This window comes from Cannabis sativa, chromosome 4, assembly GCF_029168945.1.
Source record: "Cannabis sativa cultivar Pink pepper isolate KNU-18-1 chromosome 4, ASM2916894v1, whole genome shotgun sequence".
Classification (NCBI taxonomy): domain Eukaryota; kingdom Viridiplantae; phylum Streptophyta; class Magnoliopsida; order Rosales; family Cannabaceae; genus Cannabis; species Cannabis sativa.
Window position 1 is genome coordinate 79,659,774 of NC_083604.1, and position 69,502 is coordinate 79,729,275.

At 31.3% G+C, this 69,502-nt stretch overlaps 10 protein-coding genes across 14 annotated transcripts; 6 read left to right on the top strand and 4 right to left on the bottom strand.

Moving 5' to 3' along the window:
• Nucleotides 1–7,151: 7,151 nt before the first annotated feature.
• On the top strand, nt 7,152–12,623 carry LOC115714086 (serine/threonine-protein kinase MHK). Its single transcript, XM_030642620.2, has 18 exons — nt 7,152–7,364; nt 8,116–8,459; nt 8,572–8,650; nt 8,764–8,832; nt 8,922–9,011; nt 9,424–9,562; nt 9,690–9,792; nt 9,990–10,042; nt 10,386–10,452; nt 10,644–10,755; nt 10,841–10,906; nt 11,017–11,085; nt 11,162–11,219; nt 11,316–11,420; nt 11,538–11,569; nt 11,676–11,721; nt 11,933–12,008; nt 12,112–12,623. Exons 2-18 carry the CDS (start codon nt 8,452–8,454, stop codon nt 12,248–12,250), a joined length of 1,311 nt encoding a protein of 436 aa, XP_030498480.1. The 5' UTR covers nt 7,152–7,364; nt 8,116–8,451; the 3' UTR covers nt 12,251–12,623.
• Nucleotides 12,624–13,958: 1,335 nt separating this feature from the next.
• LOC115714100 (anthocyanidin-3-O-glucoside rhamnosyltransferase) lies at nt 13,959–15,679 on the bottom strand. Its single transcript, XM_030642639.2, has one exon. It carries the CDS (start codon nt 15,497–15,499, stop codon nt 14,087–14,089), a length of 1,413 nt encoding a protein of 470 aa, XP_030498499.2. The 5' UTR covers nt 15,500–15,679; the 3' UTR covers nt 13,959–14,086.
• Nucleotides 15,680–19,086: 3,407 nt separating this feature from the next.
• LOC115712610 (uncharacterized) lies at nt 19,087–21,590 on the top strand. Its single transcript, XM_061114919.1, has 8 exons — nt 19,087–19,308; nt 19,488–19,721; nt 19,801–19,982; nt 20,083–20,272; nt 20,354–20,562; nt 20,749–20,874; nt 20,995–21,137; nt 21,269–21,590. The coding sequence occupies exons 2-8, from the start codon at nt 19,501–19,503 to the stop codon at nt 21,422–21,424; spliced, it is 1,227 nt and encodes a 408-aa protein (XP_060970902.1). The 5' UTR covers nt 19,087–19,308; nt 19,488–19,500; the 3' UTR covers nt 21,425–21,590.
• Nucleotides 21,591–21,675: 85 nt separating this feature from the next.
• Nucleotides 21,676–24,674, bottom strand: LOC115712609 (GTP cyclohydrolase 1). The gene is made up of 2 exons (XM_030640915.2): nt 23,785–24,674; nt 21,676–23,255 (listed from the first exon to the last, which is right to left on the bottom strand). Exons 1-2 carry the CDS (start codon nt 23,996–23,998, stop codon nt 22,075–22,077), a joined length of 1,395 nt encoding a protein of 464 aa, XP_030496775.2. The 5' UTR covers nt 23,999–24,674; the 3' UTR covers nt 21,676–22,074.
• Nucleotides 24,675–31,234: 6,560 nt separating this feature from the next.
• Nucleotides 31,235–33,302, top strand: LOC115713841 (uncharacterized). 4 transcript variants are annotated; one of them, XM_061114921.1, is made up of 6 exons: nt 31,235–31,401; nt 31,964–32,187; nt 32,298–32,409; nt 32,523–32,723; nt 32,816–32,863; nt 32,954–33,302. In XM_061114921.1, exons 2-6 carry the CDS (start codon nt 31,991–31,993, stop codon nt 33,086–33,088), a joined length of 693 nt encoding a protein of 230 aa, XP_060970904.1. In that variant the 5' UTR covers nt 31,235–31,401; nt 31,964–31,990; the 3' UTR covers nt 33,089–33,302. The 4 variants fall into 4 exon arrangements, with proteins under 4 accessions (XP_060970904.1, XP_060970906.1, XP_060970905.1 ...); XM_061114923.1 differs by having other exon boundaries at nt 31,318–31,401; nt 32,523–32,654; XM_061114922.1 differs by lacking the exon at nt 31,235–31,401 and adding an exon at nt 31,704–31,723.
• Nucleotides 33,303–33,856: 554 nt separating this feature from the next.
• Nucleotides 33,857–35,127, top strand: LOC115714606 (uncharacterized). 2 transcript variants are annotated; one of them, XM_061114925.1, is made up of 4 exons: nt 33,857–34,343; nt 34,427–34,545; nt 34,930–35,009; nt 35,041–35,127. In XM_061114925.1, the coding sequence occupies exons 1-3, from the start codon at nt 34,057–34,059 to the stop codon at nt 34,959–34,961; spliced, it is 438 nt and encodes a 145-aa protein (XP_060970908.1). In that variant the 5' UTR covers nt 33,857–34,056; the 3' UTR covers nt 34,962–35,009; nt 35,041–35,127. The 2 variants fall into 2 exon arrangements, with proteins under 2 accessions (XP_060970908.1, XP_030499210.2); XM_030643350.2 differs by having other exon boundaries at nt 33,858–34,343; nt 34,930–35,127.
• A 51-nt stretch (nt 35,128–35,178) lies between these two features.
• Nucleotides 35,179–37,928, bottom strand: LOC115714605 (cyclin-C1-2). The gene is made up of 9 exons (XM_030643349.2): nt 37,735–37,928; nt 37,525–37,631; nt 37,143–37,182; nt 36,836–36,880; nt 36,463–36,581; nt 36,244–36,358; nt 35,832–35,882; nt 35,570–35,717; nt 35,179–35,461 (listed from the first exon to the last, which is right to left on the bottom strand). The coding sequence occupies exons 1-9, from the start codon at nt 37,764–37,766 to the stop codon at nt 35,354–35,356; spliced, it is 765 nt and encodes a 254-aa protein (XP_030499209.1). The 5' UTR covers nt 37,767–37,928; the 3' UTR covers nt 35,179–35,353.
• Nucleotides 37,929–42,427: 4,499 nt separating this feature from the next.
• LOC115713842 (dimethylnonatriene synthase-like) lies at nt 42,428–45,874 on the bottom strand. The gene is made up of 2 exons (XM_061114926.1): nt 44,492–45,874; nt 42,428–43,205 (listed from the first exon to the last, which is right to left on the bottom strand). Exons 1-2 carry the CDS (start codon nt 45,455–45,457, stop codon nt 42,576–42,578), a joined length of 1,596 nt encoding a protein of 531 aa, XP_060970909.1. The 5' UTR covers nt 45,458–45,874; the 3' UTR covers nt 42,428–42,575.
• Nucleotides 45,875–57,679: 11,805 nt separating this feature from the next.
• LOC133037489 (cytochrome P450 CYP82J17-like) lies at nt 57,680–59,950 on the top strand. Its single transcript, XM_061114927.1, has 2 exons — nt 57,680–58,912; nt 59,187–59,950. Exons 1-2 carry the CDS (start codon nt 57,911–57,913, stop codon nt 59,805–59,807), a joined length of 1,623 nt encoding a protein of 540 aa, XP_060970910.1. The 5' UTR covers nt 57,680–57,910; the 3' UTR covers nt 59,808–59,950.
• Nucleotides 59,951–61,056: 1,106 nt separating this feature from the next.
• LOC115702407 (uncharacterized) lies at nt 61,057–63,570 on the top strand. The gene is made up of 6 exons (XM_061114928.1): nt 61,057–61,484; nt 61,909–62,108; nt 62,242–62,382; nt 62,935–63,015; nt 63,104–63,231; nt 63,344–63,570. Exons 1-6 carry the CDS (start codon nt 61,259–61,261, stop codon nt 63,381–63,383), a joined length of 816 nt encoding a protein of 271 aa, XP_060970911.1. The 5' UTR covers nt 61,057–61,258; the 3' UTR covers nt 63,384–63,570.
• The last annotated feature ends 5,932 nt before the right edge of the window (nt 63,571–69,502 follow it).

Here is a 69,502-nt window from a genome sequence, read left to right on the forward strand (position 1 = left end):
TATGGACTAGATTAAGCAACATAGTAATGCACAAAAGTTATACGTTATTCATTGTAACCAATTGCATAAAATTAATAACATACTTTTTAAATTATTGACAAATATTACCTTACTTGCAAGTATAAAGACTCTGATTCGTGGTTTTAGAAGAATGTGGTGAAAGGCAAAACTATTTTAAGGAAAAGTGCTTGTAAAATGATCGTGGATAGAAAGTGTTGACTTCGCTTTTAGTCAACGACAATGAGTCTTTTTAATAACCGATAAACGATATGTCGTAATGAGAATATATATAAGAAAGCAATAATAAGACACAGGAATTTTATAGAGGTTCAGCCCCGAGCAGTTCGGTAATAGCCTAATCCTCGTTATTTGTATTGACTTAAGAACAAGGAAGAAGTTTCTTTTTCTTATAGCTCTTACAACAGTATCTCTGAATATATAATTCTTAGATAATAATATTGCCTTAGCTTAACTGCGTATCGACTTATAATTTTTCCGATCCTTTGCCCAGTGAACATTCCTCATTATTTATAGGGCTGGGAAACTTGAGGAGGAAGAGTTTCCTCTCTCGTTACAATGCGTATAAACAGAAAGATCGTGTGATCAATGCTGAATGCAAGGATCGTGGGATTGAGGCTGAATACACTGATAGTGGGATCGTGTGTATGCCACATCCACGTAAGTTGATCCTTGAGTTGTAAGGGTTGAGCTGATGACTCATGATGCGAAAGCTGAATTCGCTAAGTGTTGATCGCCCTGCACGGTTTGTTGAATATTTCATTCTGGATGTGCCAGCGAGGCGTCCTGCTTGGCCTATCGTTCCGAGCAGATGCTCCAAGTGGACTCCACGTGTCACTATTCTCGTGATGCCACGTCAGAGTACCAAATTTGGGATAACAGAAAGAATATGAGAATTTAGGAGGATCCTTGGATCTCCCATGGTACGAAATTTTATCCTAAGTCGAATGGTGCTATAGTTTCAGGTGGTAAGGATAGGTAGATTCGGACCAAGGAGAGTATTGGGCATTTCTCGTGTAAATTGGCTTATCTCATTCAAGCTTTAGAAATGGCTCCTCATTATGAAGTTGCACCATCTTTCTAGAATAAACTGTGAAATAGTATCATATTGGAATGCCATAAGATACTGTGGTGGTGTATCCTCTCTAAAGCCCTCCCAGTTCGTGTTATTCTTTCTAAGAGACTCCATTTAGAGGATGTGACCTACCCCTTGTGTGGGGTGGTGAGAAAACGTTGGAGCACTTATTTCTCACTTGTGATTGGACTTTTCATTTGTAGCGTTCTTCCCAGTGGGGTATGTTTCCTATTTTTGGGTTTGGCATTCGCTTGTTGGACTGGATCAAATTCATCTAAGGACTAGGAAAACAAGGCATTAATACAGATGAATTATTATTTCTATATGCTTCGATTGGTTGATACAATTTGGCAGACTCGGAATAACAAGGTACACAATAGAAGTCTGGCTAATGTTAATCAGTGTATTAACTAGATTCATTACTCTTATGGAGATTACAGTGCTTGTTTTTTCCCTACTCCTTCTTCGTATCTGGTAGTTGGATGGATATCTTCAAATCCGTAAATCTGTCTATATTGAGTAAGAAGTGTATATAAGAAGCAGATCTTTTTATTTAAGCCATTCAAAATATCTTTCTTGATATAGAAATATCAAATATAAAATAAAATACATATGGAAATAAAATTGCGTCCAATAGGATTTGAACCTCTACTAAAGGGGATTGGGAAGGACCGTAGAGTTGTTGACCAAAAGTCATTCACTCATTTATTTTGATGATAAACAAATATTTGATTATTATTTGTTACTAATCTTTTCTTGATCATTTTGCAAGCAAGTTCACAGAGTATCTATATTTGCTCGGTAAAGTCAAACATAATCAAAGAAATAGAGTCAACAAGTATATAAACTATTTCATACTTCATAAGAGCAAAAGATTCATCAAGGGATCAACAAGTCAAGACCCTATTCAAAAGAGGTCTTCAAAAAGCTCAAAGTCAAAAGTCAACCCGAAAGTCAAAGTCAAAGTCAAAGTCAAAGTCAAAGTCAAAGTCAACTCTCGGGAAAAGTCAGCTTTGGATCAAAACATGCAAATCAAGCTAGGAAGCTCATCTACATCAAGACTACAAACAATCAAATGGTATAAATTTGCTTTAGTCTTGTTAAAGTGATTTGCATAGTACACTAGGATTTATAAGTTCAAAAGTTTGGCTCACTAACTTGTGCGACGAGTTATTTCACAAAAAATGATATCTAAATTTTCTAAATTGATTTTTAAGATCACATATCATTTAACTAAGAGAACGCAACTGGAATTTTTGAAATCGGATAAACGAGTAAAAAGTTATGCACGTTTTAGTTCGAAAAAATGAACCTTTTGCATCTGGAATTCTGATTCCCATCCGGAATTCCGGATCACGGCTGAAGTGGCCTCGAAAAATGTGCTAACGGCTATAAACGGCTAGTTTTCATTCCTACACTATATAAACTCGTTTTTCACTTAAAAATGGAGGTTGGTTGAGCTTCTATTCATCATATAACATCATTCTAAGTGTTCTAAACTAAAGAGTTATCATCTTTTCATAAACACACCAACTACACACACTTGAGCCAAACTTGTTCTTATCTTCTCTAGTGTGCTTGCAATTCTCTCTAGGATTTTACTTTGTTTTCTATCTTATTAGAGAGAGTTTGCTTTGTATTTCAAAATTACATATTCATTGTATTGAGAGGTGAGGTTGGCACCGGTAGAAAAACAACTCGGTTGTAGGTGAGGTTGACACCGATTTTGTAAACAACCCGAGAAAAGTGAGATTGGCACTTCAACAATCCGGCGAGGTTGATAGTCCTTGGAAGAAAACTATTGTGAGAGGTTTGGGAAAAACCTTGGTGAAAAATTCCCCGGTTGTAAGGGTTAGTCAAGCCCGTTAACTTGGCTCGATATTGGAACTCAAAGCTAGGTCCATAGCTTTGAAGACCAAGGACGTAGGTGGCATAGTTCTACCGAACCTTGTAAAAATCGAGAGTTTGCATCTTCTAATCCTTAAACTCTTTATTTTACAAGTTTGATTATTTGTCATAATATATTGCTTGCCATATTACTTGCTTTTATTTGATTAAGTGGCTAATTGCTTAATTTTGTGTTAAAAGTTTTGATTTACCGAAATTAGTATAAATTTCCAATTCACACCCCCTCTTGGAAACATATCTTGGGCTAACAAGAGTTGGCAAGCTCTCTTCCTTATGGCCTCTTCTGCTTTCTCCTTTGTTGAGGATGTCCGACTTCAGTCGGTTTTCCAAAGTGGAAAGGCACCTCTAGAGTGGGTTAGGCTTAACTGTGATGTTAAAGTGGGGATGAAAAGCATGTGCATTGCAGTTGTGGCTAGAAACCACCTTGGAGTGGTGTGCGGGGTGCATACAACTAGATTAGAGTTCTCTGATACTTTTTGTGGAGAAGCGGCAGCCTACTGCTTCGCTTTGGAAGTTGCTAAAGATGAAAGCTGTAATTTTATTATAATAGAGAGTAATTCTAGGGTGGTTATCAATTCGCTCAACAATCTAGAATTTCGTTGGGAGATTGAAAACTGTGCTAATTTTTATAATAGACTCTCTCGATTTTTCGCTTGTTGTAATTTTTTTTTGTTAGCAGAACTTATAACTTTATGGCCCATTATGTGGATAAGTGGGCTTTTACCCACAATTAGTATGGTCTAATTTCATCTATGCATGTTTATTTCAAAAGAAAAAGGTAAATATTAAAGGGATTTTTACACTTGGTATATTTTTTTGCCATTTTTTTACATTTTTATCTTTATTCGCTTATTTAAACATTTTTCAAAAAATTATTTTTCAATATTATATTTTAAAAAGTTTAATAATTACACAAATACCTATGCATGCTTATGTCATAGGTTTTCTCCAATATTACACTCCATCTCTTCCACCTTCTTCTCTTTCATCTCCAATATTACACCCCATCTCTTCCACCTTCTTCTCTTTCATTCATTTTTTTTTAATTTTTCTTTTATTTTCTGTTAGTTTTTTTTTTTTTCCATAACCTACTATCATCCCCTGTGAAGCCCTAACCCACGGATTTCAACCTCCCATCTATGCTACGATCCTAAAATGGGTTTGAAAGACATTGCAAAGAAGGGAATGGGTGATGCTGCAGAGCCATCTGGTTCTAAAAACAGATTTTTCCAGCTAAGATTGAATCTTGTAAGGCAAAGAGAACCAAGTCTTCGAGATTTGTCAAGGATGTAAGTTGGGTTGTTTTTTGATTTTTTTTTTAGTTTTTTTTCTTGTTGTTTTGTTTTTCGTTTGCTGTTTTGTGTTTCAATTTTTTTTCTCCATAACGTTTTAGGTTCTCTCCGATTTTGACTTCGACGATGAAGTTTCTGATTTGGAAGTGAAGCCTAAAGTTAAACCCAAGAGTTGTTTACCTTGAATTTTTTTATTTTTTTAAGTTGAAATTTTTAATCAACCGTTATTTTTTATTTTGTTTTTGTTCTCATTTTTGTTTTTTTAGTTTTTTTTTTTGTTTTGTTACTGCTATTAAATAATTTTTAGCATCATTTAACCAAACTATACTATTTTTCTTTTTGTCAGTTCGGGTTTTCTTATTAGTTGTTTTTAAGTTTTAAATGTAATTTTTTAGGGATTATTGTTGTTTTTGTTCTCATTTTTTGTACGAAGGTTTTAAGTTTTCATAACATTTTTTCCTTATTTTTAATTCGTTATTTGATTGTTATTTTAGTGTTCTATTGGCATTTTCTAAACAGTTATTTTAATGTTTAGTTTTAGTAGTTTTAGTGTTGTTTAATTTTATTTCACAATGAACAATTTTTTTAGTAATTTCATGTTTTGCAGATTGTTGTTAATATGTTTTTTCCCAATTGTTCATCTTTTAGGCTGTTTATGCCTGGGTGTATTTAAAATGTTGTTTTGTGGTTGCTTTCTGGTTTTTTTTTTTCTGAAAGCTTAGATGATGTTTGTTTTTTCATATTTTATTACCTTCAATTCTTTCTCTGATTCAATCATGGGTGAGTTTCAATGATTTCCAGATCTCCTTCTATTTGATTCTTCATCTCTGAACGCGATTTGCTTTTTTGACTGAATGTTGTTTTTGAGTTTTTTTTGTACAACAATGGAGGTTGGATGATTTTTTTTCTTTCTGTTTTTGTATTTGGATTTTCGGGATTTAAGTTGTTTTCCCTTGAGATCTACATTTTTTTTAGATCTGTTTTTCCTGGTTTTGGAAGGAAAATGGTTGAGAATGGGTTGTTGGGATTCGTCCGCTGGGTCACGAAGAAGATGGAGGCTTCCATTTTCCTTGGCTGGTATTTTTGTAATTTAATAACTTTTAGTTTCTATTTTTGTTTATTTCCCTTTTTGGGGTCATAAATGTAAACTTCTTCCATTTTTAATTTATTATAGAAAAAATCCCAATATTAAATTCCATACTTTCATTTTAATTTACAATTATAGACACGATTCAATAATATTATATATGGTAAGATTAATATAAATTTCTTTTTATTTTTACCTTTAAAATATATATATTTTTTATTTTTACAGATATGCACATAGAAACTTCTATTGCAACTAACGGAGCAACCTAAATTACACCCAAAATCTGTATAGCAACTCATATAGAAACCAATGGAGAAACAACCTGAGAAACCCAAACCGTAAATTTTTAAAAGAAAAAGTTAAAAAAATAGTATATGGGGTAATTTTCCTATAAATAAATAAGGCTATACATAATTTTTTGTAAATCGCCGAACTCAAATAGTTCGTCCAAAATGAATTTAAAAAATTTGATAAAAACTAGAAATAGAAAAATCCAACTACGTAATCTATACATTGAGCGAATTGAAAATAAAGCTCTCATCCAATGAACCCGAACTAATTTATTAGACATGTCACTTTTTTTTTGTTCTTTATTTGGGCAAGTTGCACTTAAATTTTTATAACTCGCTATTTGTATTTAGTTGAATAAAGTGTAGTATAAACTGATCAAACCAACCAATATAAACTCTTTCAAATAATAATTAAAAGAAAGAGGGAGAGAGAAATTTTTAATAGAGCATTGTTATTAGGCACTACTAGTGTCTAACACCTTCAATAAGTAGCACTCTATAATTGGTTGACGACGCTCTCTAAAAGTTATTTTCTTAAGTTATATGAGATACAATACTTAATTACACGGTATGATACCGAAGAAAGTACTAGACATTATTGCATGGCCGACTCTAAAAATTAGTGAGCTATAAAAAAAAATATTTTTGAGCGCCTAATGAGCCTATACCCAAAGCCGAAACTACACCAATAGTACCATTTAGCATTTTTCTTTGGCTAATGAGTAATTTTTCTCCCTGAATTTTGACATGTACTAAATCGTGCCCTCTGAACTTTTTTGGCTGTTAAAATTCCCCCCGAACTATTGAGATTATTAAATTTAAGGACTTTTGTCTAATTTCATTCAATTTTACTGTTTCAGTGATTGTTTATGTACTAAAACATGCTCCCCATACTTTGATATCTACCAAATTATGCCCTTCAAACTTTGATATGTACTAAATCAGGCCCCTTAAACTTTCATCTATTTTAGAATTTTTTTACTAAAATTAGACAAAAGTCCTTAAATTTAACATTCTTAATAGTTCAGGGGAAATTTTTAGCGGCAAAAAAAGTTCAGAGGCATGATTTAGTACATGTTAAAGTTCGGGAGAAAAATTATTAATTTCGCTAATATGTGAGAATTGGAAAGTTGACAAAGTTAATAATAATTATAAAAAAATAAATAAATAAATACACTCATTCCAGAATTGGAGAAAACGTAGCACCACATAATTAATTTTGAAATTTTACGAATTCAAACAGGGTATTTGAGTCAATGACAATTAAAGCGTGTTAAGTTGTCTGGGGCATATAAGTAATTTCACTAAATTAAATATTAAATAAGGTAAGGGGACCACTTTCCCTTTCTCTTCCCCACCACACCCAAGTATTTTTATTTTTTTTATTTTAAATTAAAATAAATCAAAGAAGATAAAATCATTACTAACAATATTTTAAAATTTAATTAATATTTTAATTTAATAATAATAAATATTATTTCTTTGGTTTCTTCTTCAGCGGAATCCTCCTCTCTCACCCTTTCTCATGGCTTCAATACCAATCCAAATCTTTCTCACTTTCTCTCTCTAAAACTTTCTCTACAATTTCTTCTCTCTTCAAACTTTTCTCTCTCAGAAAATTTCCTTTACTTCTTTACATTGCTCAATATTTTCATCTTCTGGATGTGGATTTATTCAATTTAAAATCATTGGTGAGTTTAGCTTCAATTCAAATCTTTTCAAGATTTTGTGTATATAATCTTGATTGTTCTAAGATTCTAGGTTACATTATTGCTTTCCTTTAGCTGTATTCTCTGTAATGCATTTCAAATTAACATATCTGTCTGTTTGGTTTCCCTGAAAAGAAAAGAAAAGAAAAAGAAGGAAAAAGATCTTCTTTTGGATTCTTTCTTTTTCCACTTCTCATATTGGTGCTTTACCAGCCATTTATGAAGTTGAAATGGGCGTGGTTTGAGTGAAGATATTTGTTGAGTATTAAGCAATAAGAATTGGAAACTGATTTTTTTTTTTTCTGTCTCTCTTTCGGATTATCGGTTAAAAGTCTTCTTTTTCTCTTAGCTTTAACTACCTGGTGTTGAATTCTCTCTTCTGGTTTAGTTCTTTTCTTAAAAGTTTATGACTTTTTATTAATAAACCAGGTGAACTCTTCTACTATTTCGATTATCTCTGTAACATTTTTTTTTTATATATAATTCTTTCAATTATGCCTAATATTGGTAGTAAATTCTTGGTTCTATGTGTTTATAACCCTATGATATTATGAAAGTAAGTATTGAGAAAAACTTGACTTAGTAGTTTATTTGAGAAGATTGATAAGAGAAAATGGAATAGAGTACTATTGTATTTGTCTCAGCCTTTTGTGGGTTTATTTTTGGTTAAATTGAGGTGAAACCCTTAATTTTCCATAGCTGATTTTTTCTTTTCTTGAATTACCTACTGCAGCTCAAGCCTCCCTATTTCTATGAGGGTTTTTTTCATGGAAGTATATGTGAAGAAAATGAAGCCAAAATTCATGCCCATGAAGTTTAATGCTTGATCACTGGAATTTCAAGTGGAGGGCTACAAAATGCTGATAAATCTCTCCCTGATATTCAATTGCTCCTACAACGAAGAAAAGTCCAATTTTTACGACATCAAATGCTCTGTGCTAGACTCTAGCTCTAAACCTTGTCTACAAGCTAATGGTCAATACTGTGTTGACAGCTTAGATACCTCTAACTGGAGATTGTTTAAATTCAACTGAAAGATTGTTGCTTATAATAAATTGAAATTTCAATAATGGAAAGGTAAGTCCCTGTCCCATGCCTAGTGCTAGTTTGTTGATTTTTTTTCTTTCTTTTTTTGGTCTTATTGTTTTGTTTCTTTGAATCCATTATATGTATTTATTTATATTTTCAGATATACAATTTTGGAAGAGCTTGGTGATGGCACTTGTGGCACTGTATATAAGGCCATTGATTCTAGGACACATGAGATTGTAAGCTGCATCATAATTTCCTTGTATTTATGAATTTAGATTCACTTATTTTTCCAAGTTATCATCATGTTCTTTCTTGATCATGAATATTATTTTTGATCCGGTTATTCCAGGTTGCTGTTAAGAAGATGAAGAGAAAGTTCTATTTTTGGGAAGAGTACTGGAGATTACGAGAAATAAAGGTATGTTCTGTGGAGAATTTCTGTTTCTTTGTTGCACGCTATATGTAATCCTCAAAGCATTGAAGTTTCATAAACTCATACTTCTACAGGTCCTCCGTAGACTGAGTCATCCCAATATCATAAAATTGAACGAGGTTGTCCGGGAAAACGATGAAGTGTTCCTAATTTTTGAGTACATGGTGAGGAAGCATTTTCTTTGAATTTATACCTTTGATTCATCTACTATTTATATGTTTACACATCCGTTTCGTGTCATTTTTTTTCACTTTTAATGGTGATTTTTCCTCTTATGTTTCCATATAATAAAGGACAAACAACTTTTTTCCCGTCTTGAAGGGAAATATGCAAATAAGAGTCCTGTTCTAGTTTAGTTCTACAAATTATAAAAAATTTGAAATTTATTATCTTTAAATCATGGTTTAGTATTAATAGAACTATTATTACTTTCTTGTACCAGACACATCCTCCACTTTTCACACAACAATATATAAGTAATCTCTTTCGTATAAATTGATAACTCTTTGAATATGAGCTATGGATAACAATTAATTGGACTTAATTATTTATTGCATTAACTGCTTGATTTTCCAGAATTTGAATCTCTACCAAATGATGAGAGATCGGCAAAGGCCTTTTTCTGAAGATGAGATCCGTAGCTTTATTGCTCAAGTGCTTCACGGACTTGATCACATACATAGAAATCGATATTTTCATAGAGATCTGAAACCTGGTAAAGCCTACCGTGTAATTGTCAATTAATCCATTCATCCATTAGATACCACCCTTTTTCTTGTGCTTTTGTGTGTGTGACACACTTTAAGAAGATACTAACTATTCTTTCTTGTGTTTGTGAAAAGAGAACTTGCTGGTGACAAATGATCTTATTAAAATTGCTGATTTTGGGCTGGCTAGAGAAGTGTCATCTATGCCCCCTTATACTGAATATGTTTCCACACGATGGTGAGTCATTTTTAACTGGCGCTACCTTCTTGTTTGTATGTGGGTGCTCAATCATATATGATTTCAAATGCGTATTTTTTAAAGAAAAGACATTTCTTTCACATTCAAGATCTTAATGTATGCATGCACCTTGGTTTCTACTGGGTCACTGTGCAGTGAGCTGATGATTTTTGACAAATTATATTCGGTTGTACTAGGTACCGTGCACCAGAAGTCTTGCTGCAGTCCAAGACATACACTCCTGCAGTTGGTAAGTGTTTTACTAACTTCAGTTTTCTTCTTTTATAACGGCAATTGTTTTGCCTTTTGTGAAAAAAACCCAAACCAAATTTTTTCCCAATAAAGGTATATTCTTTTAAGCTGTATGGGTTAGTTGAATTGCTCTGAGTTTTTTCTTTTTTCCTTTTAATGACATATTAAGTTAAAGGAAAGTTGTACGTACTTTTGGGCCTAAAACAAACATAAGGAAAATAACACAGCTTAAGAGCTATATACTTTTAATGTTTTACAATTGTTGGAGATTAAGCAGGGTTTAAATTATGTATGAGCCTAGTATTTCTTGCCTTGTGATTAACAAATGAAAATATATCCAGATATGTGGGCAGTTGGTGCAATCCTAGCTGAGCTATTCACCTTTTCTCCCATTTTCCCTGGTGAAAGGTGATATTATGATCCCAAGTTTGTAAAGAACTATTCATGTTCACTTGTAATGTTCCCAATTTTCACAATTTCTACCATGTTTGCTGATTGTACTCAATTGCTGTCTAGCATTTTATGATAGCTCTTCACACACAGTCTAATTTCAAATTATTAGTTAGTGTCATCTCATAGAACAAATTTCTACATGGCAGTGAAATAGATCAGTTGTTCAAGATATGTTGTGTTCTTGGTACACCAGACATTGCTTCTTTTCCTGAAGGGACAAATATATCTCGCTTATTTGGAATTGTTAACTATGAGAAGGTACACTATCGTAGTATTATTTGTGTTTGGTTTTCTTTATATGCTCCTAACCTTAATTTAATTGTTTTATGTTTTGCTTGGTTAGATTGCACCTGCAAACCTTTCTCATATGATTCCAAATGCAAGCCCGGAAGCCATTGATTTAATATTGGTGGGTTCTCATTATGCAATGCCTTTTGTTACTACGTATATCAACGTTTTTATATGTACCCTTTGTAACTTTGTTATATTTCTTGTTTTCCTTTGGATGATGGTCTGCAGCAACTATGCTCATGGGACCCATCAAGGAGGCCATCTGCAAATGAGTCATTACAGCATCCGTTTTTCAAAGTATATGTTTTTCCAACTCTTGCTACTCCTTATTAATTAATAAAATCAACATAATTTACATTTGTTTGCTTGATAGGTGACTTGGGTTCCTCGTTTACTACGTGATCCACTTGAGTTAAAGCTGAGTAACATGGGTAAGTTCTTTTGACACTTGATTCTAAGCCGACATATACGTAATTCGTCTTATTCATCTGGATGTATTGTATCTTTCTCCTCCCTTTGATCCACAGGGGCACAGCCAAATCTCGAGCTGAAATTATCGGACTTTGGTTCTGAACCCGAGGACTGCTTTCTTGGCTTGACGTTGGCTGTGAAACCCAGTGTTCCAAGCTTAGGTAAATAGAATTTTTCTTTGGTGTTTTGTTGGTTTAATGATATGGTAAATACTTATTTTATCAAACAAGGTGATTTGAACATAATTCTTTATTTTCTTCTTTTCTTTTTTCTCTCAGATTTGGTTCATGATGTATCACATGGTGACAAGGTTAGCTGGAGGCTTTATGCATTGTTGTTGTGACATTGACATTCATGTATGCATAGTTTTATAATATATTGTTATACACTCGTAACTCGTTAACTCTGATATGCAGAATGCACTATTTTGTTCTGATTTGGAAGATCGTAGGGAACAGTCAGGTAATCATTGGGTTTCTTTCTCTGTACCTTTCTTAAGAATACCTCTGCATTCATAAGCTCCAACTAACCTCTGCAATTGGAATGAAAATTATTTGTCTTACATTCATAGATATACTAATCTTAGAGGTGATAAAATAGTTCATTAAATTTTCACTAAAAGAAAGATTTCTATAATCGCGATTGATTTGTTTCTCTTAACTTTGTGTTCCAGTTTTTTGGTCACTGATTTCACCGGAGAGAAATGGGATTCGAGCCCCAGTAGAAACATCCTTTTCTCTATCTTTCAGGTAGGTAGTTTATCTAATGATTCAGCATTAGTTTTTCTTTCTACTAATCCATGTGATCGAAACAGAAGTGCTTTACAATCTTTCTCCTTCTCCATTTTAACAGTTCAATTCAACACCCCGCAATCATGGGCGCGCAGTCCGGTGGGTTCTCCATTCCAGCTTTGCAGCCTAACATCTTGGACGGTCCCTTTCTGGGCATGTCCACTGGCTTCCCTCGAAGGTCTTTGCCTTTGAGTGATTGATTGACTTAATCTTCTAATGTCTGTCAGATAACCGGGGCTGTTTTTGTTTTTGGTTCTTTTTTTTTTTCTCTTCTGTACAGCCTTAGGCTTTAGCTCAATTATCTCATGTATAAGGGGAATTTTAAGTTCTAATTGTGTTGGGGGAAAAAGCATATACCACAAATCTTTCTAAGTAATTGAAATTCACTTGATCCTTGAATTTCAAGGTACTATTATGCCTTTACAAGCTCTGTTTTTTCTCTGGTGCTCTCACTCCCCACCTTGGGGATGGTGAAGTGTAATATAGGTTTATTTTATGATTTTGTATGTACATTTGAAGTGGAATAAGGTCACCAATCTCATATGGCAAAGTGCAAGTTATATTTTTCTGGTCCATTATATCTTATATATGATAAGTAAAATATAAGAATGTATACTTATTCAGAAAAAAAATAAGGATTAACAAGGTTATAAAAAAATATTTAGAAAAATTTACATAATATACGAAAAATTACAAATATGTCAACACATGATTTTTCTTATTTTTATGCTTTAAATATTTTTATTTATAAAATTAGATTTTTAGTAAAAATAATAAATTATTTTTAATGTTATTTTATAGTTGTAACAAGTTATAATTTTAGTTATTTTTTTTTTTGTTGTTTTATAGTTGTTGTGAGGTTGATTTATTGTTTTTTTTTTAATTTTTGCTAAGAAAAATTGATTTTTGTAATTTTAAAATTTTATAAATATATTTTTGTAAATAAAAAGGTTAGGTTAAATAAAACATAGAAGTTAGTATTTTCAAAATAAAAAGTAACTTTGTATACTTGTATTTTTTTTTTTTTTGAAAAAGATATTTCTTTCTAGCCTTTTATTCTTGAAAAATGCTAAGAGCACCTAAGTTCTAACACACGCTTGTGAGGTGTAATGTTGCTATTGGTGCAATTCAATATTGGGTTCTATCTATTTTATTTTAATAAATATTATAGAAAATTGCTAACCAATTATAGGACAATACTTTATCATAGTGTTAAGCATCATGTGTGTCTCGTAGCAATGCTCTTTATTTTTTTATAGAATTTTAGTAGCACTCACATCAAATGCTTTAAAATAGAAATTTTTTTAAATATTTAAAGAACCAAGCTAAAAATACACTGCATAATCTTTTTTCATTTTAACTATCCATTTCATACTATATATATAGAATATTATTCATTACTCTAAACATAATTTATTAATTGTTTAGGGCTTGAATAATTTTTTTTTTATTAGTATATGTATATATATTAATATTATATATTTAAAATAAATAAAATATATTAAAATTTAAAAATAAGTGAGATTTTAATAATGTAATTTAAAGAAGTTAGTATTTTTAACTTTTATTAAGAAAGTATGTATATTTTTTAAAAAGTAATTTTTTTTAGTTAGGCTTTTAAAATAAGTGGGTCTTAGGTGCAGGCCTAACCTACCTATACTTAGAGCCGGCCATGGGACCTATTACAAAGTCTCACCACTATTGATGATAAAGTCTATTAGGCACTATATGTTGTCAACACTATAATAAACAGATTTTTATATTATTTATTAAATTAAATTACGTAAAATTCAATATTAATTTGTAATACTATACTTAATACCATAATAAGATGATAAAATAATGTAATGGGATCTAATAATTTATTTCTAATTATAGGATATGATAGTGTAATTTAGACACCACTACTTTAAACCATAATTGTTTTGAATAAATAATAATTTAAATTACATTACATTAGAAATTTGAAAATGCATGACTAGAATTGGGTAGTAAATATGTAGTAGGATCATATAATTCATTCATTTAATTAATTACTATTTAGCCATTATTGCTTTCAACTCAATCACCAAATCCAATATGAAGTTATCTTGAATTTTCTTGTCCAACAAAAAACTACGCCATTTTCCATGATTCAATCTCACAGTCTTACCAGGCTCCTCATCAAAATCCACCATTATCTTCTTCAAAGCTTCATAAATATCCTCTTTCCCAAAATACCCATCCTCATCTCTCCTATTAACTTCCACACCAGCTTTCAAATCCAACCCAATCAGCTTCGAGTTCATAAACTGGTCCCCTTTAAATGGCAGCAAAGTCAACTGACAATCGTTGACCAAAGCTTCAACAATGGAACTAAAACCAGAGTGACAGAGGTAACACCCAACGTTTTGGTGGGCAAGAATCTGCTGCTGCTGTACCCACCCAGAGTGCACTACACCTCTCTCCTTCACTCTTTCCTTAAACCCTTTAGGCAGAGCTCGTTCTAGCTCGGTTCCGGCGTCGAGATTCGCCGGGAAATTTAGAACCAAGATGAATGGTAATCCTGTTTGTTCCAATCCGAGTGTTAGCTCTCTGATTTGATTGTCGTCGAGAAATGTTTCGCTCCCAAATGAGCAAAAAACTACAGATTTTGGCGGGAAACGACTGAGCCAAGTTTCCCATTTTTCGTCGAGCTCGCCGGACGGTGGTGGCTCCGGGACTAGGGGACCAGTCATCATGATTGGTTTTTTGTATTGGGTTTTCATGAAATTTACATACGGACCTTCGATTTCTTTGCAGGTTTTGTATATGATAGCTGAGCAACCAGTTAAGCCGGAAACTACTCTGTCGAAAACTCTCCGGTCGCCGTCGAAGGTTCGAAACATGAACAAGTAATCTCTGGCTTCGAAGGTTTTGAGACGAATTTCAGAGCTTTGAGGAAAACCCAATGGAGGATTCTTCAGATCTTCGACGGTGATTTCTTCTCCTTCTACGCCGGAAAGTCTGGCCGGAACTGTAATGTAAGCACCGGAAATGGCACAGAAAACAGAGAAAAACAGAGTCTTGATACCCAATTCTGAAGCAAGAGAAGGAAGCCAGTACTGAGCAAAATCAAAGACAATGAAATGGGGTTTGAGATCAGTTAGAAGAGATTTGATCTGGGGTTGCATTAGATCAATAGCTTTGATGAGGTTTCCGGCTTCAGATGGGGGAAGATCGGAAGTTCCGGCAGTTGATTGAGTGAGGCCATGAATGGATGGGATTTGAAGAGGAATGATTTGGGTTTTGGGGGAGGGAATGAGTAAGGATTCGATTCGTGAAACAAAGCCAGGAATGGTGAAGAATGAGATTCGAACTCCATGAGAGGAGGAGAGCTTGTTAGAGAGTTGAACAAATGGACTTATATGACCAAATGCGAAGAATGGAAACATTACTAAGTGAAGTTCATCACTAAAATCTTTGGCCATCTTTGGAAATATAATGTCAAAATTGCCAAATTTAAGTAGAGAGTCTAGAAATATGTCTATCTATATATAAATTTACCAACACACTTAATATGATATGTATGGTAATGCACTTTTATTTTCATGATAGGGGAAGAGGGTTTGGTAGGTAGAGTTTCCAAATGAAGACCAAGGTGTTGCCATGTTGGAGGGGTCCAACCTCCATTCTTTATTTCTCATTCCCCCCCCCAAAAAAAAAATGTGGAGGTTTCTAACCCCCATTCCACCAAGTAACTAAAATAGGAGTATTGTTATTAGGCTAGCACCACTTAAAGCTAATGTCTTATAACTAATAAGCGATATTTCATAATAGTTTTCGTATGAGACTCGATATTTAATTGTACTAATAATAATTTAACATATTGAAAGGTGATAAACATTACTGATATCTTTTAGCAATTTTTTTTTAAATAAAATTATTTAGAATTCAATATTTAATTATATCAACAATAATACTTTTTAGCAATTTCTCTTTATAACACCTTTATCAACAACAATGTTTTTTTATTTCTCTTTTAGCAATTTCTCCTAAAATAACAATGTAAAATGCTGCTTCATTAAATAAGCTAATTATAGATCAAAAAATTTAGCTCATGAAGAGAAGCCTTATTTATTTAAGGCTTTTAAGCTATAAATATTATATTAATTTTTTAAAAAATATATGTGTGTGTGATATTATTATATTTATTTTTAAAATAAATAAAATATACTACAAAATATAATTTTTAAGTCATAGAAAAAATATAAAGAAGTTTATGTATGGTATAATGTAAATTTATGAAGTAAAATTAAAAAAATATAATTTTTTTTTTCTTATGAAAAATTCAATTTTATTAACCATTAATTTCTCTTACCAAACAAGATAACAAGTCAGTTAAAACACACTCTAAATTAAAACGACGAGATATAATATAGAAATTTTAATAAAATTATGCTCACTTGACCAAACAAAAAAATCATATAAAAAAAAATATAATTTTAATGTGGTAATTTTTAGTAAATAAGAAAGTACTAGTACTCTAGTAGCAGGGCCGTGGGAGCCATTAATTATGGGATAATTACCCTACAAATTAAAATTTCTAATTTTTTTTACTTTTATACTTTAGGACTCTAGTATGAAGCACTTTACACTGAATAAGATGTAAAGTAGTGTATGTGAGTGACCAAGACTTTGAATAAGATTGTTGGTTGAGGATATGAATGTGGCACTTATTTTGAGAAATTTGATTTTCTATACTTATTAAATTTAAAAATTTGTTTTTTAAACCAATACATTTTACACTATAAAAATAGATGCCAATTTTTTGAAAACCCCAAAAATACCCCCTTCATAACTCAAACCCTTTCTCTCTCCCTGAAACCGAATGAAAACAAAAATAAAATAAAATAAATAAAGCCCAGGTCCGATGGTCGGACCATGGGGTCCGACCAATCGGACCCATCGGACCCCATGGTCCGACCATCGGGCCACAATCTCTCTTCCTCTCTCTGAAAAATATTCAAAAAAAAAAAAGGGCCCTGGTCCGATGGGTCCGATTGGTCGGACCCCATGGTCCAACCATCGGACCAGGGCCCTTTTTTTTTCAATTGTTTTCAGAGAAGAAGAGAGAGAAGGGGGCTGGGGCGTGGGTGAGGGTCGTCGGGGTTGGGGTTTTCGTGGGTGAGGGTGGTGGCTGCCGTGGGTGAGGGTGGTGGCTGCCGTGGGTGGTGGGTTGGTGAGTTGAGAGAGTCGGCTGAGAGTGAGGGAGGAGAGAGAAAGGATTTGAGTTATGAGGGGGGTATTTTTAGGGTTTTCAAAAAATTGGCATATTTTTTATAGTGTAAAATGTATTGGTTAAAAAAAAAAAATTAAGATTAATAAGTATAGAAAATCAAATTTCCCCTTATTTTTTCCTATTCAACCTACAAACAAGAAGCTGTGTTATGCGCTCATGTCAAAGTGAAAAGGGTGGTTCAGGATATTTTTCTCACTCATTGTCAATCATTGGCTACTGCAATTAACACCAGAAGTATGGGTGACAATTTAAATCACGACAAATAAATTTTACATTAACACGATAAGAGATTTTGTAAGTTTAACACAATATGAAAACTATGTGAGTTTTGTTCGTATAAAACTAAAATAAATTTTAAAACTCCACATAGTACGATCATACTAAAAAATAACAATTTAGCTTACAGTACGTTAATAAGACACGATCGAACATAAAATTAAATTTTACGAATTTGGCATGAAATAAAATTTATGCGAGTCGTATTTGCGTTTTATAAATTTTTCGTGTTACGGGTTGTGTTTATGTCGACAATTTTTTTTTTAATAAATTTAAGATTTCAACATGCACGCCAGAAGTGTTCCTATTTGGACCCTTTCTTCTCTCTTATGTGTTAATTTTGTTGTTTCTTAAATTCTCTCTCATCTCTTAACGAGAATGTTCATAATTTTGTTTTTAGGTGGCATTAGTTCATAGTAATAGTAATAATGAATAAGTTTATTACATTCTTCATTTTTTTTTTTTGCAATTTTTATATTCCATTAGAATATAATGATTATTACATTGAATATTGTAATAATAATTACGTACTAAAATTTATATTACACTTGAACTCAAGAAAAAATAATATTTTAATAAAAATATAATAAAAAAAGTCAAAGGTCTATGTTATTTTTTTAAAATATTTTATAATTATAAAATAAAAGTAATAGATTATTTTCATCAATACCAATTTTATTTTGTCACGGACCAAGCTCTTCGGAGCTCAGTGATTATGGCCTCTCCGTTTGGTAATTGCATTGAGGAGTGCAAAGGTCTTCTTTCTAGTTTGAACAATGTTAATTTTCGTTTTATTAAACGATCTGCCAACCGTGTTGCTCATGCTCTTGCTCGAGAATCATAGTTATATGCTGATCGTAGTTATTTGAGTAGTTATATCCCGAGTAACATTTTTGATGTAATCGTGCACAGTGGCGGACCCAGAATTTAAAGTGAGGGGGGGCGTAAATAAATTTTAAAAAAAAAATATAAAGTGTAGTTAGTGAGGTTTGAACCTTCACCCTCTAACCTATTTACCAACTACCTTAACCATTACACCAAGGTTACTATTATGTCTATAAATATCATCTTTTAATACAAATATATGTTGTAACTAATTAAAATACATATACATTTTTATCTCGATTTTTTTTTTTCAGGGGGGCGACTGCCCCCCCTCGCTATAAGGTGGGTCCGCCCCTGATCGTGCATGAAATGGTTTAATAAAATTCATCTTTTATTCAAAAAAAAAAAATATTGTAATCAATAACAAGCCGTTTAATTTTCAAATTATTTGACAAGAAAACTTATTAGATAAAAAAAAGAGTGCTAATTATAATCAACTATTATAAAAACTTAGTCAACTTCTACGCTCAAAATCACACAGGATAGAATATATTTTCAATTTTTTTTCTATTCGTTTAGTATTTGTTATAGTTGTAATACCATCTTTGTAAATTTTTTAAAATTTTTGAAGAAATTATAATATTGAAAACATAACTTCTATATTCCAATCTACCAAGTTAGAAAAACTTCAAACTTAAATAAAAAAAAGACATGTATATTTTAAATATTGACTAAGATATTGTGCTCTAAAAATAATTCAAAAGGATAGATTTGGCAGTAATTATAGGTGGGAGGTAAACAAGCTTGTACAATTGATTTCGAAAATTACATGTTGTCCAGGTATCATCATCGGTTGTTCTCTCTTTCTCAGCAGTAGAGGAGTGATCACCCCTAAAGGCAAGTTAAAGAAAACCCTAAACCCTGTTACTGTACTACCACAATTTGATTTTTTGTTTTGTTTTGTTTTGTTCAAGCTGTCACCTTTTTCATTTATTTATGTACTTTTTTGGAGTTCCAGTTTGATATAGTGAGGGGTTTGTGAAATTTTAACATGGGTTTTGTTTTGAATGAGTTAGGGGTATTTTGATCATGAAGGTTGGGACAAGTGAATCGGATGAAGAGCATGAAGAAGGAGATAACGTGTTTTATGAGTTTGATGACAAATTCTGTTATGATGAAGATTTATCTTTTTTGGATTTTCATGCCAATCGTATGATGAGAGAAAATATTGGTAATGAAATATCAAAGAGCTATGAAGAATTGGGGAATCGTACTAAGGGATTGAAAAAATCAAAGAAAAAAATCTTGAGGTATTAATGATCTTTTTAATAATTGTTTCTAATTTAAGCACTTAATTTTTTTGATGATATTTTTAATTAAACTTAACAGTTATATGCCTGGATCATGGATTGAAAAGGTTGATAGCATGAAATTAAGTGACTATGATGTGCCTCAAACTACATCTCTCATATTAGTTGGTCCTAAAAGGTCTGGAAAAAGTTGTCTTATCAATAGAATTTCAAGGGTTTTTGAGGTTGACAAGTTTGCACCAGAAAGAGCCCAAGTATCATGTATGTATGAATGTTATAATCATTAGCTTCATTTAATGATACATTTTCTGTTTTTATTATGACCCCATTACTTTACTTTTTGAAATTTTGGGATTACCAGATAATGATTCTGTTGAAGAACCAAATGTTGGAGATGGAACTCTCTTCCTTCATAAGTATATGATTCCAAGAGGTTCATCATCATTTTGTTTATATGACACTCGTAGTTTATCTAATGATTCACATGAAAACTTTAAAATGTTAGAGCATTGGATGACTAAGGGTGTTTGTCATGGGGAGCTTGTTATAAGGTCAATTTTTAGTCCATATAGTTCTTATTTTCTTTTTCATCTTCGAGTTTTGGATTTTCGATTTTGAAAGTTTCTTAACAGGGACTCAGATAGTCTAAGTTTGAGGACTAGAATGAAGTTTAAAGCTTACAAGAAAGGCTGCATGTCCAATGAGAGGAACAAGGTCAATTTTGTTGTATTTGTTGTTAATGGATATTCGGTTTTGAAATCAATACATGCCAAAGATGAAGATAAACAATACGTCGAGCAGATCGCATCTGCATTCAATTGTCCATTTGTGTCATTCCGAGGTATTAAGATTGAGTTTTACTCTTATTATGGTTGTTATTACACCACAAAGGACTTTCATGTATTCCCTTTCATTAGAGATTTATCTGGTTTGGCTTGTGGGCAATTATTTAATACTAATCTGATTGGATTCTATTCCTCCAATGCCTGAATCAAATTGATGTTTCAATTTCCATTCTTTCTTACAGATGACAAACCACTTGTTGTTGTTACTCATGGTGAGCTGCTTGAAACCTTTGACCGTGTTTATGTCCGGTTGTATTTGGGAAAGCTACTGAGTATTTCACCCACAAAACAGATATTTGATATCCCAGGTGAGGTGTTCCTCTATTTATTGATCATCATGCCCTGCTGTTCATTATGGTTTTTGTTAACTATATTGAAATTCTATTATAGATTTGTAAGTTGTAGCCGATCACCATGTGTCAACACAGGTACACCTGATCCAGAAACTGATGTGGTGATACTTGACATGTTACACGCTGCGCTTGAGCGTGCTGACAAAAACCTTCCTCCAAAGCCGTTTATGAACAAGTTATTTCTTTTGCTGCACAAAATGCCGTTGCAGTGTCATATGGTATGAATGAAACTATTTTGTGAGAAGCTAACTCTCAATTTTGTGGAATCCAAGTAGAATTTGATGGAATTATGATGGAATTATACGAAACTCACCCCGGCTTGTTGACTATTATGCCAAATTATGTGCAGGTTCTTCCTCTATTTCAATCATCAAATTTCTGGTTGCTAATGGTACTTGGAATTGCTATCCTTTTGGCAATGGTGCTTCGTGGGTATATTTATCAGCAAGTTTCGCCGAAACAGGATGTGCAATGGCATAAGATTCGACACTTGTGGCTAGGCTAAGTCTTCCTTTTGAAAGAATAGATAGATACATACACATATATATGTAAATAAATATAGTTATTTCCACTTCATTACATAACCTGGATGTATGCATCCATTTTAGTCGTTCAAACTTCAAACTTTGAGAATGGTTTTTTATTTTATTACATATATCTCTTAGCTTCCATGGACTACATTTCATACAACTTGGATTACAGATCAAGACTCAAGAGGTTCTCAAGCTAAAGAAAAACAAATCCAATAAAGAATAATTGAAACATGTAACACAGCTGCTGATATATTAATCCATCAAGAACAAGAGTCAACTGTCATAATTCGATAGGAAAAAGCTATGCTTTAACTACCATGTCAGTCAACCGTTACAATTTTTGTTTAGGAAGAAGAAAAATCTATTTATCCAAAAAAAAATATATTATTACACTATAAATTGGTGTGAAATTGTATTTGTTTGACAAAGTATTCTTCGAAGCAAGGCAAAAATTTAGCAATAGCAGCAAAAATATAGATTTCAGGAATGAAGGAGAACTAAAATATCAGATCTTCAGCATTCCGATGGGAGAACCGACTGGTCTCCATCTAATCTTTAGAAAGGTCTGTGTGAAGACCAAGAATCGTATAGAAAGTAGATTGCTAAGAGCAAAGGAGAGTCATTATCCTTGATGAACGGTAGCTTTAGGTATGCCCTGCAAGAACAGAGCCCTTGCAGCAGAGTCGGTGGAGTATTGACCCAGCACAGCGATTGTAGCTGTACTACTTCCAAACTTCTCAATCCCTCTTGATATCATACAAGTGTGGTTAGCCTCCACAACGACAATCACATCGCCTCCTAAAAACGAGGACACTGTCTCTGCTATCTGTCGAGTGAGCCTTTCTTGTACTTGCAGCTTGAAACCGTAAAAATGAACTACTGACTGTAAAAGGGATTTCCCGACGGGATTGAGACCTTCAGAACACATGTATCCGATATGCACAACACCATGAAAGGGAAGCAAGTGATGCTCGCATTGAGACCAAAATGGCAAGTTCAGTTCAGACTGCATTTGTTTCTCCTCCTTGCAGCCGACTTTTCCATTAGGATTTGGACAATCTGTCTTACCGAAAACCAAGCTATTTAGCTTCATCTCCAACTTAGTGTTCTGAAAGTTCATTAACCATTTCACAAAACGAGCAGGAGTTCCTAAAAGTTCCTTCCTTGAAGGATCTTCACCTAATGACCTAAGAATCGAGGCTACAGCAGTGACCATTGCCTGATTGACTGGCTCTAACTTGGAAGTAGCAGACTGAGACGGGCACCAAGATTCAACACTAGAGCGCCTCATGGATGTTTCATCAACACTTATTCCTCTGAATTTCAGAAGGCTGAAAAAATCACCCCAAGCTTCTGCACTTTCGTCTTCAAAAACTCCTGACCCTGAGCGGACTGGCAACTCCACCCACCCTTTGTGATTTGAGTCGAGAAAGACAGATTCTAGATTCGGGAAATGAATGTGTAAACACTGGAGCATAACAGCCACACCTGCTGGCTTGATGCTACGATGCAGAGCCAAACAGACTTCATTTGCTAGACGCTTTGGATCTTGAAGACGTTTTGCAAAAACATCAGCAACCCTAGAAAGCTTGCTTAACCCAACAACTCGTCTACCAGATGGGACATAACCCACATGACACTTGACCTGGAAAGGAAGCAAGCATGATTCACAATACGAAAACAGATCAAGATCTCGAACAACCACAAGCCCACCAACACCTCCAGCTTGCCCAACAGCATTGTCCACACCAACTTCAGGAAATAAAGCACCTTGCACTATATCTTTAGTCTTAAGTCTGTAACCTGAACAAGGAAAAATTATATGATTATTTCGTACTTAATTATTAGTTTGGTTAGACACAAGAATCTACCAAAACCATTCATAGATTCACTTACACACAAGCTCACTCACCCAACCACTCAATCATAGCTTCCTAGTAGTGGACTTTAATGATTTATCATCAGCTTTTAATGAATCCACTTACTGATTTGAGGCACAACTAACCAAAATTATTACCTACCTACACAATCCCATTTGGATACTGATCTGGGCATGCCTAATTCAATTCATTGACAGCAAAAAGACAAAAGAACTTTGTAATAAGAATCTCAACATAGTTGTCAAACAATAATAAAGTATTACCAAGTTATCAAATTTATTGATAATGAACAAGTACACAAAGCTGAAACATCAGCTTATAATACTGAGCAAGTTTTAATTGAAGTAAACTAAAATGAAAAAGAAACATATAAAGGAATTTGTCAGCAAAAATCACTATCAGAATCAGCATATATATTAGAGAAGAAGATCTAGTATTAACAAGCAAAATACCTTTAGTTCCCTCTCGAAGAGCCTTGGCGACCCGAAGTGGAGTCTTTCTGAGACCTTCTCTGTTAACATCTTCGTTAAGACCTTGAAGCAGAACTTTGACGGCATCTTCGATAGCCATAGTCTCTGGTTCTCCTTCAAAACCCATCTCATGGCAACTTAATGGAACTCCTTTCTCAAGCTCCTCATGGAAATGTCCCTCATCCAAAGCACCCATTTGAAAGAACAACGAATTAAACCCAGGAATGAATTGAATCCCACTCGAAGAGCAAGAGCTTGGTTAGAACCCAGAAGAGAACAGATCGAATAACAAAATCAAATCTCTGAGAAGAAAAAAATAAACACCAGGGTAGTAATGAAGACAGAGCATAAGAGAAGTAAGAACCGGAAGTATCAAAGATTGACCCAAAAGAAAAAAAGAAAACTTTATCAAACTAAATTGAAACCCAGCCAAAATAATTAGGAAAATGATATTAAAAATCAATAATTTGAATGGTCAGAAAATGGAGGCAAAAAGGGTAAGAAAAGAGAGGCTAAAGACGATGCGAGAAATTGAACCAAGGGTTCCAAGGCAAGAGCTGATAGATACATTTATATATATAGGATTATGGGATCTGTCATCGGAAACCAGGACCCACCACCACAAAAGCCAGTACCAGAGTCGGCGGCTTCTCTTTTCTGCTATTTTCCTTATCTCCAATCCAACTCGCTCTGTTCTCTGCTATATATATATATAAATATATATAAATAAAAATATTAATGCATTGAAGAGATCAAGGCAGTGATGTAGGGTGGGGATGGAGACCTGGGCTGGGATTGAATTGAGATACCAACCAGCCAATCGGGGTATGGCCCTGTTCCACTACTCTTGCACCGTTAAACGTGTTGGGTTGGATTCAGCTTTTTTTTTTTATTAAAATATAGAATTTTTTGAAAGTAAATATTGAATTTTTATTAATTTCTTAAATCAGCCTCACGATAAGATTACTCAGAAGTAGTCTCTTTTTATACACTATTTTTTATTTTATTATTTAAATTTATAATTTCCGGTAATTTTTATATAAGTTGCTATATAAATTTTGGTTAAATTTTAAATTGTTCTGTCAATTGCTATGTAAATTACTAAATTTTTGTAAAAATAATAATAATAAAAAAATTCATTAAAGATGTAAAAATGAAAAAATTTCTATAAATTTTTAAAGTATAAATAAAACTCGGCATAGTTGAATTGAGCACTATTATTATACACCTTAAAGTACCTAAAAGGTTAAAACCATATCGAGATACGTTGTAAGCATTTAGTAATTTTTATATTATTTATTAAATTAAAATGTATAAAATTTAATATTAAATTACATTAATAATAATATATCATTACTTATAATTCTTAATAAGATATCCTCTAACATTTATCGAGTTAGATTGTCCTTGAGACGAGAGGAAATTAGACTCTAAATTCTTTTTATATTGTCCTCTTTTATTTTTACTCTATTTTTTAAAGTCTATCATTTTTATTTTTATTTTTAAACATTTTACCAATTTTACCTCTATCACTTTAATATACTTTTTATGTGACTCTTTTACGTCAAAGTATTTTGAGTACTAGATATATTTTTATTAAATATAAATAAAAAAATAAATTTAATTAATTGAAAAATAAAAAAAATATTTTTCAATTTACACGAGAGGACGGTGAATAGTATAGTCCCACCAACCCAATTAAACCCACCAAATATCCTGGATCTACTTAACTCAAATATTTTTCTTAAATTTTATGCTTGGGTTGGTAGTGTATACCTTTTCATTTTTTTTGAGATTTTATAAAAGTGAATAGTAATGACTCTCATATTAATATATTGTATCCTAAAATATTATGGGGGTCGATGCACCATATATATACATATATATATTTTTTTAATTTTCAACATTCAAATAGTTAGTTTTTGATTGTATTATAATTTATTTATAATTGTATAATAGTTGTAATATTGTTATTTTTTTTTTTATTATTTTATAGTTTATTTATAGTTATCGTGAGATTAATTTTTATGTTATTTTCTTATTTATTGTTGAGTAAAGTATATTTTTATAATTTTAAAACTTTATGAGCGTATTTTTGTGTAAATAAAAAATTTTAGTCCGTACAATTATAAATAAAATATAAAAAAAAATGTAATTTTAAAATTTTTTCTTTTTAATGTTTGGTCCATAGTTGTTCACTCTATATTAGGTATTAAGTAATTTTAGTGAGCTCAATGGTACTCAATTGCTTTAGGAATGTTGGAATTTTTGAATATTGTGCATCATGGTTGCTCAATACATACTCAATAACCCATATGTATTCTAAAATAAATAAAATAATAAATCACCTTAGTTGATTTTTATTTTCAAACTTTTTTACATTTTTTAATTCATTGTGGTCCTATATCGAACTTTATCGAACAAAATCATTAAAGATAATAATGACATTATTGAAGTACATGACTAAAATTATAATATAAATATATACCTACCACCTGACTGTGAACAAACCCCATTATAATTGTTAAAATTAGGGAAAGTTACAAAGATAATGTTTTTTTACCAAATATTTTCAAAAATACTGGGACACGACAAACTTTACATTTTTACTGTCCAAGCCCATTTTTATTTCTTTTATACTGTCCAGGCCCAATATATTTACTTTTATACTGTAAACAGTAACAAAACACAAACAGCACCTCTCCTTCGTGGTTGGGGACGAACAAATCAACACCAGAATTATAAAAACACCAGGAAAAAACCATAAAATCTGGCAAAGAGAAAAAATTACTAAATCAACAACAAATTACTGTTTTGTAGTGTTATTTTACTGTTGTTTTAATATGAAAAAAATACCACGTAAATGAAATATTATGAAAAATGACAGGACATGGAATCTATACTAGTTTTCATAAAGAGCAATGGACAATGGGAAAAAGAATATAATTATTTCAAGAGAATGTGACAATGCTCGAAAACAACACAACAACACTTGAAAATAACACACCAACAACAGACTCATACACATTGGAACACCAATTAGAAGTAGGAGGAGAGTCAAAAACAAGAGAATTTGAAAACGACAAATTCAACATAGTTGACTATGCGAAGCTGGTTGCTAAAAAAATGGTAGAAAAACTTGAAAACAATAGTAAAAAACTAGATCCAAAAATCGACATCAACAACGCAAAGTTAATAACAGACAAACACCAACCAGAAGTTGAAAAAGGTCAGGCATACAAAGACAAGGAAACACTGAAGAAAGTTTACAGCTTCTACGCAATCAAAAACAACTTCCAATACAGTTTTTGAAAACATATTTAATTGGGATTCAGTAAGAAATTTTTTAATATCTTCAATAACAGAGTAATAACCAGAGTTTATAACTCTGAAATGGTAGTATTCCGATCGGGTGTACTTAGATTTTCAATCCTATAAAAAACATAAAAAAACACTACTAAAACAACACAAAAAAAAAAGTAAAGAACATAAAAACAAGGATTAAAAAACTCTGGAATGGTAGTATTCCGATCGGGTGTACTTGGATTCCCAATCCTATAAAAAACATAAGAAAACACTACTAAAACAAAACTAAAACAACACAAAAAAAAAAAAAAATAAAGAATATAAAAAACAATAACAAAATATGTCATAAGAGCCTTCAAAAGATACAATACCACCACTCACAAAACTAGAGCTAACTATAACCCAAAAAAAAAAAAACATAATTAGTAAAAACAACAAAAACCCAATAAAATTTATGTCGTTTTAGAAAAATTAAATAAAGAAAAAAAGAGATTTTTTTTACTTAGAAAGTTTGAGTTGTTTGGTATTCTTCTTCTTCCTCTGTATTGTTCTTCTTGAAGATATTCTTACTAAGATATGATCTCTTCACCAAGAGAGCCTCCACACTCCTTCATCACCGTTTCAAGTTTTTTCTCTCAGCACACCCGCAAAAAATTTCTCTCTATATATATTTTTATTTTCTCTCTCAAAACTCAAGTGAAAAAATGAATGAAAGGAATGAGTTTTGTAAGTTTTTGAAATATTGAAGAATGGAGAGAAGGGTTTTATGTAAAGTTCTTGGTTGATGGTCTTTATCTTGACACCAATCTCAAAAATTTTTCAATAAACATCAACCCACAAAAAGAGATAGAGAGAGAAACAAAATACATTTATAAGCTTGGGAATGGGAATCACGTGGGTGATGAGTGAGTTGTCTTCAATTTCAAATTTTAGTAATAATAAAACTGTCAAATCATTCCTTTTTAAAGCACTATTTTTTTAAAAATTGAAGAGGTTAAACCTCATAAAGATACCTATAAGCCACATAATATATAAAAACCTATAATTAATGTCCATATTTTTGAATCAAGGCAGTATATTGCCAAATTCAAAAAAAAAAAAAAAAAAAAACAGTAAAAATGTTATATTGAGCGTGTCACAGTATAATTGTAAGATTATTGGAAAAGTTAGTAAATGATGTAAATTTCCCTAAAATTATTATTTTTTGGTGTGATATTATTATTGGTATAATTAAATATCAAATTTAATCGTGTTATAACTCTCTTATAATGATATGCAAACTTTATAAAAATTATAATTTAGAAGAATACATAAATTAATCGTAGATTTTTTGTTTAATTGATGAAAAAAATTAAACAATTAAAAATATATTTATTCTCTTATAAAAAAACAAATTCCTATAAATTGGTAGAATAATATAACAATTTAATTAGAATGACACAAATGTAATTTAGTTATAATGTTAAGATAAGTAAGCATTACTTAAAAATAATACGTACTTGTCATTAACAAGGTGTGATTAGCACTCATCTTTTCTGTTGTTATTTTCACATGTTTAAAGTATTATTTTTTAAAAACTTTATTATTATAATATACATAAGATAATAATATTTATATATATTTATGTAGTGCAGAAAGAATCAGGAGTGTTTGGCAATGAAAGTAATAATATAGGAATGAAAGAGGAGGTGATCACATACATTCTTGAATGAGATGGAGAAAGTGTTTAATGAAAAATTGAAGCACACTTTCAACATTGTCAAACAGGAGTAGTACAACTACAAAGCTACGTACAACTACTCTATAATGATTTCATTACATAATATTCTTTTTGTTGTTTTGTTTTTTGCCTTTATTTGTTTTATGGTTAAATAACTTAAATGGTTATGTCTATGGTTATTAAATTAATCAGTTTATTTTTTTTATATTATGTGATTTTTTTTTCATTCTAATTGGTTGCAACGTACAGAGTCAAATTTCCCTTATATATATGGATGAAGTTTTATTTTTATTTTTTTAAACCGGTATACTCTCTTCAATATTTTTGAACTTATGTTTAGAATATTTTACTTTGTATAGAATGCGATCTTTAAATGGGATATTACTAAGGTAGTATTTTTTTTTTGTAAAAAAATTATATTTTTACGTTTAAATATTTTTTTTTACATATTTACGGTTTTCCATAAAAATAACACGAAAATAATAAGAAAACTACATAAATATAACATGAAAATAACATTTAAATAACATCAAAATAACAACAAAAAATAACATACAGATAACAAAAAATCGACAACAAATTAACATGAGTACAACATAAAAAGACCGTATGCATATTTTTGTCAATAAAATCTAAAAATTTGTAAAAATATTTAAAATTCCGTAAAATCGTATTTTTATAATTTTTTATTATTTGTATGTATTTATAAAATAATCCCTATTTCAATTAGACTCAAATAAGTATTATATATTATTTTGCAAAATACATTATTTCAATTATATTTCTAAAATTAATAAAACAGAACCATTACCTACCATTTGTAAATTACACTACTCAAAATGTTATTTACTTTTTTTTTAGTGATCCAATGCAATGTTTTAAATTGATTTATTAGATATTGCAAGGTTTTTTTTTTTTTTTTTTTTTTTTTTTTTTTTTTTAAAGAGACCCCTTTCAGCACAATTTATATAAATATATATATAAATATAAACTCAAATATGATCAATAGTATAAGTGCTCTTTTCAATTATATGAGTTCTAAATTTAAATTTTTAATTACATATAACTATATGAAGCAGACCCGTTTTAAGTTAATTGAAGACCTTAAGCCAAAAAATTTAATTGAACTTTTTTATATAAAATTTTTTATGTTTTTTTTTATATGTATTGGTAAATTTTTTAAATATATTTAGTATTTTAAAAATATAATTAAGTCTTTTTTCTTATTAAAATATTAAATGTAGTATCTCAAAAAATAAATTATCAAACAATAAATTAAGTATTTTTTTTTTTAAAAAAAAAAGTTATATTTTTAAATAATAATAAATTACAAAATGGTATTTTTAAAAAATTACTTTGGGATCTTTTTGTTAAAGAGTTTTTTCGGATAGGTTGAGATATTACACATTAATTAAATATAACTGTAAAATAATTTTAATTGATAAATATTTTCTTTTATAATTAAAGTATCAAATATAACCTCAGATAATTTATCAAAATTAAAGTCTCTAATACACATAATAGGAATATAATCTATAAAATTGGGTATAAATTAAAAAATAATAAAAGAGATAAAAATTAAAATAGAAAATGCAAAATAGGTATAAAACGTAATTTTTTTTTTGGGCCTGATGGGAAGTCTTAGGCGTGGATCCCTACTGACCCACTGTTGAACCGACCCTGCTATAATGGGCCCAGGAATGACGCTGGCCCCTAAAAAAAATATATTTGATATATTGATTAAAGGGGTAAGTTGAAAAATGCCTCTTTTATTCATCAATTAATCAAATTTACCTCTAATTTTATATTTATTTGATACATACCTCTTTTTATATGTATTGTACCAAAAATACCCTTACATAAGAGAATCACATGGAGAGTATCTTGAAGTGACAGGGGTAAAATTGGTACAATGTTTAAAAAAGAGGTAAAAATGATAGATTTTAAAAAAAAAGGTAAAAATAAAAGAAGACAATATAAAAAAGGTATAGAATGTAATTTCCTCTTGATTAAATTTAGGGAAACTTAAAAAAAATAAAAAAAATATTGAAATTTGGGTTAACTTTTACAAAAATACTGTCACACAGAATTTTTTTCAAAAATACTGTGTTTTTGTAAAACACCAGTAAAACACAAAGCAGAACAACTCAAAACAATAGTAGAACACCAGTAAAACACAAGTAGAACACCAGTGAAAACTTAACACAGCATTGCAGTATGAAACTTATAAAAAAATACAGTAAAAAAGTAAAAAATACCGCTTGACAGTATTTTTGTAAAAAAATGATAAAAGTTAGTATACCATCTAAATTTCTCTTAAATTTATGTGTAATGCAAAGTTAATTTTGTTAATCGATAAAACTAAAAGAGTGAATAATTATAATAAGTGATACACAATACTGCCGTGATTTAAATAAAAAATAAAAAATTGATAAATCTGCAAAATGATTTCCCAACTAGCATATATATATATGTCCACTATATATATATATAGCTCAGTAAGTCATCGACTATAGGAGTGTCTCTTCCAACTTAAAGATTTTGAGAAAAAGGCTGTTCTTAGGAGGCGTTTGGTTGGGAGGAATGAAAATATAGGAATAGGAATGGGAATGGGAATGGGAATAGGAATGGAATGGAATAAAATTTAAAATGGATAAAAAAAATTGATAAAAAAATAATTAAATTTTTTTTCTTGTTACATTGGAATGGTCATTCCTTCCTTTTTAAAATGGAATAGCCATTCCACCAAAATGGTGGAAAGAGCATTCCATTGGAATGTCATTCCAATACTTTAAAATGCAACCAAACAAAGGAATGGAATGAAAATTATTTCCTTTCCATTCCATTCCATTTCATTACCTCCAACCAAACGCTACCTTAGTTCTTACTGCATAGGTACCCTTTCTTCTCTTCCCATCTCTTCAATTTTCCACACATCTTCTATTGATTAATTAACTCAATATTCATAATCACATATATCTAATAATTAATCTCTTCATTAATTAGGCCATGAACTATATACATCATACGTAATCTTGAATTAATCTTCTTTTTAATTATTTTCTCAAGAAATGTATATATATTCTTGAATTTTCAATCTGATTTTTTGTATATGATCTTGGGTGATTTTCTCAGCAAGAAGTACTGTGTTACTCAAGAATCATGGTGAATAATTTTAGGTTGTTCCCTGATCAGCAACAGAAGAAGTTACGTCTTCAAGAGCTTACAAGAATGATAACTGAATCAATGGTTGCTATAGATGATTCCATTGAGAAAATAAATCTGAAATTGAATCCTAATAACCCTGTTGATGTTAGAGCTCAATCTTGGAATGCAGAGGAAAAAATGAAGATATACACGTAAGTAAATCTATCTCTAATATTAATTAATTTGTTTTCATTTTTCAAATATTATTAGTATAAATTTCTTTTTTCTTTAATAATTTCTTTCATTTGTTGTATACGTATAGAATGGTTTACACCATTCTCAGCTCCAATGAGGTAAAGGGCTCTCTTTCTTTCGCAATAGATGAGTATTATGATAAATTTGGGAGGACACTGAGGCAAAGGATTTCAAAATATGTAAGCTTAATTATAATTTGATTTTTTTTTTTTACAAAAAATATTAAAATAAATTCATGTTTAGATTTAGTTAAATTATTATTATTATTATTTATATAATTAATTTGGTGCAGGTGATTCCTTCATTGGAAAATCATAAGTTTGGGGAAGAATTATTGTTTATGAGTGAAGTTGCTAAGCAATGGACACAAATGGATGAATACAGAAGAAATCTCCATATTATATTTTTACATCCTGAGAAAATGGTAAGGGAGAGTTTGGGGATCTTCAAACCTTTATTGGTTGATATTTGCAAAGCCAATTTCTGTGACATGGTATGTTATAATTCCAATTATTATTATTGATTTTGTTTTATATTATTTAAGTAACAGTTCTCCTATTAATTTATTTTTTTTGTTAATTTCAGGTTTGGGACAAATTCCACAATGAAATCGACCTTTCAGTAACTAAGATGGTATACTTTAATTATTCTTGATTAAGTTTTGTATACATAATATATGTAATAAGACAATAATAAAGGGTATATATGTATTATGTATTGCAGATGGAATCAGGAGTGTTTGACAATGAAAGTAATAATATTCCACTGAAGGAGGAAATGGTCAAATTCTTGAATGAGATGAAGAAAGTGTCTAATAAAAAATTGAAGAAGACTTTGAACATTGTCAAATTGGAGTAGTAGAAGTACTAAGCTACAACTTCTATAATAACATCATTCATTAATGTTGCTGATTTCATTATATAGTATTCTTTTGTTGTTTAGTTTTGGGATTTTGATTAGTTGTTTTTGGATTTATTTGTTTGGTTGATTTTGGATTTTGTTAATTGTTACTATATACAAACTCATGGAATATCATTTGCTTTTTTGAATGAGGATATTAATTGGTTATTTCTATGGGTGCAACATAAAAAATGATATTTTTATTTTTGAAATGTAATTGATTCAAATCAAATAATTGCCAAAGAAATAAAATGTCTTTTTTTGATTTTTCACTAACATCGATATTGACAATCTTTCAAGAAAAAAAAATGGTAAGTTAAAAAAAAATCACTAATACACTAATAGCATAATAGCATGTTTACTAATAAGTAATGGAAATTAATAGTAAGATAATCATTCTTTTACATTTGTTTACTTACATTATTAAAATTAGGAAAATGAGAACTTCCCCACCAATTTTATAAAGAATGCTAAGGGTAATGAATTTTAATTATTTTTATTTTATTTTTTAATATTAAATATATATAATGACAATTTTATCCTTTAAAATATGTCTTACAAAATAACTACCATATAATATAGTTTAACTCAAAAGGGTAATTTAGTCAATTTAAGCATTCCGATTACGTTTCCTAATAAAGTAAACAAGATAAATCACTATCATTCAATTTCCAAAAATGTTTAGTAAACAACATATTACAAATATTGATTCCGATTATTTTTCATTTTCTCCGTTACATTTCTCCTCTAATTTATTCCGATTCTGAATACTGTATAGTAAACGTGTCATAAATTATTAATGTTTTAAGAGAGGTTAAAACATGTCGTATGATGAGGTAGATGTCGTACGAATAAACTCCACAAATAAACCCGAGCCCAGAGCAGAGCCCTAGCTTAGCTCCAGCTTCAGCTATCCGCGTCCATCCATGGATCCCAAGTACGGAATCAAATCATGTATTAATCTCCATCACCATCACCATCACCATCACCACCACCATCACCATCACCATCATCATTTCCACCACCATCATCATCACAATCAATTATTCTTCTTGCCTCATCACCACCACCACCACTGCCACCGCCATGTATTCCCTAATTGTGCTTCTTTACCCAAAACCCTAGAACCTTTGGGTTCCCATGTTCATATCCCCAATAATGATATAGTGGAGGCTTCAGAAAATGGAGGAGTAGTCGTAGATTCTTCTCCTCGGTAAGATTCTTGCATTCTTGAATTGTAGGAATATGATGAACAAACTTGAAATTGAGTTATTACTGATTTTGAATTATGAACAGGGTGTTGCAGGAGGAAGAGGATTATGGGTTAGAAGAAGAGGAAGAAGATGAGCTTATTTTTGTGATGACTGATGAGTGGAGGGACTTCTTTGCAAAATCTGAAGCTAAGAGGAAATTAGGTAACCTACCTCCTTCTTTTTCTTATTCTAAATACCATTTCTTTTCTTAATTAGTTTTTAAGGTAAATAATATTTTCTATTTTTACATTGGATTTCTATTTTATTAAATAACAATACAAATTTTATATTTTTAAAATAGTTCAAAAAAAATCTTTAATTTAATATTTCGTTTATTTTTTTTAATAAATAAGCACATTCATAACACGAACAATTTTTTCAAAAGAAGAAAATGTAATCAATATTCTAATAACATCTCTAGTCTACATATTATTATTAAAATTTAATTTGATGTTTTGCAAAATAGTATTTACCTAACTTTTATTATGTATTAAAATACTATTTTTTATGTACTAAAATTTTGTTATGTTGCTGTTGTCTTGACAGAGAAAAAACAAGCTAAGAAGGGGAAAAAGTGAAGAATTATATCCAAAGTTGAAAGCTTTTTGGAAGAAAGCTGTTCAATGGATATTTTGTCCTTTTTTTTTTTGAATAAATGATATTTTGTCCTTTTAAATTGTCAAGACCTGTGCCAAATATATTCCTCTGAATTTGCAAAATTGATTCTCATGATGGGATTTCTAAGAGTGTTCAATGTTCACATACTAACATCAAAATTACTATAATGGGCAACCATTGACTGAATAAAATTATTATTAGGGAAAGTTTTGTGATATTGACTCCACTTCCCCAATATGTTAATAATTAACTAGTAATTGTCACAAGGTGGAGGTACATTTGATTTGAAGGTAAATGATTGGTGGTTGCAATTATAAGCACTTCATGGCTAGAGGCAGTAATGGCCAACCATCTATGGTTTAGAACCAAGCTTGGCTAGGGATACACTAACCCTTCTCTCATCAGCAATAGTTTTGTAGTTTTCATAGAAATCTAATATCTCCATAGATATATTTTTCACCTGCAAAATCATAATTACATAATTACTTTCAAGCTTAACAAGAATGAATAAGCAATTAGCAGAATGATGGGCTGTTGTAAAGTTTTTTAGTTATAAACTTGGTCTAACCACATTCATATCCACATGAAGCTCTTCAAACCATGAAGTTGTATCCTTATCTCTGAGTACACTAGCAATATATATGCAAGCCAAAGCAATAAGATGTGGGGGATGAACAAGTATAAGGTCCATCTTGTATGTGTCATTCACAAGTCCCCTGTTCTCATTTTAAAAGTGAAGATCTTAAATAAGTTTCTGCTGATAATAGAAGATGAAAATTCAAATCACACATTGTACTAAAAGATAATGAATCGGTAGATTAGATAATTACCAAGTTAACTGAGTCATATGTATATCATTTAATCCTGCATCTTGAAGGAGCCTGCCAACGAAAAGGTTGAATCACTCATTAGATTTCATGGCTTGTTCAAAAATCTTTGAAGGAAATGAAAGACATTTTAGCTAGATTAATCCAAGCATGAAAATTGAAAATCTAACATGACCGCATAATTAAAGTCAAAAATCTTGTGCAAGATTTCATGAACAAACAAAAATCTCAGTGAAAAATATCTTGAATCTCAGTGACTTAATTGTAAGAAAATGCACAACATTTCAACACTGAGATTTTTGATTCATTACTGTTACCAAAATCTTTGATTCCATATCACACTATTTGATCAAACTAAAGATAAAAGAAAATGCTAATGCAAGTCATCCGAGTTAAATAAGAACACCATACTTACTGAGATAATGAACGGTAAGGATGAAATACAACTAGATAGTAGTTAATGGCTTCTAAAATCTTCATTTCCATTTCAAGTATATCCTTGATTTCATATCTGTACTTTTCATCTGAGGCTATAAAATCAAAGAGGTGGTTTTCAGGACTTCAGAGTTTAAACTGAATATTAGCAATAATGATTAGAAAATTTTAAATCACATGTTCAGTAAAAAGAGTTTACATTGTTTTTTGATGTAAAATACAAGAAGTCGAGCCTGCACTGTGCTTTCTTCTGCTTTTGCCGCGAGGTACAAACACGTCGGAGCTACAAGACGTGGATCATATTCAATCATACTCTTTCTGAAATCAAAAACAGAAGTTTCTTGAATAAATTGTGGTACATTTCCAAGGGTTAGATTTTCTAAGCTTCTTATGGCTATGGTCATATTATGTATTTTAGGCTCATCCTTGTAGCAGTGAAGTAGATAAAACTTAGTAATCCAAGCATGGAAATTGCAAAGTCTATGTAGAAAACTCCTTCCTACCATATTATTATGCAATCAAAGAAAAATCAACAAGATTCAGATCACAAAGCAATTTTTCACCCAAGGTACCTGGTATACACACGTCTCATATATGTAACAGCAGTAGCTACAACCCTGGGGAATAAGAAGAAAAAAAGACAGTGGATACCAAAGTCAGATAGATTGATGAAAGCAAAAAATGAAATTTTAACAAGAAACATTATGCTAAGATGATGATAACACTTCAATGACCTAAAGCCTGTATAAAAGTCCTAATGTCCAAAGCTCAAACTTGCAGATCGAAAATTGTGTTTTCACAATGAAAATTATTAGCATGGTTATCATTTTGTCAACATTATGATACAAAAGAACTACAAATCACAGATTCAATTCAAACCTCTGTCTCACTTTCACTTGAGCAGCCAATCTCCATATATCTGGGGCAAAAGAAAGAAAAAGATGTAGCAAATCAAAATATATGTTTATTCTCATAAAATTAAGGGTATTAAGTTGAAGAATTTCCTTCATACGAGCGTGGTAGTTGTAAAGCTTTAATTTTTAGGGGGGGAAATATGATCAGTCAGGGCGATAAAGTAATAAATATTGCCTTGTGATTTTAGGTTAAACCAGAGAGATGGAACAGTGTGATTACTTAGAGAACGAAGAAAATTATATACGAACTTGAAATTCAGCACCATTAAATTGTAATCAAGAAGATAAATCCCAAAGTATAAAAAGGAAAATTGTTACGATTTGAATTTTGTTGTGAATATTCATACAATTGGCCATCTCCATTTTGATGAGCCTCAAGTCTTCGACAGTGATGCCTTTCTCCTTATCCAATGGGTGAACCACATCCACCTCGTCCTGATCCAGAAGCTGTTTGCTGCATCAATTTGAAATTTTTTTTTTAAAAAAAAAAGGAAAACGAAAGAGTTCTACAAAAGGAAAATATATATATATAGGTGTGTGGAGAGTTGGGAACATACAAGTGAGAGGAGGTCCAAAAATTGGCAGCCATGGTTGAGTTGAGAGAAAGAGAGGAGAAAGCCGTTGAGATTCTCTCCTGTGGAGATTTTTTCTTGCTTCCAGCAGATTCAGTCTTTCATTCGATGGAAAGCGAAGAAGACGAAGGGAAGCGGGTCGGGTCAGGAGCTTTGGATTAAACCCATACTTCTACCTGCCCATTTTGTTTAAGTTTTTCTTTAAAAAATTTAGAAATTGAGTAATGCTTTTGCTTTTAAATTTTTAATCACAAAAATAAAATAAAATTTTTATTTTTCAAAAACAAAAATATATTTTACAATCACTTTTATTTTTTAATTTTAAAAATAAAAAATAAAAGCATTTTATAAATTTTATTTTAATTTTCATTTATTGATTTTATTTAAGTTGAGTCTGAGGCTGGATCTAAGGTCTAAGTTAGGGTCGGAGTCTAAAATATTAATTAAAAAAAACTCTTTAAAAAAATTTTAAAAGTGAATTTTTTTTATTTTTAAAATTTAGATTCTTAATTAAAAAATTGAAAAATAAAAATAATTTTAAAAAATACAATTTTAGAAATTATTTTCACTTTTTTAATTTTAAAAATAAATAGCTGATTAAAAGAATATTACTAAACAAACCTAAATTTTTGAATTCACGCTATTCTTAATTTTTTTATAATGTTATTTTTTGTTTCAGTTTAGTGATTGAAAATTGTACAGGTTTATTGTGATTTTTACATGGTGTTAATGTGTTACTTTATATTTTGTTAAACAGTCTCCTAATTGAGTTGCGATTTTTGTTTGGCGAAATAATCTCAATATTGTGTTAGTCGTATGCAGAAATGTCTCTTTTGAACTTTCTGCTTTTTTTTTTTTAGTGAAAAGAAGGATTAATACTTTTTGAATGGAGATGAATTTCATTTAAAAAAATTAAATATATTTTTAGGTGATTCTATAGTATATCTCTTTATAAAGGGTGTATAAATTTTAATTTTTTTTTTTAAATAGTTTATTGTGTGAAAATAAAGTTTAAATATTTTGTGATTGTTTTTCTTTTGCGTGTAGTAAATAATTGTTTGAATTTTATTTTTGATAATGTACATGATCCTAAAAAACTCTATTATGAAAAAAAAAAAAATTAAAAAATATATTTGGATACCTAAAGAGATAAGTGATCTACTCAAATAATCTTTTAAAATGGTGTACATATATTTTTCTCTATTCTTTATTTAAGCTTTTCAAAAATAAAATAAAATTTGATAATGTTATTATTTTTTAAAAAAAAATTTGTTATATATATTGTGGTTATTACAATAAAATTTTGAGCTTGCCAGCAAACTCTTTGATTGGATTAAAATTTTCTCATGATTTTATTTAGATTTTAAGAGGTAAAGTAAAACAATGAAATCTAAATGATTCCATTTTCTCATGATTGAATCAATAAACTAAGGTGGTGTTTGGTAACACTTTCTTAATCAATTTTCTATTTTTAAAAGTAGAAAAGTGAAAAAAAATTTCAAAAACATGTTCTATAAAACTGTTTTTACTTTTCAATTTTATAATTAGAAATCAAAATTTTAAAAATAATAAAAAAAATCATTTTTAATATTTTTTTAAACAGTTTTTTTTTTTTTTTTGTTAATCAATTTTTTGGATTACGACTAGAATCGGACCCAAATCCCCTCCCCATGGCCCTGACGCTGAACCCGGCTTTTGACTTGAACCCGAATCTGACTCCGGACCTAGACCCGACTTAAATAAAATCAAAAAATAAAAATAAAAATAAACTTTACAGAACAAACTTTTGTTTTCTGTTTTTAAAATTGAAAAATAAAAGTGGTTACAGAACGCATTTTGTTTTTCAAAAATAAATTTTTTAAAAACAAAAATTTTACTTTCATTTTGTGATTAAAAAATTAAAAAACAAAAGTGTTACCAAACGGCACCTAAATTTTAATTTTTTTTTAAAAAAAAAAACTAGAGAATAGCATAATTTATGAAATTTAAATAACACAAATAATAAAATAATAAAATAATTTTCATATCAAATTTATGGGAAGCTTTTTCTTACATTATTTTCACAGATTTTGTTCCTCACAAAAATTTTCCTTTCATAAATCTAGAAAAGTGAATTTTTTTTTTCAAAAACATGTTTTATAAAGTTTTTTTCACACTAGATTGAAGAAATTTGAGATTGGGAATATCAGATTCTTGTACCCATCTTTCTCTTCCTACATGAGTGTCTAATTCTTCTTGGCAGCTTTCAAAACATTTGGGTGGTTAAGTAGTAATGAGATTGTCCATGTTAGTGTAACAGCTGTGCTTTCTGTCCCAGTTAGGATGAGAATCTGTAAAGAAAATATGTTAATGCAATTGAATGTGTGAATAAATGTATGAATAATACTGATTATAATCTCTTAGTTAATTTTTATGTTTGAAATTATATGACAAAATATTTTTTTTAATTTTTTTCGTAGTGAAGATCGAGTCTAATACGTGTTTAAAAACGTAAAATTTATTTTCGGTATTGAAATTATTCGAAATTTTTTAAAAATTTACAAAATAATATTGTAATTATAACGAACACTGCCATAAAAAAATTTAAAAAAAATATTCTAATATTATTCTCAAATACGAAAAATTGATTAAGAGATTAACTATAACACTTCTTTACTTATATAATTGGTTAAGTTTGAAAATTAAAAAAATAATAATAATAAATTACGAGATTTTTCACATGTGTATAGTCAAATTAATCGTACAATTTGGGACCCTCCTCTTTTTGTTTCTACAATTTTCATTTGTTGATTTTATTTAAGTCAGTTCTGAAGCTGGTTCTAACATCGGGACTAGGGTGGGTCCAAGTCTAGGGACATGCCAAAGTTCAATTTTCAAGGTGTAAGTTGGGGTCGGTATCTAAAATATTAAAAAAATTGTTAAAATTTTTTTTGAAAGTGTATTTTTTTGTTTTTAAAATTTAGATTCTTAACTAAAAAATTAAAAAGTAAAAATAGTTTTAAAGAACATGATTTTAGAAAATATTTTCACTTTTTTAATTTTAAAAATAAAAAATTAATAAAAAAAAGTATTACTAAACGCATTCAAAATTTTGAATTCATGCTATTCTTAGTTTTTTTATAATGTTTTTTTGTTTTGGTTTAGTGGTTGAAAATTGTAAAGGTTTATTGTGATTTTTACATGGTGTTAATGTGTTGCATTATATTTTGTTCAATAGTTTGCTAATTGAGGTACGATTTTCTTTTGGCGAGACAGTGTCATTATTATGTTAGTCATAAGTTCAGAGAAGAGATGTCTCGTTTGAACTTTCTACTATTCTTTTGAGTGAAAAGAAGGATTATCACTCTTTCAATGAAGATGAATATCATTTTTTTTATAATATCTCTTTATAAAGGGTGTATAAATTTTATTTTATTTTTAAATAGTTTACTGTGTGAAAATAAAGTTAAAATATTTTGTGATTGTTTTTCTTTTGCGTGTAGTAACAATTGTTTGGATTTTATTTTTGACAATGTAAACAATTAGAATTTTTAAAATATTCTTAAACCTTAACCCAGTTCGGTATTTGAGTTTTCAAAATTCTTAAATCTTAACCCAGTTCGGTATCAAACTGGGTTACACCCGAACCCAACCCCTTATTTTTTTCGAGTTTTGGGTCAGGTGAGTAGCTTTTCAGGTGTAAATGTAGAGATGGAAATTGGTCGGTTAATGTACGGGGAATGCAATCCCCGCCCCCATCCCCGTTATCTATTTATACCCCCATCCCCGCCCCATCCCCGTCTAATAACCAACGGATTCGGGGTAGGGGAATACCCATCGATTATGGGGAACCCATCGGCTATCCATTAAGGTAAAATGAAAAAACAAATTAATTTAAAATAATTGAAAAAAATAAGTTAAACTAATATTCTCACAAATATTTATTATGCATTCATAATTCATAGAAAGATAAAAAATAAACCTACTTAAAAAAAGCATAACCTAATAGAAAATAAAAACTAAATATGTGTCAAAGTTTGAAAAAAAAAAACCAAAAAAATTATATATATCTATATCGGGGTCGGATATGGTGCGGATAGTATTATCCCCGCCCCCGCCCCATCCCCGCTTCGAGTATTGAAATTGTCTCCCTTCACCGCCCCATTAACCACTAAGATGGGGAATCCCCACCCCATTAGGGGCGGGTCCCCGCGGTTACCCATCCCCGCGGTATAAATTTCCATCTCTATGTAAATGTGACACTTAATACAAAAAAACAATATAATCACAACAGTACAACATACAATAACATGAAAACATAAAAAAAAAATTGTCTTTTTTTGTAAATAAAATATTAAAAACAATAAAAATATTTAAAATTTCATACAACTATTTTTGTAATTTTTTTTTTATTATTTTTGTGTATTTCTAAAATAATCCAAAAAAAAAAAAGTTAGGGCCTATACAATTATTTTCTAACAAATTATGCTTCCATATAAAAGAAATAGTATCTATTTTTAGTTGGATGGTGTAGTCATTAGTGTAGTGGTAGAAGTAAATTTTTAATAATTTAAGAGAGTCAAATTAGAAATTCCATACCCTATTTCTCAAAATATTAAAATAAAAATAAAAAATTAAGATGGCCACCTCACTCACATCGGCAAGAACATGTGAAAAATAAGATAATGATGAGAAGAAATTGGGAAATATAGGCCAAGGACTTTTGTTACTAGTATTTTTCAAATCAAGAAAAAACATACACACGATACCACATTATAAACACATGGATTTATCTTATTTTATATCTAACACTAAATCCACAAAATTAACACAATTTAATAAATACTTTAAAGTGATTCATAAAGTTGAGGACTAAGGCGAGGAACCAAACGAACTTCAAGAGGAGTAAGCTTTGGCAAAGCAATGCCCAAGCCTTCACTCATATCCACAGGCGAATCATCCTTGTTTTTCAAGTCGAATCCTTGAACAATTCGAGCTAACACCAATTGAACTACAGCCAAACCAAGTGACACCCCGGGACACGATCTCCTTCCTGCGCTAAAAGGAATATACTCGAAATTCTGCCCTCGAAAGTTCAAATCCGCATGAGTGGTCATGAACCTTTCAGGAAGAAACTCTAGGGGATCCGACCACATGCGCGGATCCCGCTGTAATTTCCATAGGTTGACAATCAAGCGAGTGCCAACGGGGACACAGTGTCCACCAATGTAACAATCTTGTGTGGCCTCACGCGGGCCTGTTAATGGGCCCGGTGGGTACAAGCGTAAAGTTTCTTTCACAATAGATTGAAGAAATTTGAGATTGGGAATATCAGATTCTTGTACCCATCTTTCTCTTCCTACATGAGTGTCTAATTCTTCTTGGGCAGCTTTCAAAACATTTGGGTGGTTAAGTAGTAATGAGATTGTCCATGTTAGTGTAACAGCTGTGCTTTCTGTCCCAGTTAGGATGAGAATCTGTAAAGAAAATATGTTAATGCAATTGAATGTGTGAATAAATGTATGAATAATAATAATTATAATCTCTTAGTTAATTTTTATGTTTGAAATTATATAGCAAAATATTTTTTTTTTTGAATTTTTTTCATAGTGATATTCGAGTCTAATACGTATTCAAAAAATTTCAATTTTATTTTCAGCATTGAAATTATTTGAAATTTTTTAAAAATTTACAGAATAATATTGTAATTATAACGAGCACGGCCATAAAATAAATTTAAAAAAATATTCCAATACTATTCTCAAATACGAAAAATTGATTAAGAGATTAACTATACTTCTTTACTTATATAATTGGTTAAGTTTGAAAATTAAAAAAATAATAATAATAATAAATTACAAGACAATTCACATATGTATAGTCAAATTAATGGTACAATTTGGGACCCTCCTCTTTTTGTTTCTACATTTTTGATTGCAGAAGAAGTTTTATTATGTTGTGGAAATAGGGACACATGTCATGTCAAAGTTTTTTAGTTTACAATATTGCCAATCTATCACAACATGTTACTTTAATGTGGTACTAAATAACACTAGTGCCTTATAATAGTGCTTATTTTCTCTTCAAAACATCATAAAAGTTGAGGCTAATATTAATGTAATTTAATATTAAATATCACACGTTTAATTAATTAAATAATATAGGCTCACAACTCACTACATCACATCAGTATAATATGAAATAAGTTGAAAAATATATTTTTTTTTATTAATTAATTAAAAATATCTTCATATAATTTTTTTATTAAAATATATCTATTTTTTTTTAGTAGATTATCAACTATATTTTTACTTTCCATTTAAGTTTATCATATAATTTACATAACTTAAAAGGTCTAAAAAAATAAATATATCTAAAAAAAAATATCAAAAATTAAAATAAAATAGGTATAAAATATAATTTAATTGTATATATAATATTGCAAACTTTCAAATACCTAATAGTAATAGTAATTCTCTTCTCAAAATAATTTAATGGAAAAGTTGAAGCCATATATAACTCAAGTGTGATTGGGTGAGTTTGTGGCGTGTAACTCATGCTTATTTATTTTATTCAAAAATTTATATATAATTGCCACATGATGACTATGACTTATTTGTATATATAATTATTATGAATCTCATGTGTAGTGTAAGACTTAACAATATCAATCAAATAATAAATTGGTCAAAGTATTAATAGTTACCAAAAATCAGATGAAAATTAACATGCAATAATCATAATAATGTAAAAAAAAACTTACCAATGAAGTGGCTTTGATAACAGTATCACGGCTATAACCAGACAACACTGCATCATCCTCAGTAAGGTTCGATAACATAACATCCATAAGATCACCACCATTGTTATCATCACTATTATTAGCTCTAGCTTCACGATGTTCTTCCAGCCAATTCCCCATGACCAAATCAAGCTCCTTAAAAGTCCTTTTCATTGCCCTAACATGTCCATGAACATCCAAAAATTCAAGCCAAGGAATCACATCTGACCACACAAAAACCCCAGCCAAATGCAAAGCTTCTTTAATAGCTTCCTTAAATCGAAACACCTCGGTCGTCTTCTCTTCAAAGGTTTCCGGCGAAAATCGCTTGCCCGCGATCAGCCTCACGTTTATGTTAAACGTAAGTTGCTCTAAAAGCTCACTTAGAGGAAGAATTACATTATTTTTGGTATTTAAATTTTTTAAAAAGGAGTTAATTTCGGCGACTCTCACGTGTTGAAGCAGCTCGATTCTGTGAATCGAGAGCAGCTGTAGTGTCGCGAGCTTGCGAAGCTCGCGCCAGTACTGGCCGTAAGAGGAGACAGCGAAAGCAGCACTGTCGTATAAGACGTATTTTCCAATTGCAATGTTTGGTCTGTTGGCGAAAAGCCTATCGTTTTTTGTTAAGCTTTCTTTTACTAACTCCCAATTGCTCAGCACTAAGGCTCGGTACTGACCGAGCCTTAGTGAGTAGATTGGGCCGTATTGGTCAGCCATGGCTCCGAGTATTCGGGCCACTGGTTTTTGACCATTCAGAAGATGAAGGTGGCCTATGATTGGCAACACCCCTGATGGTTCAGGGAGTGATTGTACACTTTTTTTATTGGTATTTTTTTTGTTTGGGTGTTTTAGAAATGTTTTGAAAGTAGAATTTATGAGTAGGAAAGTTAAGAGAGCCAACATGAGTGTTAAGAATAATGTTTTGAAAGGAAAAGAGTGATCATCCATTGTAAGGAGGGGAGGGATTGATTTTTAGAAGAAGAAATGTTTGTGAGAGTTGGGTAATGATCAGCCATGGGAGTAATGGCCTTGTATTTATAGATGAAAAGTGATCAAGATCAGTGAGAATTGGTACTTTTGATTTCAATATGATTCTGATAAAAAAAATTTGTGGTAGTATCTGCTACACTGTAGCATTAAATTCTAGCCACATAAATGTGTGATTGTCAATGCCATGATTTATTTTAACAATAAATATTGGACTCATTCGAGGATCTAAAGGACATTAATTAATGGTGTGTATAGCACCAACTTTGAGTTTTTAATGTATTTTCACTTTTAGTTCTAAAAATATCTTTTAGAATAACCTAGGCTCATTGGTTTTTTAAGAAATAACTTATTGTGAATTTATTCAGCAAAAAAAAAAAAAACTTATTGAAATGCAATAGAAGATTAGTAACCATTTGGATATTAGTGGCAAAATTACTTATAAATTATCTTCAAATCATGAGCAGAATAAATATAAAATTTATGATTTATTAATTTAAGTATATTGTCATATTAAGTACATTATTATGTAATAAAAATATCGTAATACATAGAAAATTTTACTAGTCATATATTGAAAACATGTCGCATATTCATATATTTGTTATATAAAAAGGATAATTATTGAGTTTTAAATAGTAAATTAATTTAAATGCTAACTAAGTGAGTGAATGTTAGAATATTTTATTTACATTAATAAATTAATAATTTGCTTTATTTGTTTATAAAATGTAATTAATTAAGAATATTCTAATTATGGTCACCATTTAATTAATAAATATTTTAGTTACCCGATTTAATTTCTAAAATAAATTATTAAAATATTCTGACAATTAATGTGACACAAATACTGATGGAAGTATCCTAGCTATAGGGTACCGGTCCTAAGTTCACTACTCATTCTGTAAAAACAGTAAATCCATCTAGGAAAATTAGATAAAGCTTAGAAGTCCGAATACCCACACTAACTCAATCTTGTTTTTCTTTTATAGATTCTAAGCTCGTGTGGAAACTCAAAGAATCAATAAGTGAAAGTATATACTTCAATCTTTTTCATTATACTGTGTATATGTTCGATTACAGTTTATTCTACTTTCATATAATCATTCATATACTTCATATTTTTCATTCAAAATTTCTTATAGACACCTCTAAAAATTAAAAATAAAAGCTAAATTTTATAATTAACCTTCTCTATTTCGTTATTATTAATTAATAATAAGTAATTAATTAGCTTGGAGGCAAAAATTAAGAGAAGAAATATTTGTAGAAAACATTTTATAAATAAAAAACAGTGATGAATTGAAGATCATGTTGGTCGTGTGATGATCATAGCTTCAAAGAAATACTCTTTTGCTTACTAGTGATTAAGAGCATCTCCAATGGTATACAATTTTATTAAATTAGGAATATTCACGTCATTTTACTTTAATGATACACACCAAATTACGCATTGAATTAGTGTACAGTAAATTTTACACTATTAATGATGTTGAATTTTAAATCTATCACAAAAATAATAATTAATTTAAAATACTAACATATTTAAAAATATAACAACAAAAATATTAATATTAAATAAAATAAAAACAACATAACACTAAGTTATAAAATTAAAAAGAACTAAATGGAAATAAACTTAAATAAAATAATAATTTAATAGTCAATTTAATTACATGATCTTTTAGTCTTAAAAAATATCAAAATATTCATTATATGTATTTAAAGTATTTTGAGATGCTTGATAGTTGATATTGTTGATGATGACCTCTTTTAGCTTAATTATTATTTGCTCATTTTTTAAAATAGTCGCCTATATTATAAGATCAATACAGAATTTCAATAAGTTATATTTATATATAATAGATAGTGTTAATTGATTTAATAAATATTTTATTTTACTAAATTATATTAAATCTTATCACTATAGTATAATTATATTATAAATTAATTATTTTGGATTATTAATATAAATAATATAAAATATGAAAAATTTAAAATTAAATATATTTATTTAGTGTAATATTTAATTTGAATTATTATAATTATTGCACCAAAAATAAAATTGGTATAACTATTTAAGATGGTAGAATTTTTTTTTTTTTTTTGCTGAGGTAATAATAAGAAAGGATTGCTTAACAACCATTCACATGTTATTTTCCTCTCCTTCACATTTGCATATATGAAGATTTTCAACGAAAATAATGACAACCTTATGCCCACTTCCTATTCTACGACTAATTTTCAATTAAGTACAAATAAGTGACAACACTCTTTGTTAAATGTGGAATAGATCACTCATGTGTAAAGTTTTTTAATTTTGGGAGGTGAGTTTCCATGTACTCATTAATATTTTTTCGTCTTTTGAATAAGTTGTTTGTGGTTTTTTAGAAGAAAAAAACACTCTTTACACGTTGTTAATTTTATTAGAATACTAGATAGATGTTATGTACCAAGTCACGTATGTTAATTTTATTTTAGTTTTTAGTTTTTTTTAATATCATAATTTTAAAATTAATAATATTTAATGTATTGAAACTGGAAAACATAATAGTGATTTAAATAAAAATAAAAATTACTATTATACATTGTAATAATAATTAAAAAAAATTATTATTCGTCCTAAATTTATCTTTACAATTAATGAAAATGCTCATCTGGTTAAACTATCAAAACATTCAAATTTAATTTAAAATTTAACTAATTCTAAATATTAAAATTTGAAAATAATTTTTAATAAAAAAATAAACAATATAAACAAATTTATTATTAATTGTAAGTGGATTAATTATATTTAGGTTTAACTAACTACATGCATCCTGACCTTTACGTGACAACATCTAATAATTTGTTTTTTTTTTTATTTAAAAAAAAATCACCCAATAAATTCTCATGAACTAAGAATTTGGTTATATAGCCACATTTTATATAGAATAGAAGTTGAGAAATATTTATTTTTTTGTATTTATTAATTAAAAATATCTTTATATTATATTTCATTAAAATATACCCACTTTCCATTAACAAAAAATACTCACTTTTGTAAGTGGGTTGCCCAATATACTCTCACCCTCCACTTAAGTCTTGCACATAATTTACATTAGCCTAAAGAGTATAATGGAGGCATCATCTATAAAAGTGTGTACATCTTAAATAATATAGAAACAAAAGCAAAAATTAAAATAAGTAAAATGAAGTGGGTATATAATGTAATTTCCTCATATCTATTCACACGAGTTGTAGTCTCAATGGTAGCGTTGAATTGGTTGATGGGGATACGCTTGATTGTTTAATTTTGGTCTTAGATCTTTTTTTAACGTGGTGAACAGAGTCACACATGATTAACAAAACAGAAATCACAATCGGCGGTGGAATCTCCTCGAACTAAGATAGCTCGTCGTCTAACCGAATGACATGTTTTGCCAAACCATGAGATGCATAATTCAAATCACGAGCCACATGGGATAAATCTATCCCTGAAAATTTAGACAATAAAGCTATAACATCGTCAAACAGCAAACACCTTCTCATTATTAAAAGTTGTTGCCAGAGCTAGCAAAATTAAAAAATATCGCAACACCAAACCCAAAAATACAGTTATATTAAAATAACAATCTTCAAAATAAAAATAATAAAAAAAAAATTAGAATTAACACACAACCCGTATCACTAGTTCAACATTACAAAAAACTATAAAACCAACAAAATTTCTAAGTATAACTAGTCAAAAGTATTACCATTTGGTTAGTAACAACATACTAGCACTCTAATTTAAAACTGCTGAAAATCAATATCAAATAGATTATATTTAAAATTAAATTTATTGGTAAATTCTCTTTAAGTGTAGGCCCTTCACAAAACAACCTGCAAAATAATAAAAATAACTCTATTACTACTCAATATAAAGAAAAAAAGATAATGAGAAAGAACGATGATAAACCAATCAATCTTAAATATAAGGACTTAAAAGATTTGAAATACTTATCTGTTATAAGTGAAAAGTCGTTGAAATAGAAATCATGAGCACAAAATAGATCATTTCTCTTGTCCATTGACCATAATACAAAAGTACCCTAAATAAATAAGGACAAATCATAGTAAATAGCACAAACGCCATAAAAGACACATAAACCATAAAAGACATCAAAACCATAAAAAAAAAAAATATTGCAAAAAATATATAATAATACTATCATATATACTTCAAAAACTATAATTATAACATGAGAGAAACAAATTAAATATACTTTGTGAAATTCAAAATTGATGCCATAAGAGAAATAAAATCTAAGAAAAAGTGCCCCTAATCTACATTTATTGTTGTGAAATAGTTGTGCTTGTATTTATGTAAATGAATATTTTCCATCATTCATTTATGTAAGGTCACCAATGCAAAGTACTCTTATAATTGCAATGGTGGACCCATTTAATATTTTAAACCAATAAAAAATTTCTTAAAATTACGTAACTTACCAGTATCTACTACAATCTCACAAAATTTTCACTCTCTTTCTTTTGATCCCACTCTCTTTCTTTCAAACTACCTCATTAAACATGCCCTAATTAATTTCATTGAAAGGATCATATCATTCAAAAAAAATTGTAAGCAAAGAAAGAAAGTTGGTTTTCGGTTGTTATTGTTAAATGGGTAAACATTAATGATGAAACAATGAAATGATAACATGAGTGTGTACGATTGTATTATGAGGATTTCATTTCGTTTTATTTGTGTGGCAGCTGATTCCCAACTTAGTACTGCCCTTAATTATTTTTGTCAAATTAGTCTCCTTAATTGTTTTTTTTTTAGTTTTTTTAGGAAAAAATTCTTAACCACATATATAATTTGGTTTGAAAAAACAATTACAACCGCACCACTTACACCACGAACACTCTTATTAATTTTCTTATCAATCAACACCACAAGAATGATAGAGTGAAGCTAAGATGATATCCACACGTTAAAGTATTCAACCAATTTTTTAACACTCACAAATAACATCACATGGTTAAATACCATTGGTTCTTTTCTCAATTTGACCAGTAAAAAGATAAAATAATTAGAAGGGTAAATATTATTTTGGACTATGTATTTTGTAAAAGTTACCAATTGAATCTTTTGTTTTGTTAAATGATAAAATGGACCATGTATTTTCCAAAATCGTATAAATAGGATCTTGAACTAATTTTTTGTCAAGATAAAACTTAATAATAATATGATCTAGAGATGTTATGACAAAGCTTATATTTTTTTTGTATCTGTTCGTATTAGAAATTGTCATAAAATTGTTGAAAATTGAGCTCAGGGTCCTATTTTTACTATTTTAAAAAATATAGGATTCATTTTGTCATTTAATAAAACAGAGAGTTCAATTGATAACTTTTGCAAAACACAAATTCTAAAATAATATTTACCTTAACAGAAATAACACGTCTAATCTTATTAATATCTTATCCTCATCAAGATTTACCATATTTCTTAATAATATGAAATTATTAATTTTTTAATAAATAATAGAGTTTTATTAATAAAATTTTATTAATGGTAATTAATTAAAATAATCTATTATTTAATTAGGATATATATTCGTTAGAGACATGATTAAGATTAGAATTAAAAAAGCAAATACGTTTGGTGGGAGGAAGGAAGAGTATAATGGATGGAGAGATTAAAGAGGATGGAAAGTAAGAGGGATAGAGAGAAAATACAATAGTTGAAATTATAGTAGAAAATTAGAAAGTATATTATTCATTTCGAATTGATATTAACTTACTACATTGAAAATTCGATTCTAATTTTCTTATCAACCTGTTAACACTGTTAACTAACTCCTGTTATTTTTCTATTAGCATTGGTTAGTTAAGAGTATTTGTTGGTCTTTAGGTAGTTACAATTCTGTTATGAGCTCTTGCTCTGTTTTCTGGTTTTCTCTGTATAAATACTTGTATTCATACCAATTAATGAAGTGAGCTTTTCTTTTCAATTTCTCTCTGCTTCTATGCTTCCTTTCTCTACATGGTATCAGAAGTCTTGAACCTAGACTATGTCTTCGTCAGTCTCCGATCCTCAGGCCCTGCCATGGCACCTGCCACTCAAGCTCCCCCGGTATCTACCCCTGCTGCTGGATCTTGGAATCCCTTCTCAAATTCTCTATCCTTGTCTCTCACGATCAAACTTGATCGTGTCAACTTCCTTTCTTGGAAGTCTCAGGTTGTTCCAACGGTGATTGGACATGATCTTGATGAGATCTTGTTCACCGGAGTGCCTCCTCCGAAAACACTTCTTAATGGCAATTCTAATCCAGAATATCTTCAATGGCGGCGCAAGGTGTTAGGTTATTTTTAGTGTTAATTTTAGATTAAGTTTAGTATATTTTTAATTGAGTTTTAATCGTGTTTGGAGCATTTTTACGCTTGTTATTTTTTATTTTTGCAGATTCAAAATAGAAGAAGATTAGAAAAAATATCAGAGAAAAAGATGGGAAAAAGATAAAAATATCATGATATTTAAAATAGAGAAAACTGTGCAAGAAAATAAAGCTGAAACTTCAAGCCTGAATTCGACTGTTTTCTGATTGGATTTTGGAAAAAGTCAAAACATAAAAGTTCTAGATCTCTCTTTCATCTTTCCGGAACATCTTGAATCGTCCAATTCCGAGCAATATTGAGAGAGTTATGGCCAAAATACTCAGTCGACGCAGCAGAAAAATCGCTTCCAACACGGGCCGCGGCATGGCTTTAGCATGCCGCGGCCCGCCTCCCTAAACAGCACAAAAATCGTATTTTTATCTCACGTGGGTGTTGGGGGTTTCCTAGTTCGAATAGGCATTTAACATGTGCGTTTTTCCATCTTTTTAGGCCCTGAATGCCTATATAAAGAGCAGAAGAGAGTTGATTTCATGAAGCAATTTTAGAGAGAAAAAAAAGTGAGAGTTCAGATACAGAGTAGAGAGATCAACTGCAATACTGGAGACATACTGCTCAGGGTTTTCAGCATTCTTCTTTTCTTCTCTTCTCTATTTTTCATCTCTTTGCTATCAGTTAATATGTGTATTTGTGCTTCAATGAACATGAGTAACTAAACACTTTAATTAGGGTTAGATAGATATTGTTTAACATTATTTTATAGTTTTAATATGATTTATTTTCCCCCTAATTTCTATGTATTCTATTTTATTTGTGCTTAATTACTTTTAATTGTCTGGCCACCGATTAACTGTCTATGATTTTGATGCGAGATCTGAGAAGTGAGTGTCAAATATGCTATAGTAGAATAGAACTGAATTTCGATATAGGACGAGAGTACCTATATGGTTTAGATAGCTTATAGGGTTTCTGTGTTTAATGCATGTTGCATGTTAAATTTATCACGAGAGTAGAAAATTTGCATGTAATTGAGGTTTATATATCAGAGAAGACTATAAATTACCTTAGTAAACCTGCTATTGCATAGGAATTAATATTAGGAAAATAATCATATTAGACCATATTCAATAAAAACAATTGAAATCGACACCCTAGTTTATTAACTATCAATTTTCTCGAATCGTTGCTTCCAACTATTTTTCTTATACTTCATTGTTTTTTTCCTATCTTTTATTTAATCAAATAGAAGTAAAAGTTTAATTTCAACGTACTTAACTACACTCCCTGTGGGATCGACCTCACTCCTAGTGAGTCTACTACTTGAAACGATACGTACACTTGCATGTGCAAAATTATCGCAACACAAGGACCAACTCCTCCTCTCCTGGCTACGATCCTTGATGTCTGAAAGTGTTTTAGCTTCCGTTGCAAATTACGACTCATCTTTCTCGGTATGGCGTGCTCTGGAACAGAAGTTCACCTCTCAATCAAAAGCCAGGAAACTCCAACTCAAGGGACAGTTCTCTCATGTCCACAAAGGCAGTCTCTCAGTTTCTGAATTCATAGACAAAGTCCGTGCCATAGCTGACTCCCTTGCAATTGCTGGTTCTCCAATTGATGATCAAGATGTTATTCTGCAAGTTTTCAACGGGTTAGGTCCTGAGTTTGACTCTGTCGTTTCTAGCATCACCTCCCCAAGTGACAACTTAACAATGGAGGAAGTTCAGGCCTTACTTCTTTCTCATGAAAGTCGTATAGAACATCACGTAACCATGAGTGATCTTTCTGTCAAGATGCAGGCAAATATGGTTCTTGGTCAGGGTAGATCTGCAGGTGTTCGATCCTTTTCCCAAACCAACAATCAGTTGCCTTTCTCAAATGGACGTGGCAGAGGTGTCTACAGGTTTTCCAACCAGAAAGCGGTGTGCCAAGTGTGCATGAAGACTGGCCACATGGCTGCCATTTGCCATTATAGATTCGATAAGAACTGGTCTACTCCCAAACCAGGTAACAATGTAAATTGTGCTTTTCTAACTGAACTTGACTGTGAATATGATCCCCAGGCCTATGCAACAACTATGATTCAAGACTTTGGTGAAGATAACTCGTGGTATGTTGACTCTGGAGCCACCACACATGTCACTTTTGATCCCACAAATCTTGATGATTCAAAGCCTTTCTCTGGAAATGAAACTCTTGCTATTGGTGATGGTAAGAAATTATTAATTTCTCATGTTGGATCTGTTTCAATTCCCTCTGTCTCTAAATCTTGTCCCCTACATATGCAATATGTTATAACAGTCCCATCTATTACTAAGAACCTTGTTAGTGTGTCAAAACTCACTGAAGATAATGACATTTTTGTTGAATTTCACAAAAACTGTTGCTTTGTCAAGGACAAGACAACAGGGTCTGTGCTGCTCAAAGGGAAGGCTAGGGACGGTCTATACTTGCTTGGTGATCCCTCAAGTCACTCAAGAACCACTCTGCAGTGTCATCTTGCTACTGCTGCTTTAAATACCTCTGATTGTACTTGTAATATCGATCAATCTTGTACTGAACAATGTGTTTTTACACACAATTCTTGTAATAACCAGTCAATCAATAAAAGTTCAGTTTCTTCCCCTTATGAGCATTCTATTTTTCATGTCTCTAAACCTTCTGATGTCAATCTTTGGCATTGTAAATTAGGACATCCTGCTATGTCCACATTACAAAAGCTATTACCATCAATTCCACACAGTGGGACATTGAAACAATTACATTTTTGTAATGCCTGTCAACAAGGCAAGAGTCATAGGTTACCCTTTTCATTATCACCCACCCGTGCTTCCAAACAGTTACAACTCATTCACACCGATCTTTGGGGTCCTTCCCATGAACCTTCTAAAGATGGTTTTCGGTATTACATTCATTTCCTAGATGATTTTAGTAGATTTACGTGGATTTATCCACTTACCATGAAATCTCAAGCTTTTGAGAAATTTATTCAGTTTAAAAGCATGGTTGAGTTGCAATTCGGGTTGCCTATCAAAAGTGTTCATGCTGATGGTGGTGGTGAGTACAAACCATTTGCTAGATTCCTAGCTGATCAAGGGATTCTATTCTCTCATCCATGCCCTCACACTCACCAATAAAATGGTAGGGCCGAAAGGAAGCATCGCCACATAACTGAGACAGGGCTTACCATGCTTGCACAAGCTAAGTTGGATCTTAGGTACTGGTGGCATGCTTTTCAATGTGCCACCTATACCATCAATCGATTGCCAAGTCCTGTTATTGGCAATATCAGTCCATACGAGTGCTTGTTCTCTGCTAAACCTGATTACACAATATTAAAACCATTTGGGTGTGCCTGCTGGCCTCACTTGAGGCCTTATCACTCGCATAAACTTGATTACAGGTCTGAGCAATGTCTATTTCTGGGGTAGTCTCCTGTTCACAAAGGCTATTTGTGTGAGAACTCAGCTGGTCGAATGTTTATTGCCCGCAATGTAATCTTCAATGAAGATCTGTATCCTGGCATTCTTTCCAGCAGTACTACTAATCAGGTAACTCATACAGATCCAACTTTGTCTCTTCCTACTGCTACCTTTGTCACTACACCATGCACTAATTCATCTTTTACTAATTCTGTGCATACAATTGGTGCTGAGACTCTGCCTCCAACATCTAATACTGTTGCTGTATCGGGTCCTGTTACATCAGTTCAGCCCTTACATCCTATACCAGAAACACAACCTACATTTCCATCACAGCCTGCTGCTGCTGCTGCTCTTAATACCAGTAATTTCCCCAACAATGATCAACCCAACACCACCATATCTTCCCATCACCTCTCTGATACTGGTGTCTCTCCCCACACACAAACTCCTCACCCAAACAGATCCCATCCTATGATAACCAGATCCAGAAATGGCATAGCAAAACCGAAAGCCTATCTAGCTACTAAACACCCTTTGCCCGGATCCCTTCTGCCATTTGAAACCAGGACATTACAAGCAACTTTACAAGATCCTAAATGGCTCAATTCCATGGAAACGGAAATCTTTGCATTGAAAAAAGCAGGCACCTGGACTCTTGTTCCTAAACAACCTGGGATGCACATCATAGGCAACAAATGGGTGCACAAGATAAAACTTAATGCTGATGGATCTTTCGATAGGTACAAATCGAGATTGGTTGCAAAAGGGTATTTACAAGAACCTGGTATTGACTATGAGGAGACATTCTCTCCAGTGGTTAGGCCTGTCACAGTTCGAACCATGTTGTCTCTAGCTGTCACATTCAATTGGAAAGTATAGTTAGATGTTACTAATGCATTTTTAAATGGAGAACTAACTGAAACCGTGTTCATGAGTCAACCACCAGGGTTCATAGATCCATCTCAACCTAACCATGTTTGTCTTCTTCACAAAGCCCTTTATGGCTTGAAACAAGCTCCAAGGGCTTGGAATGACAAACTAAGAACCAGTCTACTACAGTGGGGTTTCATTGCTTCAAAGTCTGACACCTCTCTTTTTGTTCATGGCTCGGGTACTTCTCTTGTTATTCTCCTTGTGTATGTTGACAACATACTCATAACTGGTCCAAATCCCTCATTGATTTCCAAGTTGGTTACTGATTTGAATCACAAGTTCTCTCTTAAAGATCTTGGGGATGTACACTACTTTTTGGGGGTCGAAATTTTTAGGGATTCAACAGGTATGTTTCTGTCCCAAACTAAATACATTACAGATATATTGGTGAAGTTGCACATGGAAGGTGCTAAAGTTTGCTCCAACCCGATCAGTAACACTACAAAGCTTTCCCTAAATGATGGTGAATTATTTGAAGATCCAACTCTCTACAGAAGTTGCATAGGGGCCCTGCAATATCTCTCTCTCACCAGACCTGATGTGGCTTTTGTTATCAATAAACTAAGCCAATTTCTTAAGGCCCCTACTGTACCTCACTGGGAAGCATGCAAGCGGCTACTTCGCTACCTCAAAGGAACCATTTCTCATGGCCTATTACTCACACCAGCAGCTTCAATGACTCTTCGTAGTTACTCCGATGCTGACTGGGCCAGCTGCATCGATGATCGGCGTTCAACAGGCGGCTATGTTGTTTATTTGGGCAACAATTTGATCTCATGGTCTGCCAAGAAACAGAACGTTGTTGCACGCTCCAGCACTGAGAGCGAGTTTCGCTCTTTGGCTAACATTGCAGCTGAATTAAAGGAGATAGTGTCTCTCCTCACTGAACTACAAGTGAACTTGTCTCAGTGTCTGGTTATATGGGTCGATAACCAAAGTGCCTCTGCCTTAGCTGCCAATCGCGTCTTTCATGCTCGGTCGAAACATATAGAAATAGATTTGCACTTTGTAAGGGATCAGATAATGGACAAACGGCTCACTGTCAAATATGTTCCCAGCCGTGATCAAGTTGCTGATTTGCTCACTAAACCACTCTTAAAGGATCGGTTTATCTACCTAAAATCCAAACTGAAAATGGCTCTTACCCCTTTTCGTTTGAGGGGGGATGTTAACACTGTTAACTAACTCCTATTATTTTTCTGTTAGCATTGGTTAGTTAAGAGTGTTTGTTGGTCTTTAGGTAGTTACAATTCTGTTATGAGCTCTTGCTCTGTTTTCTGGTTTTCTCTGTATAAATACTTGTATTCATACCAATTAATGAAGTGAGCTTTTCTTTTCAATTTCTCTCTGCTTCTATGCTTCGTTTCTCTACACAACCAACACCACGAGATAGAGTATTTTAGCAAAAAAAAACACCACAAGATAGAGTAAAGCTAATATGATATCCATAAGTTCACAACGTTGAAGTGTTCAACCAATTTAGTAACACTTACACAAAACATATTAAGTTCCATACCATTGCTTTCTTTCTCAATCTAGTCAGTAACAAATCGCATTCATAAGATAAGATACAAAAATATAGTAATCTTATCCTGTTTTACTAAAATTAAATAATTTATGATGTAATACTTAACATATAATAAATTATTATTCAACAATTATTAATTTTGTACGAAACTAAACAAGAAAATTCATGTCCAAACCAAACTCTTCTAAACCACTAACCCAAATGGATCTTAATCTTCACTCTCACTCTCACTTGCTAGCAATTCCAGGCCTAGGACTGTTGTTGTTGCTTACTCTGTATCTATGGAGGAAATCAATGAAAATTCCCACCACCAACTTAGCCCCAGAGCTCTCTGGAGCCTTACCACTCATAGGTCATCTCCACAAGATCAATTCCCAGAAGCCAATTTTCCGAACCTTAGCAGAATTCGCCGATAAATACGGTCCAATCTTCAGGTTCCGTCTTGGGGTTCACCCTATTCTTGTGATAAGCAACTACGAAGCTGTCAAAGAATGTTTCACCACAAACGACCAGACCTTCGCCTCGCGGCCAAGGTCAGCTCATGGGACCATCCTCGGCTACAACTACGCAGCTTTCGGGTTCGCGCCATACGGACCGTACTGGCGAACCATTAAGAAATTGGTCATGGTCGAGCTTCTCTCGAGTCGAAGACTTGAAAAACTCAAGCATGTGCAAAAAACAGAGGTTCAAACCTTGATCAAAGACTTGTATGGTTGTTGTGATTTAACAACTAAGGTTGGTGTTGTGATTAGTGATTGGATTGAACGCTTTACTTTGAACATAATAACTGAGATTACTGCTTCAAAGAGGTATTTTGAGAGTGGAAGAGGAATCTATGATGATGGTGAGGCTCAGAGGATTGGTAAGCTTATAAAGGAGTTTATGTACATATCTGGGGTTCCTGTGGTTTCTGATTTGATCCCAGTTCCCAAATGGATTGATATTCAGGGACGTTTGAAATCTATGAAGAGAATTGGGAAGGAGGTTGATGATTTGATTGGGAGTTGGGTTGAGGAACATATCAAGAAAAATGATGATATTAAGAGTTTGAGTGGAGAAGAATCAAATGAGAATAAGAAGGATTTCATTGATGTTATGTTGTCTGTTGTTGAGGAAAATTCTGGGTTTGGATATTCTCGTGAAACCATTATTAAGGCTACAGTTTCGGTATGTATGGTTTATATTAAGCATTGGTTTAATTTCAGTTAATCATAACCTTAATAAAACTCAATAACATAAAAATAAACTAAAATAAGAGTATATGTTATAATGGATTAAGATTACATCTGAAATTAATTGACAATTTAAAGCATAACACAAACTTTACTTTGTAGTTTCTATCTAATGAGTACCTTTAATTATATCAATCTTTAGTGTATTTTTGGTAAACTCTTCATATAAATACTTTGTTAAAATATTCATATATATTTTTTTTGTCTAGACTCTTATTATAGCAGGATCTGACACTACTTCCTTAAGCTTAGTATGGACATTAGCTTTGTTAGTAAACAATAGACAAGTTTTAAAGCATGCCCAAGAAGAAATTGATCGCATAGTTGGGAAAGAAAGATGGGTTGAAGACTATGACATAAAGAACTTAGTTTACCTTCAAGCCATTGTTAAAGAAACATTACGTCTCTACCCACCAGGGCCATTATCAGTGCCACACGAGGCTTGGGAAGATTGTACAGTTTGTGGATATTCAGTTCCAAAAGGTACTCGTTTGTTTGTGAATGTGTGGAAGTTGCACCGTGACCCAACTTTATGGTCTGACCCTGATTCGTTTTTGCCCGAGAGGTTTCTCACGAGCCATGTAGGAGTTGAGGGTTCGGGTCACCATTTTGAGTTCATCCCATTTGGGTCTGGGCGACGAGCTTGCCCTGGAATGACTTTTGCCTTGCAAGTCACCCATTTGACTCTTGCTAGGCTTCTTCAAGGGTTTGAATGGTCTACGCCAAAGGAAGCTTTGGTTGACATGGTTGAAGGGTTGGGTATTACTTTGCCAAGAGTGAATCCACTTGAAGTTCTTTTAAGTCCACGGTTAAATAGTGAAATGTATTAATTTAGAATAAATTTAATTGTTAAATGTATAAAGTTTAGAAGAGAATTGTGCTTGCATGACTTTATATGGTGTTTTGTTTTAATAATTCTTAATCGTGTTTTTTATTTTCAATAAATAAAATGATTATAAACAATGTTTCTTACTTAGTGTATTAAAGTGGAATAGCTCAAGGTCTTACTTTTACGATTTTAGAAAATTGAAGGTTTATTTTGTCATTTAAGAAAACAGATAGTCCAATTCATAATTTTTACAAAATATAAAGTCTAAAATGGTATTTACCCTTTTTGTTAATGTGTTATAGAATATATATCTCAAAACTAATTGATGATGAGTAGAGTAGTCATATTCTTATATATGACTCAATATTAATACAAAAAAAAAATTCATTTTACATTTTAAATTTTTTTATTTGTAAAATTGTTATGAATTTATTTTTAATTGTTTAACAGTTTATTTATAGTTGATTTATAATAATGGTAAAGTTGATTTCGGGTTATTTTTAGTTATTTTTTTAGTATATTTTTATAATTATAAAATTTTATAAGTGTATTTTTATAATTAAAAAATTTAAATGGTAAAATCATAAATGAAAGTATATGTTCATCAATACCATAAATAAAGTAAAACCGTAATGTTTTCAAACCAAAAAAAAAGTAAAAACATAATAAAATAATATTATCATATCATATTACTTAATAAATATTATCATATCGAGATACTTTTTGTTTTTGTTGAAAAGATATTTACCTAGTTCTTTTTTTTTTTTTTTTGCAGGTTACCTAATTATGTTTGATTTTATAGAATTTTCCATTTATTGAAAGATCTCTTTCATTTGCCATATCTCTATTTTTCATTAAATATAATAAGCAGCAGTCTTGCTATAAAATTTAACACAAGAAAAGAAAAGGGTTAAATGATTTAATTTATTTACAAGAAGAGAGATTATCTTGTTAATTTTATTTTTGTGACACTACCATTACCATGTTGGCCAACTCCTAAAAAACAACAGAACCAATTAAACTTCATATTTTAGTTTCAAATAGTTAAAGTCAAACAACAAAACAAAAAGTCTCACAAAATCCTTATAACAATGTCACCAAAGCATAAATCAAGTAAGGAAATTAGGTCAACCTCTCATTACTTGAACCCATCAAAAAAAAAAAAATCCCATCTGAACCAATAAGGTAAACAAATCCATCTCCAAATCTAAAAGATTATAAATTGTCCTTAAAATTTGACTTAATAGGAATTGGTAAGTGAAACTCATAAATGCCACATAATAAATTCTCAACAACTGCATGCCCTCTTCGTGTCTCACAAAACAGTCTCTTTCCACGTTTTATCTCTTCCCCTAAATTTCAACAACTCCAAATACATAATATTATTATTATTAGAGAGAATAATAAAAGAGAAGGAAGTGAGAGAAAGTGATCATATCATATCTTATCACCATGGGAAGGAAGAGAAGCTCACCTGTGAATGTTCTGTTTGGTTGGTTGAGAAAACAGAATATGAAAATCAAAATCTTTGTTGGTGTCACTATTGGGTTATTTTCACTAATTGCTTTGAAATTCACTGTCAAAAATCACAACCATTTCTTTGTTGCATCTGAGGCTGTTCATGTTGCTGGAATTCTTGTACTCATTTACAAACTCACCACTCAAAAGACTTGCTCTGGTAATAATATCTACCTTTCTTTCTTTAAATTGTTAAATAATTAAATTTCAACCCAGGACAGGCATACAAATTTGTGGGTTTTCTCCCTGGTGAAAGAAATATGTTGTATTTTTGAAAAACACTAACAATTTCTTTTAAAAAGTAATTTTTTAAAGCATAAGTTAGTATGAAAAATATAAAAAAAGAAAATGCATAAGGTACTTGATTACCACCTCAAAACTAATTTTGGGGTCAGACCTAGCTCGCCTTATTAGTCAACGCTCCTCAACCAATAATCTCTCTTTGTTTTAAGAATTTTTTTTTTTACTGTGGCTCATATTTTACTCCATAAAACTAGAGAGATGACATGTTGACATAATTGTTCATGTTTATTGGGTGTTATTATGGTAAGAATCTAAAGTAATTGTGTATTATTACAATTCAGGTCTTTCATTGAAATCTCAAGAACTCACAGCTATGTTTCTAGCAGTAAGATTGTTCTGTAGTACTCTGATGGAAGGTGATATTCACACAATTCTGGATTTTACAACACTTGTTTCCACAATTTGGGTTATTTATATGATAAGATTTAAGTTGAAGTCAACATACATCAAGGAGCTAGACAACTTCCCCTTATATTATGTGGTACTTATTCACATTGTGATAATTTGAAGAGAAAAAGAATTAAAATATCTCAATATATGTGAATTGATAATCTTTATAGTTAAATTATATTGCATAGTAATCACATTTTCTTTGTATAATCCTATGAGAAAAGGTTGTGCCTTCTGCAATACTCGCGGTGGCGATTCATCCTTCGACACGACATTTTCGCATTGCGCGAATTCTTTGGGCTCTTGGTGGCTACATGGAAGCTGTTTCAGTTCTACCTCAGCTTCACTTGATGAGAAATGCTAAGGTTTAAATCTCTGTTCAATTTTCAACCATGATAATAATGAACTTTCTTGGATCGAAAAAATCTCTTTATTTTTGGGGTGTTTGGTGTAAGAACTTGGTGGATTTTATTTGGGAGGAATTGAGATTTAATCATAAACCCTCCACTAAAATTATACTATATACAGATTTAGTTTTACATTCTCATTTCCAAGAACTAAAACCCCTGTATCAAACACCCCAATATAGTTATTGGCAGGCTCGGCCCTCTGCATAGGCCTGTGCCTAAGGCCCACCTAACCAGCGAACAAAAAATATACATATTTTGGTTATCCTTACAAAAAATAAATAAGTAAATAATATATACTCTTTTGGGTTCGTTTGATTGTGGTAATGAAAATGGAAATGAATCAATTTTCATTTTCATAGTATTGGAATGTAAATGATTTTTCACTAATTTTGGTGATTCATGTTAAATTTTATTCTTATTCTCGTTCTTATTCCTGTGTTTCCACGTATTCATTATGTTTTACACCAAATTAAGTTTTGTCTTTGTTTTTGGGGCAACTTGTTGCAGATGGTTGAGCCTTTTACAGCTCATTATGTATTTGCACTTGGTGTCTCGAGATTTTTCTCATGTGCTCACTGGATTCTTCAGGTTGGTTGGTTGGTTTATCTCCACATACATAGAATATAATGATAATAATAATAAGATATAACAATTTTTTTCAATTTGATTGGTACAGATTTATGAGACTGGAGGAGGGTACTTATACTTGGTTGGAAGTGGTTACTTTTGGTTCTTGGCAGCTTTTCTTGCAGAAATGGTTCAAACATTTATCTTGACTGACTTTTGTTACTATTATATGAAGAGGTAATAACTTAATAAGTCTCTTTTAAATTACCTACTTTTTATTATGTTATCTCATCAAATTTGTTCAAAAATGTTAATACAATCTTTGCACCTTATGTTTTGAGTTTTGCAGTTTCATGCAAGGACAGCTTATAATGAAAATGCCAGTTTAGACACCAAAATCTCAAAAAACAATGTTTGGGAAACAATGTTTGTACATTTTCTTTTCCTTTCTTATATCGAATTGAAAGTATGGAGTTGTTATGGCATTGCAACCAAATTGTTTTGTCCTGATTTTGTTTTCTTTCTTGTTTTTAAATTTTTGTTTCATTTTGTTATTTATGTCATTTTTTTGTGCTATATTCATTGTCTTGTTGAACTTAGAATGACCCAAATTGAAGGTAGGAACTAGAATTTAGCAGGTAATAAGTTGGTTTTTGGGGGAGTTCATTAATGTTTACTGGCATTTTTATGCCATGTTTGGTAGAGAGTAAAAACAATGGAGGGAGAGATAATAGGAATGAAGGATTTTTTTTTTTAGTAAACAAGGAAAATCGATAGGAAGAATATGTAGGAAAATTTAGTAAATTTTAAATTATTTATCTTTATGTATTTTTGTCTATGAAATTTTAGGGAGATTATGTAGTTATTTTTATCCTTAGTCCTGCCTTTGATCTTTCTTATTTATTTTTACTGATTATTTTTCAATCAAAGATTAGTTGAGTGATAATTCTCTCAATGTTTCTTATTGGGAAATTTATAGAAGTACCCTTAAAATATATAAAATATGTAATGGTATTTTTCAAAATGTGTTAAAATTATGGTTTTATTGCTAACATTTGAAAGAATACATTAGCATGAAAATGGAATCAAAAGTAACTCATTGTTTTTCTGATTTTTATGAAAGTGTTGAGGACTTGTTTTATTTTTGGGTTAATTGTAGCAAAACTCCAAATAGTTTTACTTTATTTGTATTTAATTCTTAAAACTTAAATTTGGGCGGTAAAACTTCTAATACTCGTATTCTGTTAGTAATATGTTAACTGGACACAGTGTATATATAGCACAATTTTATTGGTTAATGTAAAAAATTATTTTAAAAATTAGAAAATTAAAATAACATTAATTTAAAATATAAAAAAATTGTAAATTGCTCCTCTACTCCATACGTGTTTTTTTAAATATACCTTTATACTCACTTCAACACGTTTAAATTAAAGCAAGAATAGGGTGTGGGAATTACTCGATAGGGAAAAGAATTTTTATAGAGTATCCATTATATATATTTTTTAAAAAAATAATATCTTAAAAAGATAATTATAATATCTAAAAAAAAAGATAATTATAAAAACTCATTAATAACACATATAAGTGGAATAATGTATAATAAACGAAGTTAGTAAATATAAAATTGGTAATCGAGAATAAGTGGTTAAATGTTATTACAGTATTAATATATAGGAAAATTCTATAATGTACCCCTTAAAAGAGATACAGCTATGTTAGGTTATTTTTAGTATTAATTTTAGATTAAGTTTAGTATATTTTTAATTGAGTTTTAATCGTGTTTGGAGCATTTTTACGCTTTTTATCTTTTATTTTTGTAGATTTAAAATAGAAGAAGATTAGAAAAATATCAGAGAAAAAGATGGGAAAAAGATAAAAAATATCATGATATTTAAAATAGAGAAAATTGTGCAAGGAAATAAAGCTGAAACTTCAAGCCTGAATTCGACGATGTTCTAATTAAATTTTGGAACAAGTCAAAACACGAAAGTTCTAGATCTCTCTTTTATCTTTCCGGAACATCTGGAATCGTCCAATTCTGAGCAATATCGAGAGAATTATGACCAAAATACTATCAGTCGACGCAGCAGAAAAAATATCTCGTTTGAGGTTTCCCAAAAATTTAAATTCGAATTGGAATTTAAACATGTGCGTTTTTTCCATCTTTTTAGGCCTTCAATGCCTATATAAAGGGAAGAAGGGAGTTGATTTCAGCAAGCAATTTCAGAGAGAGAAAAAAAGAGAGAATTCAGATAAAGAGTGGAAAGATCATCTGCAATACTGGAGACATACTGCTCAGGGTTTTCAGCATTCTTCTTTTCTTCTCTTCTCTATTTTCATCTCTTTTCTATCAGTTAATATGTGTATTTGTGCTTCAATGAACATGTGTAGCTAAACACTTTAATTAGGGTTAGATGGATATTGTTTAACATTGTTTATGGTTTAATATGATTAATTTTCCCCCTAATTTCTATGTATTCTATTTTATTTGTGCTTAACTACTTTTAATTGCCTGATCACCAATTATCTGTCTATGAGTTTAATGCGAGATCTGAGAAGTGAGTGTCAAATATGCTATAGTAAAATAGAACTGAATTTCGATATAGGACGAGAGTACCTATATGGTTTAGATAGCTTATAGGGTTTTTATGCTTAATGCCTGTTGCATGTTAAATTTATCACGAGAGTAGAAAGTTTACATGTAATTGAGATTTATATATCTGAGAAGACTATAAATTATCTTAGTAAACCTGCTATTGCATAGAAATTAACATTAGGAAAATAATCATATTAGGTCATATTCAATAGAAACAATTGAAGTCGAAGCCCTAGTTTTTATTAACTTTCAATTCTCTTGAATAATTGTTTCTTACTAGTTTCTTATTTTTCATTCTTTCTTTATTTTTATTTAACCAAATAGAAGATACATCTCTGTCTGTTTTAGTATTCGAAATAATTTTTTAGTCAAGTTTTTTCTCATGGTCATGTAAATTATACTTATTTAAGACATCCTGCAAAATTTTAAGAAATTCAGAAAAGTTTGACACGCCGAAAATTACGTTCAACCAGTGTAATGCTTGACTATTTTATTTTATACGCTTGTAAAATAGACTATTTGAACATTGTTTTCTATATTGTAAATTATTCCGAATTTCTTAAAATTTTGTAGGATATCTTAAATAGTTATAACATACATGAATATAAAAAAAAATTATACTAAAAATTTTTTCTGGGTGCCGAAACAAATAGAGAGTGCATCAGTACATCCCTTTTGAAGGGGTATATTGTAGAATCAACCTAATATAAATGACCATAAGTATTTTCATGAGTTGCATGCATATTTCGTACATTTTCTCTCCGTACGTTTAGGGAATGTAATTTTCTGACATTGATGGTGGTGGTGCGCGTCCCCAGGGGGTACGTTATGGCAGGACTGTCCTGCAGTACGGCCTCGACGATTTGTTAACGGTCCGGATTTAGGGTTTTTTTACCCTGTAGCTAGGTTTTATACTCAAGTATGGTTCAAAACTTGAAAATGGGTTTGCTGTGTTGGTGGCCGAGGACTATAAGGATCGTATCCGAATGGAAAATGAACCTATCCCTGCTATTTCTGACCCTTCTACTCGAGGGAATCGGAATACGACGGTGACGGTGAAAGTGACGGGTCAGGTTCTTCAAGGTGATCAAAACTCGTTCTCCATTGTTGGTGAGAACTGGGCTCCTACTCCATCAGAGGACCCTGATTCGGATGATCCAGTGCCGGTTGTTAGGGTCGGGTCGTCGAAGGCCCAATTTGCTGTTGGTGTTAGTGATGGTCGGACCCCTTTGACTCGTGGACATGCCAAACCCAAGTCTGCTTTGAAACTTGCAATTGGGCCTCTCAAGATAATAGGGCCTAAAGGTATTCCTAAAAAATCCATTTTTGGGAATTCTTTAGACCCTTCACCCTTAGGCCCGAATTTGAAGAGGAAGAAATCACACGCTTTGTGGCTTGACTTTGAGTTCCAAGGGGATAGTCAGGTCGCGAAGGGCGTTATCGTGAATGATAATCCCGTTGAAGATGTTTTCGCGGAGGAAAGTTCAAATTCGTTGGTCAACCATTGTGATTCCCCTCTTAATGCTGATCGATCTAATGTCGGGTGTGTGGGGAACATGCCCAATCTTCCCTCTGTTACGACTTCTGGTATGGTGGAGAACTTGCCCATCCTTCCCTCTGTCGTGGATGATCTTAAATTTCGGGAGCTGGGAAGTACTCAAGTCAAGAGACACAAATCGGATAAGCCAGAAAGTTTATTGGCTTTGGAACAAGATAAGGCCCTTATCTATAGCCTGGATTTGGAGGTTGAAAAGAGAGAACAATTTTCGACTTCTGATCGTCATCCCGAGAAGCCTGCGGGGGTTTTTCAGATTGGCACTTCTTCGACTCTTGGTGATAAGGTGAGAAATGATTCAATGATTCAGTTACAAATTTCTAGTTGTGAGGATTTTATAATGGCCGAGGAAGCAGGCCGAATCATGCCCCCCAATACCTCATGAAGGCCCTGTCCTAGAACTGCCGAGGTTTGGGCAAACCTCGTGCAGTCAAGGCCCTTCGGGGTTTGGTCTGGTCGGTTGACCCCGACATTCTCTTTTTGATGGAGACAAAAGTAAATTTTAATCGAATGAGAAATATTTGGCAAAGATTGGGGTTCTTTGATGCAGTTGTTGTGGAGGCTGTTGGCTCTTCTGGGGGTCTGTGTTTATGTTGGAAAGTTGGGTTTGAATTGGATGTTTTAAGTATGGATTCGTCGATGATCAGGGCCAAGGTTACCAACGTTCTCCATGGTAAGGCTTGGATTGGGGTTTTTGTGTATGATCCCCCATCCCGTGGGGATCGCAAAGAGTTTTGGGAGCATTTGTCGCTCGAGGTGGCTGCATTTCAATCTCCTTTGATCATTTTAGGCGACTTAAATTGTATCTCTGGCCAGGTTATAAGTTTGGGGGTCGCTCTGTTTACTCCCAGGAGACTCGATTGTTATCGGAGTTCATGGAGATCACTGGGGGGTTGATTTGGGCTGTGTGGGCAACTTCTTTACATGGTCTAACAAGAGAAGTAATCTGGATTTAATCAAGGAACGGCTCGACAAAGCTATCGTGGACCCGAATTGGATTTTGTTATATCCAAAAGCGGGTGTCAAGGCTCTCACTATTAAGGATTCCGATCATGCTCCTTTGGTTCTTGATTCGCTTTTGGAACAGGATCGGTATCATAAGCCTTTTAGGTTTTTGGACGCCTGGACACGTTACCCGGAGTGCGTTGAGGTGGTTAAAGATGCGTGGAAGTTGGTGGTGTCCAGGGCCAAAAGTTTCCAGCTGCTATCTAGACTTTCGAATACTAGGAAATGTCTCTCTTTATGGAATAAACAACATTTTGGGTTTTGCGAAGAGAAGCTTCGATTTCTGGATAAGTTTCTTCTAGAAGTTCAGACAAGACCTCCTTCCCCTGAGAATGCTCAACTTGAGGTTGAGGAACAAGCACACTTGGAGAGCGCAGTACAACGGTGATATTCTTTTAGAGATGGATGAGATTTCGGAACGCTAGGAGACGATTTGGAGACAAAAATCCCGTGAGATATGGCTTCAAGAGGGTGATTGTAATTCTAAGTTCTTCCATGCCTCTACAGTCATTCGTAGAAAGCGAAATTTCATTGATTCGGTCTCGAAGGATGGGTCTCGGTGGATCTCGGGCCGAAGTAATGTTGGTAACTATTTCCTTAGCAAGTTCAAGGAAAGTATTTTCATCAAAAAAAAAAAAAGTTTCCTTTCATCAGAAAAAAAAAAAAAAGTATTTTTATGAAAATTGAAATATCTTATATTTGTAACCAATAAAAAGTAAGAAATACAAAGCTATTTTAATTGTAGTAGTTATAATTTTGAAATATATATTGTATTGTTCAGAAAAAATATGTGTATATTGTATACACATAAATCATATCAAGACGGGTTCAAGACAAATATCTATTCTATGTTCCCGTTTATTTTTGATTCGAGTATGAACATTTAAACTTATACCCGCCCATACTCAGGACGGCGCTAGGCATAAGCGGGCTAGGCCTGCACTTAGAGTCCACTCATCTTAAGAGCCTAAATAAAAAAATAATTTTTAAAAAATTTACATATTTTTTAATAAATTTTAAAAATAGTATAGTAAAAATCAATTTTTTTTTTTACCTATAACCAACTCTTTTTTTTTTTTTTTACCTATAACCAATTTCAAGTCAAAATTCCATAGTTCCTCCCACCTCATTAATAGCGAGTACCCGAACCCACTAATATAATTGTGATATCTACATTTTCCCTAAATGTAGATCATCAAATACTTTCCAGAAAAAGAAAACATAGAACATGATTCATGAGATTTGGTGGAATTTTTTGAGAGTTAATGCTTTTAATTAATTTTGTTTTCTCATTACCAAAATCAACAAATCTTCTACAAATATCTGGCACGGTCAAAAACATTTAACAC

Coding starts and splice junctions, on each gene's coding strand:
- LOC115714605 (XM_030643349.2), bottom strand. CDS start 37,766: ATGGCTGCCAATTTTTGGACCTCCTCTCACTT. Junction 37,183..37,524: donor CAAAATGGAGATGGCCAATT/GTATGAATATTC, acceptor CTTTTGCCCCAG/ATATATGGAGATTGGCTGCT. Junction 36,359..36,462: donor ATTTTACATCAAAAAACAAT/GTAAACTCTTTT, acceptor TTGATTTTATAG/CCTCAGATGAAAAGTACAGA.
- LOC133037489 (XM_061114927.1), top strand. CDS start 57,911: ATGTCCAAACCAAACTCTTCTAAACCACTAACCCAAATGGATCTTAAT. Junction 58,913..59,186: donor TTATTAAGGCTACAGTTTCG/GTATGTATGGTT, acceptor TTTTTTGTCTAG/ACTCTTATTATAGCAGGATC.
- LOC115714606 (XM_061114925.1), top strand. CDS start 34,057: ATGGATCCCAAGTACGGAATCAAATCATGTATTAATCTCCATCACCAT. Junction 34,344..34,426: donor GTCGTAGATTCTTCTCCTCG/GTAAGATTCTTG, acceptor AATTATGAACAG/GGTGTTGCAGGAGGAAGAGG. Junction 34,546..34,929: donor TGAAGCTAAGAGGAAATTAG/GTAACCTACCTC, acceptor TTGTCTTGACAG/AGAAAAAACAAGCTAAGAAG.
- LOC115713841 (XM_061114921.1), top strand. CDS start 31,991: ATGGTGAATAATTTTAGGTTGTTCCCTGATCAGCAACAGAAGAAGTTA. Junction 32,410..32,522: donor GGCAAAGGATTTCAAAATAT/GTAAGCTTAATT, acceptor AATTTGGTGCAG/GTGATTCCTTCATTGGAAAA. Junction 32,724..32,815: donor AAGCCAATTTCTGTGACATG/GTATGTTATAAT, acceptor TGTTAATTTCAG/GTTTGGGACAAATTCCACAA.
- LOC115712609 (XM_030640915.2), bottom strand. CDS start 23,998: ATGGGTGCTTTGGATGAGGGACATTTCCATGAGGAGCTTGAGAAAGGA. Junction 23,256..23,784: donor TCTTCGAGAGGGAACTAAAG/GTATTTTGCTTG, acceptor TTCCTTGTTCAG/GTTACAGACTTAAGACTAAA.
- LOC115702407 (XM_061114928.1), top strand. CDS start 61,259: ATGGGAAGGAAGAGAAGCTCACCTGTGAATGTTCTGTTTGGTTGGTTG. Junction 61,485..61,908: donor CACTCAAAAGACTTGCTCTG/GTAATAATATCT, acceptor ATTACAATTCAG/GTCTTTCATTGAAATCTCAA. Junction 63,232..63,343: donor TGTTACTATTATATGAAGAG/GTAATAACTTAA, acceptor TGAGTTTTGCAG/TTTCATGCAAGGACAGCTTA.
- LOC115714100 (XM_030642639.2), bottom strand. CDS start 15,499: ATGGCCAAAGATTTTAGTGATGAACTTCACTTAGTAATGTTTCCATTC.
- LOC115713842 (XM_061114926.1), bottom strand. CDS start 45,457: ATGGATGATCACTCTTTTCCTTTCAAAACATTATTCTTAACACTCATG. Junction 43,206..44,491: donor TTATCAAAGCCACTTCATTG/GTAAGTTTTTTT, acceptor TTTTCTTTACAG/ATTCTCATCCTAACTGGGAC.
- LOC115714086 (XM_030642620.2), top strand. Junction 9,793..9,989: donor GAATATGTTTCCACACGATG/GTGAGTCATTTT, acceptor CGGTTGTACTAG/GTACCGTGCACCAGAAGTCT. Junction 11,722..11,932: donor AGATCGTAGGGAACAGTCAG/GTAATCATTGGG, acceptor TTTGTGTTCCAG/TTTTTTGGTCACTGATTTCA.
- LOC115712610 (XM_061114919.1), top strand. CDS start 19,501: ATGAAGGTTGGGACAAGTGAATCGGATGAAGAGCATGAAGAAGGAGAT. Junction 20,273..20,353: donor CATGGGGAGCTTGTTATAAG/GTCAATTTTTAG, acceptor GTTTCTTAACAG/GGACTCAGATAGTCTAAGTT. Junction 20,875..20,994: donor ACAGATATTTGATATCCCAG/GTGAGGTGTTCC, acceptor GTGTCAACACAG/GTACACCTGATCCAGAAACT.